General features: G+C 46.8%; 1 protein-coding gene across 1 annotated transcript; it reads left to right on the plus strand.

Moving 5' to 3' along the window:
- The first annotated feature begins 2,425 nt into the window (after positions 1 to 2,425).
- On the plus strand, positions 2,426 to 42,898 carry TBX22 (T-box transcription factor 22). Its single transcript, XM_044273264.1, has 6 exons — positions 2,426 to 2,524; positions 9,155 to 9,329; positions 23,776 to 23,934; positions 24,112 to 24,176; positions 38,247 to 38,332; positions 42,021 to 42,898. The coding sequence occupies exons 1-6, from the start codon at positions 2,427 to 2,429 to the stop codon at positions 42,575 to 42,577; spliced, it is 1,140 nt and encodes a 379-aa protein (XP_044129199.1). The 5' UTR covers position 2,426; the 3' UTR covers positions 42,578 to 42,898.
- Positions 42,899 to 53,063: the final 10,165 nt, after the last annotated feature.

Below are 53,063 nucleotides of genomic sequence, written 5' to 3' on the forward strand. Positions count from 1 at the left end.
TTTAGAGGTAATTAGTGGATTCAGATGATTAGGTTAATGGCTCGTTTAGAGAACCTTTTCAGGATATGCTAATTTTTTGAGATAGGAAATTTTGGGGTTTTCATGAGCTGTGGCCAAAATCATCAATATTACAACAATAAAAGGCTTGAACTACTTCAGTTGTGTGTAATGAATCTAAAATATATGAAAGTCTAATGTTTATCAGTAATTACAGAAAATAATGAACTTTATCACAATATGCTAATTTTTTGAGAAGGACCTGTATATAGAGAGTCCAGCACTGTATATACTGAGCAGATAATTATACAGACGTGGACAAAATTGTTGGTACCCTTTGGTCAATGAAAGAAAAAGTCACAATGGTCACAGAAATAACTTTAATCTGACAAAAGTAATAATAAATTAAAATTCTATAAATGTTAACCAATGAAAGTCAGACATTGTTTTTCAACCATGCTTCAACAGAATTATGTAAAAAAATAAACTCATGAAACAGGCATGGACAAAAATGATGGTACCCCTAGAAAACACAGAACATAATGTGACCAAAGGGACATGTTAATTCAAGGTGTGTCCACTAATTAGCATCACAGGTGTCTACAACCTTGTAATCAGCCATTGGGCCTATATATATGGCTCCAGGTAATCACTGTGTTGTTTGGTGATATGGTGTGTACCACACTCGACATGGACCAGAGGAAGCAAAGGAAAGAGCTGTCTCAAGAGATCAGAAAGAAAATTATAGACAAGCATGTTAAAGGTAAAGGCTATAAGACCATCTCCAAGCAACTAGATGTTCCTGTGAGTACAGTTGCACATATTATTCATAAGTTTAAGATCCATGGGACTGTAGCCAACCTCCCTGGACGTGGCCGCAGGAGGAAAATTGATGACAAATCTAAGAGACGGATAATCCGAATGGTAACAAAAGAGCCTAGAAAGACTTCTAAAGAGATTCAAGGTGAACTTCATGCTCAAGGAACATCAGTGTCAGATCGCACCATCCGTCGTTGTTTGAGCCAAAGTGGACTACATGGGAGACGACCAAGGAGGACACCATTGTTGAAAACGAATCATAAAAAAGCAAGACTGGAATATGCCAAACTACATGTTGACAAGCCACAAAGCTTCTGGGAGAATGTCCTGTGGACAGATGAGACAAAAATCGAAGTTTTTGCCAAGGCACATCAGCTGTATGTTCACAGACGAAAAAATGAAGCATATCAAGAAAAGAACACTGTCCCTACTGTGAAACATGGAGGAGGCTCTGTTATGTTCTGGGGCTGCTTTGCTGCGTCTGGCACAGGGTGTCTTGAATCTGTGCAGGGTACAATGAAATCTCAAGACTATCAAGGAATTCTAGAGAGAAATGTACTAGCCAGTGTCAGAAAGCTTGGTCTCAGTCGCAGGTCATGGGTCTTGCAACAGGACAATGACCCAAAACACACCGCTAAAAACACCCAAGAATGGCTAAGAGGAAAAAATTGGACTATTCTAAAGTGGCCTTCTATGAGCCCTGACCTCAATCCTATTGAGCATCTTTGGAAGGAGCTGAAACATGCAGTCTGGAAAAGGCACCCTTCAAACCGGACACAACTGGAGCAGTTTGCTCATGAGGAGTGGGCCAAAATACCTGCTGAGAGGTGCAGATGTCTCATTGACAGTTACAGGAAGCGTTTGATTGCAGTGATTGCCTCAAAAGGTTGCGCAACAAAATATTAAGTTAGGGGTACCATCATTTTTGTCCATGCCTGTTTCATGAGTTTATTTTTTTACATAATTCTGTTGAAGCATGGTTGAAAAACAATGTCTGACTTTCATTGGTTAACATTTATAGAATTTTAATTTATTATTACTTTTGTCAGATTAAAGTTATTTCTGTGACCATTGTGACTTTTTCTTTCATTGACCAAAGGGTACCAACAATTTTGTCCACGTCTGTATATAGAGAGTCCAGCACTGTATATACTGAGCAGATAATTATATATAGAGTCCAGCACTGTATATACTGAGCAGATAATTATATATAGAGTCCAGCACTGTATATACTGAGCAGATAATTATATATAGAGAGTCCAGCACTGTATATACTGAGCAGATAATTATATATAGAGTCCAGCACTGTATATACTGAGCAGATAATTATATATAGAGTCCAGCGCTGTATATACTGAGCAGATAATTATATAGAGAGAGTCCAGCGCTGTATATACTGAGAAGATAATTATATATAGAGAGTCCAGCACTGTATATACTGAGCAGATAACTATATATAGAGAGTCCAGCACTGTATATACTGAGCAGATGACTATATATAGAGGTTGATTGCGGTATATGCGGTGTAGTGCGGTTTTATTTCTGTTGTCTTTCGTCTCCGGCTGTTTCTGGGGTTTATCTCCATTTTTGTATTGTTTGCTTTCAGGCGGATGTTCCCCTCGGTGCGGGTGAAGGTGAAGGGCTTGGACCCCAGTAAACAGTATTTTGTTGCTCTGGACGTGGTTCCCGTGGACTCCAAGCGCTACAGGTATGCACTCTGTTATATTGTCATCTGGGGTGTCCTGTTCCCATAGACTGTATGGATGCTGTGGTGCAGGACGGCAGCTGATTTCAGGGGATTCCTGCAGCATCTGTACTCCAACCAGGGGCGGTGCTGGGGTCCCAAGCCCCAATGAATATGCCCAATTCTCTAGGTCGACCCCCTGCCCTCCCTCCCTGCATTCTCTAGCACTGAAGACATTTTCCTGTACTCGCTATACAGCAGCACTTACCGCTCACACCCAGGTCCTCCAGGTGACGTCTCCTCCGATGTAGATCTTCTCTCAGCCGCCTCGTCTCTGCGGAGTGTGACACACGGACATCCCCCAACCTGGAGTCCGCACAGTGTTACCCTACTGCTCGCTGTGCCCCCCAATACCCCCAAATACTGTCCTGAAGAAATAATAGTGCCCCTCATAGTAATAGTGCCCCCATATTAATAGTGCTCCTCAAGCAATAGTGTCCCCATAGTAATAATACCCCCATAGTAATAGTACCCCCCATAGTAATAGTGCTCCTCATAGTAATAGTACCCCCCATAGTAATAGTAGCCCCCATAGTAATAGTGCTCCTCATAGTAATAGTGCCCCCATAGTAATAATAACCCCATAGTAATAGTACCCCCATAGTAATAGTACCCCCATAGTAATAGTGCCCCCATAGTAATAGTGCCCCCATAGTAATAATGCTCCTCATAGTAATAGTACCCCCCATAGTAATAGTACCCCCCATAGTAATAGTGCTCCTCATAGTAATAGTGCACCCATAGTAATAATACCCCCATAGTAATAGTACCCCCATAGTAATAGTGCCCCCATAGTAATAGTGCTCCTCATAGTAATCGTGCCCCCATAGTAATAATACCCCCATAGTAATAGTACCCACCATAGTAATAGAACCCCCCATAGTAATAGTGCTCCTCATAGTAATAGTACCCCCCATAGTAATAGTGCTCCTCATAGTAATAGTGCCCCCATAGTAATAATACCCCCATAGTAATAGTACCCCCATAGTATAAATGCCCCCATAGTAATAGTGCTCCTCATAGTAATAGTACCCCCCATAGTGATAGTACCCCCCATAGTAATAGTGCTCCTCATAGTAATAGTGCCCCCATAGTAATAATACACCCATAGTAATAGTACCCCCCATAGTAATAGTGCCCCCATAGTAATAGTGCCCCCATAGTAATAGTGCTCCTCATAGTAATAGTACCCCCCATAGTAATAGTACCCCCCATAGTAATAGTGCTCCTCATAGTAATCGTGCCCCCATAGTAATAATACCCCCATAGTAATAGTACCCACCATAGTAATAGTACCCCCCATAGTAATAGTGCTCCTCATAGTAATAGTACCCCCCATAGTAATAGTGCTCCTCATAGTAATAGTGCCCCCATAGTAATAATACCCCCATAGTAATAGTACCCCCATAGTATAAGTGCCCCCATAGTAATAGTGCTCCTCATAGTAATAGTACCCCCCTTAGTGATAGTACCCCCCATAGTAATAGTGCTCCTCATAGTAATAGTGCCCCCATAGTAATAATACACCCATAGTAATAGTACCCCCCCATAGTAATAGTGCCCCCATAGTAATAGTGCTCCTCATAGTAATAGTGCCCCCATAGTAATAGTACCCCCCATAGTAATAGTACCCCCATAGTAATAGTGCTCCTCATAGTAATAGTACCCCCCATAGTAATAGTACCTCCCATAGTAATAGTGCCCCTTTAGTAATAGTGCCCCCATAGTAATAGTACTCCTAAAAGTCCCACCAATAGTACTTCCCTTCTAGAATGCTCTCATTGGTAATACTGCCCCCTACAGTGCCCCCAACAGTGATAATGCTCCCTAAGAGGGCCCTTATTAGTAGAAGCTCCCTCCAGTATTAATAATGACATTATAGAGCCCCCAGTAGTAATAAGGCCCCCATAGTCCTTTTAGTAGAAATAAGGCGGATCTTAAGTTTCTCCTATAGAGCCCCAAGTATTAATAAGAATGCCTATAATGCCCCCTACAGTGCCCCCAGTATTTATATCGCCCCCTACTGTTTTAATGCTCCACCTGAAGAGCCCCCAGTATTTATATCGCCCCATACTGTTATAATCCTCTCCCTGCAGTGCCCCCAGTATTTATATCACCTGAGCATTATAACAGTGAGCGGCAGCATAAATACTGGGGGAACTTCAGGGCGAGCATTATAACAGTAGTAGGTGATATAAATACTGGGGGCACTGTAGACTTTCTTATTACTACTAGGGGCTCTATAATGCTCATCTTGAAGAGCCCACCAGTAATTATATCGCCCCCTAGTGTTTTAATGCTCTCCCTGAAGTGCCCCCAGTAATTATAATGCCCCCTGCAGTGCGTCCAGTATTTTTATCACCCCTTACTGTTATAATGCTCATAATACCCCAAGTATTTATAGCGCCCCCTAATGTTGTAATGCCCCCTGCAGTTATTTTCCTCCATTTAGTGTCCTCAGAAATTGTAATTCCTCAGCCCCTCCACCATACAGTCCCATGTAAATAACATCACCCTGCCCCAGCCATCTCTAACATGCAGTCCCATGTAAATAACATCACCCCCTCAACAACATACAGTTCCATGTAAATAACATCACCCTGCCCCAGCCACCTCCATCATACAGTCCTATGTAAATAACATCCCTCCCGTCAGCCCTAACATACAGTCCCAGTTAAATAACCACAACTCCCAGCATTGCTCTGCCTCTCCCCTCCCTTCCCTCTCCTCATGTACCGACCTCACCACAGCTTCTTCCCCAGGACTTCAGCGCTTCCAGTGCATTCCTGAAGACTTACAGTTGTATCTGTCTGATAAGCAGCACATCAGGGGCCCGGGACAGCACATCAGGGGCCCGGGACAGCACATCAGGGGCCCGGGACAGCACATCAGGGGCCCGGGACAGCACATCAGGGACCCGGGAGAGCACATCAGGGTCGTGGGACAGCACATCAGGGTCCCGGGACAGCACATCAGGGTCGTGGGACAGCACATCAGGGTCCCGGGACAGCACATCAGGGTCCCGGGACAGCACATCAGGGTCAGCACATCAGGGTCCCGAGACAGCACATCAGGGTCCCGGGACAGCACATCATGGTCCCGGGACAGCACATCAGGGTCCCGGGACAGCACATCAGGGTCCCGAGACAGCACATCAGGGTCCCGGGACAGCACATCAGGGTCCAGGGACAGCACAAAAGGGTCCCGGGACAGCACATCAGGGTCGTGGGACAGCACATCAGGGTCGTGGGACAGCACATCAGGGTCCCGGGACAACACATCAGGGTCGTGGGACAGCACTTCAGGGTCGTGGGACAGCACATTGGGGTCGTGGGACAGCACATCGGGGTCGTGGGACACCACATCGGGGTCGTGGGACACCACATCAGGGTCCCGGGACAGCACATCAGGGTCGTGGGACAGCACATCAGGGTACCGGGACAGCACATCAGGGGCCCGGGACAGCACATCAGGGTCGTGGGACAGCACATCAGGGTCCCGGGACAGCACATCAGGGTCCCGAGACAGCACATCAGGGTCCAGGGACAGCACATCAGGTTTGTGGGACAGCACATCAGGGTCGTGGGGCAGCACATCAGGGTCCCGGGACAGCACATCAGGGTCCCGGGGCAGCACATCAGGGTCCCGGGACAGCACATCAGGGTCCTGGGACAGCACATCAGGGGCCCGGGACAGCACATCAGGGTCGTGGGACAGCACATCAGGGTCCCGGGACAGCACATCAGGGTCGTGGGACAGCACATCAGGGTCGTGGGACAGCACATCAGGGTCCCGGGACAGCACATCAGGGGCCCGGGACAGCACATCAGGGGCCCGGGACAGCACATCAGGGGCCCGGGACAGCACATCAGGGTCCCGGGACAGCACATCAGGGTCCCGGGACAGCACATCAGGGTCATGGGACAGCACATCAGGGTCCCGGGACAGCACATCAGGGTCGTGGGACAGCACATCAGGGTCGTGGGACAGCACATTAGGGTCCCGGGACAGCACCTCAGGGTCGTGGGACAGCACATCAGGGTCCCGGGACAACACATCAGGGTCGTGGGACAGCACATCAGGGTCGTGGGACAGCACATCAGGGGCCCGGGACAGCACATCAGGGTCGTGGTACAGCACATCGGGGTCGTGGGACAGCACATCAGGGTCGTGGTACAGCACATCGGGGTCGTGGGACAGCACATCGGGGTCGTGGGACAGCACATCAGGGTCCCGGGACAGCACATCAGGGTCATGGGACAGCACATCAGGGTCCCGGGACAGCACATCAGGGTCGTGGGACAGCACATCAGGGTCGTGGGATAGCACATCAGAGGCCCGGGACAACACCTCAGGGTCGTGGGACAGCACATCAGGGTCCCGGGACAACACATCAGGGTCGTGGGACAGCACATCAGGGTCGTGGGACAGCACATCAGGGGCCCGGGACAGCACATCAGGGGCCCGGGACAGCACATCAGGGTCGTGGTACAGCACATCGGGGTCGTGGGACAGCACATCGGGGTCGTGGGACAGCACATCAGGGGCCCGGGACAGCACATCAGGGGCCCGGGACAGCACATCAGGGTCGTGGGACAGCACATCAGGGTCGTGGGACAGCACATCAGGGTCCCGGGACAACACATCAGGGTCGTGGGACAGCACATCAGGGTCATGGGACAGCACATCAGGGTCGTGGGACTCATGGTACTGTCCGGATCCACGTACTCGCCCCTGTCCACAGCGGGAGCCCAGGGTGTAAAATGGTGTCCCAAAATGTGTACATAAATACGCTGAAAGTCATGACGCCATACTGTGTGACCTTGTGCCGCCGCCATACTGTGTGACATTGTGACGCCATACTGTGTGACCTTGTGCCGCCGCCATACTGTGTGACCTTGTGCCGCCGCCATACTGTGTGACCTTGTGCCGCCGCCATACTGTGTGACCTTGTGCCGCCGCCATACTGTGTGACCTTGTGGCGCCGCCATACTGTGTGACCTTGTGCCGCCGCCATACTGTGTGACCTTGTGCCGCCGCCATACTGTGTGACCTTGTGCCGCCGCCATACTGTGTGACATTGTGACGCCATACTGTGTGACATTGTGACGCCATACTGTGTGACATTGTGACGCCATACTGTGTGACCTTGTGCTGCCGCCATACTGTGTGACATTGTGACGCCATACTGTGTGACCTTGTGCCGCCATACTGTGTGACATTGTGACGCAATACTGTGTGACCTTGTGCCGCCGCCATACTGTGTGACCTTGTGCCGCCGCCATACTGTGTGACATTGTGACGCCATACTGTGTGACCTTGTGCCGCCATACTGTGTGACATTGTGACGCCATACTGTGTGACCTTATGCCGCCATACTGTGTGACATTGTGACGCCATACTGTGTGACCTTGTGCCGCCGCCATACTGTGTGACATTGTGACGCCATACTGTGTGACCTTGTGCCGCCGCCATACTGTGTGACATTGTGACGCCATACTGTGTGACATTGTGCCGCCGCCAAAATGGTGTCCCAAAATGTGTACATAAATACGCTGAAAGTCATGACGCCATACTGTGTGACATTGTGCCGCCGCCATACTGTGTGACATTGTGACGCCATACTGTGTGACATTGTGCCGCCGCAAAATGGTGTCCCAAAATGTGTACATAAATACGCTTAAAGTCATGACGCCATATTGTGTGACCTTGTGACGCCATACTGTGTGACCTTGTTGCGCCATACTGTGTGACCTTGTGGCGCCGCCATACTGTGTGACCTTGTGGCGCCGCCATACTGTGTGACCGTGTGGCGCCATACTGTGTGACCTTGTTGCGGCATACTGTGTGACATTGTGACGCCATACTGTGTGACCTTGTGGCGCCATACTGTGTGACCTTGTTGCGCCATACTGTGTGACCTTGTGGCGCCGCCATACTGTGTGACCTTGTGGCGCCGCCATACTGTGTGACCGTGTGGCGCCATACTGTGTGACCTTGTGGTGCCGCCATACTGTGTGACCTTGTGGCGCCGCCATACTGTGTGACCTTGTGGTGCCGCCATACTGTGTGACCTTGTGGCGCCATACTGTGTGACCTTGTGGCGCCGCCATACTGTGTGACCTTGTGGTGCCGCCATACTGTGTGACCTTGTGGCGCCGCCATACTGTGTGACCTTGTGGTGCCGCCATACTGTGTGACCTTGTGGCGCCATACTGTGTGACCTTGTGGCGCCGCCATACTGTGTGACCTTGTGGCGCCATACTGTGTGACCTTGTGGCGCCGCCATACTGTGTGACCTTGTGGCGCCATACTGTGTGACCTTGTGGCGCCGCCATACTGTGTGACCTTGTGGCGCCGCCATACTGTGTGACCTTGTGGCGCCGCCATACTGTGTGACCTTGTGGCGCCATACTGTGTGACCTTGTGGTGCCGCCATACTGTGTGACCTTGTGGCGCCGCCATACTGTGTGACCTTGTGGCGCCGCCATACTGTGTGACCTTGTGCCGCCGCCATACTGTGTGACCTTGTGCCGCCGCCATACTGTGTGACCTTGTGGCGCCGCCATGATGAACTCCCGTCTGTCTCCATAGATACGTCTATCACAGCTCCCAGTGGATGGTCGCCGGAAACACGGAGAATTCCTGCCTCCCGCCCCGCCTGTACGTGCACGCCGACTCCCCCTGCTCCGGGGAGACCTGGATGAGACAGGTCATCAGCTTCGACCGAGTCAAACTCACCAATAACGAGATGGACGACAAAGGACATGTAGGTGTGGAGCACGGGTACTTACCTCTCTGCATATGGAACATTATAGATACCGTATGACCCTGTATATACCGTATATCCATACCGGAGCTGTACACACACTGTATGACCCTGTATATACCGTATATCTATACCGGAGCCGTACACATACTGTATGACCCTGTATATACCGTATATCTATATACACCGGAGCCGTACACATACTGTATGACCCTGTATATACCGTATATCTATACCGGAGCCGTACACACACTGTATGACCCTGTATATACCGTATATCTATACCAGAGCCGTACACACACTGTATGACCCTGTATATACCGTATATCTATACCAGAGCCGTACACATACTGTATGACCCTGTATATACCGTATATCTATATACACCAGAGCCGTACACATACTGTATGACCCTGTATATACCGTATATCTATACCGGAGCCGTACACACACTGTATGACCCTGTATATACCGTATATCTATACCGGAGCCGTACACACACTGTATGACCCTGTATATACCGTATATCTATACCGGAGCCGTACACACACTGTATGACCCTGTATATACCGTATATCTATACCGGAGCCGTACACATACTGTATGACCCTGTATATACCGTATATCTATACCGTAGCCGTACACATACTGTATGACCCTGTATATACCGTATATCTATACCGGAGCCGTACACATACTGTATGACCCTGTATATACTGTATATACACCAGAGCCGTACACACACTGTATGACCCTGTATATACCGTATATCTATATACACCGGAGCCGTACACATACTGTATGACCCTGTATATACCGTATATCTATACCGGAGCCGTACACATACTGTATGACCCTGTATATACCGTATATCTATACCGGAGACGTACACATACTGTATGACCCTGTATATACCGTATATTTATACCGGAGACGTACACATACTGTATGACCCTGTATATACCGTATATCTATACCAGAGCCGTACACACACTGTATGACCCTGTATATACCGTATATCTATACCGGAGCCGTACACACACTGTATGACCCTGTATATACCGTATATCTATACCAGAGCCGTACACACACTGTATGACCCTGTATATACCGTATATCTATACCGGAGCCGTACACACACTGTATGACCCTGTATATACCGTATATCTATACCGGAGGCGCACACACACTGTATGACCCTGTATATACTGTATATCTATATACACCGGAGCCGTACACATACTGTATGACCCTGTATATACCGTATATCTATACCGGAGCCGTACACACACTGTATGACCCTGTATATACCGTATATCTATACCGGAGCCGTACACACACTGTATGACCCTGTATATACCGTATATCTATACCGGAGCCGTACACATACTGTATGACCCTGTATATACTGTATATACACCGGAGCCGTACACACACTGTATGACCCTGTATATACCGTATATCTATACCGGAGCCGTACACATACTGTATGACCCTGTATATACCGTATATCTATACCAGAGCCGTACACACACTGTATGACCCTGTATATACCGTATATCTATACCGGAGCCGTACACATACTGTATGACCCTGTATATACCGTATATCTACACCAGAGCCGTACACACACTGTATGACCCTGTATATACCGTATATCTATATACACCGTAGCCGTACACACACTGTATGACCCTGTATATACCATATATCTATATACACCGTAGCCGTACACACACTGTATGACCCTGTATATACCGTATATCTATATACACCAGAGCCGTACACATACTGTATGACCCTGTATATACCGTATATCTATACCGTAGCCGTACACATACTGTATGACCCTGTATATACCGTATATCTATACCGGAGCCGTACACACACTGTATGACCCTGTATGTACCGTATATCTATACCGGAGCCGTACACATACTGTATGACCCTGTATATACCGTATATCTACACCAGAGCCGTACACACACTGTATGACCCTGTATATACCGTATATCTATACCGGAGGCGTACACACACTGTATGACCCTGTATATACCGTATATCTATACCGGAGCCGTACACATACTGTATGACCCTGTATATACCGTATATCTACACCAGAGCCGTACACACACTGTATGACCCTGTATATACCGTATATCTATATACACCGTAGCCGTACACACACTGTATGACCCTGTATATACCATATATCTATATACACCGTAGCCGTACACACACTGTATGACCCTGTATATACCGTATATCTATACCGGAGCCGTACACATACTGTATGACCCTGTATATACTGTATATCTATATACACCGGAGCCGTACACACACTGTATGACCCTGTATATACTGTATATACACCGGAGCCGTACACACACTGTATGACCCTGTATATACCGTATATCTATATACACCAGAGCCGTACACACACTGTATGACCCTGTATATACCGTATATCTATACACACCAGAGCCGTACACATACTGTATGACCCTGTATATACCATATATCTATACCGGAGCCGTACACATACTGTATGACCCTGTATATACTGTATATACACCAGAGCCGTACACACACTGTATGACCCTGTATATACCGTATATCTATACCAGAGCCGTACACATACTGTATGACCCTGTATATACCGTATATCTATACCAGAGCCGTACACATACTGTATGACCCTGTATATACTGTATATACACCGGAGCCGTACACACACTGTATGACCCTGTATATACCGTATATCTATACCGGAGCCGTACACATACTGTATGACCCTGTATATACTGTATATCTATACCAGAGCCGTACACATACTGTATGACCCTGTATATACCGTATATCTACACCAGAGCTGTACACATACTGTATGACCCTGTATATACCGTATATCTATACCGGAGCCGTACACACACTGTATGACCCTGTATATACTGTATATCTATACCATAGCCGTACACATACTGTATGACCCTGTATATACTATATATACACCGGAGCCGTACACATACTGTATGACCCTGTATATACTGTATATACACCAGAGCCGTACACACACTGTATGACCCTGTATATACCGTATATCTATACCATAGCCGTACACATACTGTATGACCCTGTATATACTATATATACACCGGAGCCGTACACATACTGTATGACCCTGTATATACTGTATATACACCAGAGCCGTACACACACTGTATGACCCTGTATATACCGTATATCTATACCGGAGCCGTACACACACTGTATGACCCTGTATATACCGTATATCTATACCGGAGCCGTACACACACTGTATGACCCTGTATATACCGTATATCTATACCGGAGCCGTACACATACTGTATGACCCTGTATATACCGTATATCTATACCGGAGCCGTACACACACTGTATGACCCTGTATATACCGTATATCTATACCGGAGCCGTACACATACTGTATGACCCTGTATATACCGTATATCTACACCAGAGCTGTACACATACTGTATGACCCTGTATATGCCGTAATATCTATACCGGAGCCGTACACATACTGTATGACCCTGTATATACCGTATATCTATACCAGAGCCGTACACACACTGTATGACCCTGTATATACCGTATATCTATACCAGAGCCGTACACACACTGTATGACCCTGTATATACCGTATATCTATATACACCGTAGCCGTACACACACTGTATGACCCTGTATATACCGTATATCTATACCGGAGCCATACACATACTGTATGACCCTGTATATACCGTATATCTATATACACCGTAGCCGTACACACACTGTATGACCCTGTATATACCGTATATCTATACCGGAGCCGTACACATACTGTATGACCCTGTATATACCGTATATCTATATACACCGTAGCCGTACACACACTGTATGACCCTGTATATACCGTATATCTATACCGTAGCCGTACACACACTGTATGACCCTGTATATACCGTATATCTATACCGGAGCCGTACACACACTGTATGACCCTGTATATACCGTATATATCTATACCGGAGCCGTACACACACTGTATGACCCTGTATATACCGTATATCTATATACACCGGAGCCGTACACACACTGTATGACCCTGTATATACCGTATATCTATACCGGAGCCGTACACACACTGTATGACCCTGTATATACCGTATATATCTATATACACCGGAGCCGTACACATACTGTATGACCCTGTATATACCGTATATCTATACCGGAGCCGTACACATACTGTATGACCCTGTATATACCGTATATCTATACCAGAGCCGTACACATACTGTATGACCCTGTATATACCGTATATCTATATACACCGGAGCCGTACACATACTGTATGACCCTGTATATACCGTATATCTATACCAGAGCCGTACACATACTGTATGACCCTGTATATACTGTATATCTACACCGGAGCCGTACACACACTGTATGACCCTGTATATGCCGTATATCTATACCGGAGCCGTACACACACTGTATGACCCTGTATATACCGTATATCTATACCGGAGCCGTACACATACTGTATGACCCTGTATATACCGTATATCTATACCAGAGCCGTACACATACTGTATGACCCTGTATATACCGTATATCTATACCGGAGCCGTACACACACTGTATGACCCTGTATATACCGTATATATCTATACCGGAGCCGTACACATACAGTATGACCCTGTATATACCGTATATCTATATACACCGGAGCCGTACACATACTGTATGACCCTGTATATACCGTATATCTATATACACCGGAGCCGTACACATACTGTATGACCCTGTATATACCGTATATCTATACCGGAGCCGTACACATACTGTATGACCCTGTATATACCGTATATCCATATACACCGGAGCCGTACACACACTGTATGACCCTGTATATACCGTATATCTATACCGGAGCCGTACACATACTGTATGACCCTGTATATACCGTATATCTATATACACCGGAGCCGTACACATACTGTATGACCCTGTATATACCGTATATCTATATACACCGGAGCCGTACACACACTGTATGACCCTGTATATACTGTATATCTATATACACCGTAGCCGTACACACACTGTATGACCCTGTATATACCGTATATCTATACCAGAGCCGTACACACACTGTATGACCCTGTATATACCGTATATCTATACCAGAGCCGTACACATACTGTATGACCCTGTATATACCGTATATCTATACCAGAGCCGTACACACACTGTATGACCCTGTATATACTGTATATCTATATACACCGTAGCCGTACACACACTGTATGACCCTGTATATACCGTATATCTATACCGGAGCCGTACACACACTGTATGACCCTGTATATACTGTATATCTATATACACCGGAGCCATACACACACTGTATGACCCTGTATATACCGTATATCTATATACACCAGAGCCGTACACACACTGTATGACCCTGTATATACCGTATATCTATATACACCAGAGCCGTACACATACTGTATGACCCTGTATATACCGTATATCTATACCGGAGCCGTACACATACTGTATGACCCTGTATATACTGTATATACACCGGAGCCGTACACACACTGTATGACCCTGTATATACCGTATATCTATACCAGAGCCGTACACATACTGTATGACCCTGTATATACCGTATATCTATACCGGAGCCGTACACATACTGTATGACCCTGTATATACCGTATATCTATACCAGAGCCGTACACACACTGTATGACCCTGTATATACCGTATATCTATATACACCAGAGCCGTATACACACTGTATGACCCTGTATATACCGTATATCTATATACACCGGAGCCGTACACATACTGTATGACCCTGTATATACCGTATATCTATACCAGAGCCGTACACATACTGTATGACCCTGTATATACCGTATATCTATACCGGAGCCGTACACACACTGTATGACCCTGTATATGCCGTATATCTATACCGGAGCCGTACACACACTGTATGACCCTGTATATACCGTATATCTATACCGTAGCCGTACACATACTGTATGACCCTGTATATACCGTATATCTATATACACCGTAGCCGTACACACACTGTATGACCCTGTATATACCGTATATCTATATACACCGTAGCCGTACACATACTGTATGACCCTGTATATACCGTATATCTATACCGGAGCCGTACACACACTGTATGACCCTGTATATACCGTATATCTATATACACCAGAGCCGTACACACACTGTATGACCCTGTATATACCGTATATCTATATACACCGGAGCCGTATACATACTGTATGACCCTGTATATACCGTATATCTATACCGTAGCCGTACACATACTGTATGACCCTGTATATACCGTATATCTATACCGGAGCCGTACACACACTGTATGACCCTGTATATACCGTATATATCTATATACACCGGAGCCGTACACACACTGTATGACCCTGTATATACCGTATATCCATACCGGAGCCGTACACATACTGTATGACCCTGTATATACCGTATATATATATATATATATACACCGGAGCCGTACACATACTGTATGACCCTGTATATACCGTATATCTATACCGGAGCCGTACACACACTGTATGACCCTGTATATACCGTATATCTATACCGGAGGCGTACACATACTGTATGACCCTGTATATACCGTATATCTATACCAGAGCTGTACACACACTGTATGACCCTGTATATACTGTATATCTATATACACCGTAGCCGTACACATACTGTATGACCCTGTATATACCGTATATCTATATACACCGTAGCCGTACACATACTGTATGACCCTGTATATACCGTATATCTATACCGTAGCCGTACACATACTGTATGACCCTGTATATACCGTATATCTATATACACCGGAGCCGTACACATACTGTATGACCCTGTATATACCGTATATCTATACCGTAGCCGTACACACACTGTATGACCCTGTATATACCGTATATCTATACCAGAGCCGTACACATACTGTATGACCCTGTATATACTGTATATACACCGGAGCTGTACACATACTGTATGACCCTGTATATACCGTATATCTATACCGTAGCCGTACACATACTGTATGACCCTGTATATACCGTATATCTATACCGGAGGCGTACACATACTGTATGACCCTGTATATACCGTATATCTATACCGGAGCTGTACACACACTGTATGACCCTGTATATACCGTATATCTATACCGGAGCCGTACACACACTGTATGACCCTGTATATACCGTATATCTATACCGGAGCTGTACACATACTGTATGACCCTGTATATACCGTATATCTATACCGGAGCCGTACACACACTGTATGACCCTGTATATACCGTATATCTATACCGTAGCCGTACACACACTGTATGACCCTGTATATACCGTATATCTATACCGGAGCCGTACACACACTGTATGACCCTGTATATACCGTATATCTATACCGGAGCCGTACACACACTGTATGACCCTGTATATACCGTATATCTATACCGTAGCCGTACACACACTGTATGACCCTGTATATACCGTATATCTATACCAGAGCCGTACACACACTGTATGACCCTGTATATACCGTATATCTATACCGGAGCCGTACACACACTGTATGACCCTGTATATACCGTATATCTATACCGGAGCTGTACACATACTGTATGACCCTGTATATACCGTATATCTATACCGGAGCCGTACACACACTGTATGACCCTGTATATACCGTATATCTATACCGGAGCCGTACACATACTGTATGACCCTGTATATACCGTATATCTATATACACCGTAGCCGTACACACACTGTATGACCCTGTATATACCGTATATCTATACCGTAGCCGTACACATACTGTATGACCCTGTATATACCGTATATCTATATACACCGTAGCCGTACACACACTGTATGACCCTGTATATACCGTATATCTATACCGTAGCCGTACACATACTGTATGACCCTGTATATACCGTATATCTATACCGTAGCCGTACACATACTGTATGACCCTGTATATACCGTATATCTACACCAGAGCTGTACACACACTGTATGACCCTGTATATACCCTATATCTATACCGGAGCCGTACACATACTGTATGACCCTGTATATACCGTATATCTATACCGGAGCCGTACACATACTGTATGACCCTGTATATACCGTATATCTATACCGGAGCCGTACACACACTGTATGACCCTGTATATACCGTATATCTATACCGGAGCCGTACACATACTGTATGACCCTGTATATACCGTATATCTATACCGTAGCTGTACACATACTGTATGACCCTGTATATACCGTATATCTATACCGGAGCCGTACACATACTGTATGACCCTGTATATACCGTATATCTATACCGGAGCCGTACACACACTGTATGACCCTGTATATACCGTATATCTATACCGGAGCCGTACACATACTGTATGACCCTGTATATACCGTATATCTATACCGGAGCCGTACACACACTGTATGACCCTGTATATACCGTATATCTATACCAGAGCCGTACACATACTGTATGACCCTGTATATACCGTATATCTATACCGGAGCCGTACACATACTGTATGACCCTGTATATACCGTATATCTACACCAGAGCCGTACACACACTGTATGACCCTGTATATACCGTATATCTATACCGTAGCCGTACACACACTGTATGACCCTGTATATACCGTATATCTATATACACCAGAGCCGTACACACACTGTATGACCCTGTATATACCGTATATCTATACCGTAGCCGTACACATACTGTATGACCCTGTATATACCGTATATCCATATACACCGCACTGTATGGCAGCGCGTCCTGCAGCGTTGATCTTTTCACATCGCTACGGTAATTAAATAACCGCCTTTAGATCCCAGCGACCCCGGAGTCCGCGCCAGAGCCTCCTGTCACAATTATCATTTCCTTCTCCTCTCGAATGAAACCGAACTCTGCACGAAAAAGCAGATCTTTATCTCCCTGAAGATACCGCCCGACATCTGCGCCCCCGATATACTGCAGTGCAGAGCGCCACGTCTCCGGCCTCCACGCATGACATGATGTGTAATCACCATGAAACCCTCAGCAAGGCCGGCCGCCCCCCGACATAACCCCTCACTTCTGAGTAGACTTTAATTTGTTCCTCGCAAATTCCAAGATCTCTGCTTGCTGTCAGTGTAGGGGAATATGCACTACGTCCCATAACAGGCTGAAAACCTGCTCTGACCTAGCTGTGCTCACACAGCTGAGGGTTTGTTACAATGATATTCAGTACAGTCCTGATACTTTGTCATAGTGCATCAGTGATGGTGAAATGTATCCGCCTGGAGTCAACAGGAGATTGTCCGGATACGCTGTGCGAGCTGCGCGGATATGTGCTGGGGTGACGTAAACCTCCAGCAGAAGGCTGAGCTGTATACCGCCATACAGTGACCTATGTCATGGTGATGTAAAGCCGTATACCAATGGTATTCCTGTGTGGCCCGGGCTCTTCATCCCAACACGCGTGTCTAACGGCTGCTCTTCCAGGGGGTAAGTCTCTGGGTGTGGCCCTTCCTCCAGCCGGGCCCCCAGTGTATGTGCAGTGTAACACGTACATTATAGGCACATCCCAGTGACTTGCGTGCGCTGCCGGAGGAGGCATTTATGAGGTTCTCCTGGATAGATCCCCGGATGGGCGAACGTGAGACGTCTTGTTGGGATGAGGGGCCCGGGCCATACAGGGCAGCCTGGGGACAGGTTCTTGGGGGGGTCCCTTGTCCAGCATAGCTCCCCCTGTGTAGATTTGTGATACAGCGGTCCCGCCCGGCCTCAGGTGGACAAACCATCACTGCTACCGACACGGGACGACCTAAAGGTTATATTCTTACCCGGCGAGTTGGGGGTGGGGGGAGTTACCAGCGAGGACCCCGGCATTATACCGGATTATTAGAATGGCGGAACATTATTCCATCGCTATTTCAGTCACTTTTTATTGCCCCCCCCCCTTTGGTTAACATTTGGGTGATAGGTCCCTCTGCAGACCGTGAGGTACCAGTAGTTAATCTGATCGCACATGGATGTCACCCATGTGCCATCTGCATCCATGTGGGGGCTCCCCAAATTGTAGAACATGTCCTCTTCTGCTCCGTTTTTTGGCCAAGAAAAGTTATTTCTACTGATGAAAGTGAGAAAATTGCGGAACGCACAATGGATACGGTTGTGAGGATGAGGCCTCAAAATGTATCTCCACACCTACCACTTGGGGGTCGCCAGGGGCCACTATTTCGGTCTTCAGTGGGTAAGGTGCCCCATGCATAGGCTGTTTCTAGCATTTTTGGAAGCCATAAGATTGAGACGCAGAGTGCGCTGAGCCTAACTCGGGTACTCGGGTAACTGGTATATGATTAAAGCCCTAAAAGTAATGTAATTCTAATCTTGTTTGTTTTATGCCTCATAAAGCATCATTTCCAGGCAACATTTCCTCAGGGGCGGGACTTAGTTGTCACATGACCATACAACTGTGGGAGGAGCTAGACAATAGTATCATAGTGATGCAGCCTGAGGATCAGTAACATTTTAGATGTGACCCAGAAATTACTGCATCAGATACACTAATGAGCAAAAGAGTGATAATGTTCTGAACTCCATATCTCACCATCCACTACAGCTTCAGACGTGAGACTCCCATCATCCTATAGACAATCACCCCGGCTATCTCATACATAACTTGGACCTGCAGCTATTCAGCGTATGATTAGTTCTGCAGATTCTTCTCATGTGACTGCATTGTTCCTGTTTTGCTCCTAAAATTCTAAATTTTTATTTTTATTATTTTGTAAACCCACCTTTGGCTTTCAGACCTGTCTGGACCCTTCTGGGCATGCTCTCCATCAGATTCCAGCATGTCTCGCCCGAAATCTCTTCCCAGGTCTCTTCTACACGTTCCCAATGTTGGAGCATACTGGTCGACTCTCTTGGGTACGAATACAGCTTTTTCTTCATCTCTACCCACAAGTGTTGGATTGGGTTGAGGTCCGGGGACTGTGAGGGACAATCCAGCTCCTCTACTTCATTGTCATTGAGCCATATCTTCTCCAATCTCACCTTATGCTTCGGGTCGTTGTCCTGCTGGAACACTGTGTCGTCCTTTTCATACCCATAGTACTCGAGTGTATGAAGTAACTCGTCTTGTAGGATACTCACTTATAGCTCAGCACTGAGACCACCATCGATCCTGGCAAACTATCCAACGCCTTTAGCTGTGAGACATCCCCATATCTTCAGGCTTCCTCCACCCAACTTGACAGTTCCTTCAAGATCTCGATCCGTTAGCCCCTTTTCCTTGATTCTTCCGACTTGTTGACTTCGATATTTTGCTGGGACGTCCACCTCTTGGCTTTGGAATGGATGGACGGACTTCATGTCATATCTTCCAGCTGTCATGGCCTCACATGATGCAGTTTGGAGATTTTGTTGGTCGAGATACCGCTGTCCATGAGCTGGGTGATGCTGCTTCTCTTTCATGGCGGCTCCTGGATCTGAACCAGTGACCTTTCACTTGAAATTGACCTAATAACGCACTGATCTATCAGGGAATGTGAGGACAGAAGAAGAAGATTGTTCCACCACCAGGAGCAGAACAGGAACAACGCAGTCACATGAGAAGAATCTGCAGAACTAATCATATGCTGAATAGAACAAGTCCAATGTATATGAAGTATAAGAAGGCAGCACTCAGTTCAGTGAAGGAAAGTGGATGGTTTATTAACCCATCCAGCAGCAACGTTTCAGCTCTACTCAATGGAGCCTTGTCAAGCTGTAGTGACATGTGCAAAGTGCAATACATATATAGCAAACCCAAGTCTGTCCTCTCGTGAGAGACGGGATTAGCTTTATGAGCATAGGAGACCACAATGAAGATGGCCACGGCTTCAGAGAAGCCCAGAGCGCATGCACCTGCCCAAAACGTGCACCCCCCCCCCCCCCGGGAGAACCTATAGCCGTGAATACATTATATATAAACCAAATCAGACCCAAAATAATCGGTGCCTGTATATGTACTGCAGAAAGGCCCAGTTGGAGGAAATAAGGTGTACTTATGGGCCACCATAGTCACCTGTATTCCAGGTTCAGGAAGGAATCGCCATCCACATCACCATGACAACCATAGGCGGCCTCAAGGGAATCGGTCTATATTAAAACCAGGGGGTAGAGTGTCCTCTCAGGGATCTCCCCAAAGGGAGGGCACAACACCCAATTAGGAGAGGGAATCCGGTGTCACATTTGTGGGACCCAGAGTCCCAGATCCAAGTCCTGGAGAAAACCACATGTATATAATAACGTATGGCAAATGTTGGGCACAGAACAAAGAATATATAACTACGGGGTCATCGTATCACGAGTCGGAACCTCCCATGTCCCATCGGGGGCCTGTGAGGGACCAAGTCGGGAAATCACGTCCCCAAAATAGTCAACAACAAACAAAATCGCAATTCCTGTGGTCTCCTATAATATAAATAACATGATACATAGACATATGGAAAACTCCTAACAGATGTCCTGTATGGTCCTGTAGGCCGGCATCCAGTGCGACTGTCCATCAAACTCATCTCTTCCATAAGTTCCTATTTGGGGACAACAGAACAACAGATTAGAACACAGCACATGTCTGAACCCACACAAATGGGACTCGGAAAGAATCAGAAGTGTAGGAAGATGCGACAAAAATCTCAATGAGAAAACTTTGAATTCCACATTCAGGCCTCTAGGTTTTAGGGTCTGTAATGTAAGAGTCCAGTAGAGTTCCCTTTTCTTAAGTATGGCTGTCCTGTCTCCACCACGTCTTAATGTTCAGGTAGGTACTTGTTCTAAAATCCTAAACCGTAGATCTCGTTCTGAGTGTTTAGCCTCCATAAAATGTTTTGACACAAGTAAGTCCAACTTTTTCTTCCTAATGGAGTATCTATGTTGGTGTAGCCGGGTTTTTACATCCCAAGGGGTCTCTCCAACATAATAGGTTACAAGGACAAGAAAGTGCGTAGACTAGAAACGTAGAGTCACATGTCAAGAACTGGTGGATTTCTACCATTTTACCAGAGGAGGGATTCATGAGAGACCCCCCCCCCCCCCCCGCGACATCAAAGAGCAGTTCCCACAGTTGTGGCACAAAGCTGCGTACAGATATAAGTCAATGAATGGGTCCCGTTCTTTCCTGTTTCACGGATAACAGCCCTTGCGAGTTGAACCAAAATACGTGCCACAACTTACTTTAGAAGAACCCACATCTGATTTAACCAGTCTATCCTCCAAATGATAGGAACAGAGAGGAGGCGTCTTAAATTCTTGTTTTCTCAAAATAGATATAATTTGCGGACTTTCTCCACTATAAGCTGACACAAGCGGAATTCGTGGGAGAGGAACTCTGACTTTAGTTGGATCTTTTTTTACCGCACTCTTATCTACAGCTTTAATTTTGGATACACATTTCAATATCATTTTTTTGGGGACAACCCCTGGCGCGAAATTTATTGCCCATTTCTGATAATCTAGAGTCCCTCCTGGACTATCCCTTTCACCCGCAGCAGTTGACTGAATGGAAGGGATTTTATCATAGGGCGAGGATGGTGACTCTCCTGCCTTAATAAAGGGTTCTTGTCAGTGGATTTCACATATAGATCAGTGTTTAGAGAGCGATCGTGAATATTAATCTCTGTATCAAGGAACTGGATCCCATCTTCTGAATAGGTCAAAGTAAATTTGACACTAGGGTCAATGGAGTTTAAGTAGGAGTGGAACGCCATGAGGTCCTCTGCGGGACGTCGTCTATGTAACGCCACCACCCCAGAACTCGGCTGAAGTGGTGGCTCACATAGACTAAGGTCTCCTCAAGATGGGATATGTATATATTAGCATAAGTGGGCGCCACATTGGACCCCATGGCGGTCCCCCGCATCTGAATAAAGTAATGATCCTGAAATAAAAAATAATTCCTCGTGAGGATAAATCTCAACATCGAGACAATAAAGTCCAATGTATGTATGAGATGATTGTCTATAGGATGATGGGAGTCTTACGTCTGAAGCTGCAGTGGATGGTGAGATATGGAGCCTGGAAGTCAGAAGTTCTAAACATTGTTACCCTTTTGCCCGTCAGTGTATTACACAGTCTATACATACAATGGGGGAGGACTGACGGGTGACTGGGTTCCCCTTTAATTGCACTGAGGTCCTGTGATCATTCAGGAGCATTAGACGCATTTTCTGGGTCATTCCCATGTTTTGGGCTGTGAGCGGTTTCTGCTGAGATACTGAACAGTGAAATTATTGTCCCATGTCTATAGATCATTCTGCAGTCGATGCATAAGTATAAGCCCCGGGTCCACGTCATCCTCCAAGACTCCTGCTTTGACCAGATCCAGTCACTGCCGGAAGAAGGGGTGAAGACATTTTCATTCAAGGAAACAGAGTTCACCACAGTGACGGCATACCAGAACCAGCAGGTGGGGGCACACTGTACTGTCATACTGGGAGTGGGCAGAGGGTGCAGAATGGGAGTGTACTACAAATCCCAGAATGCCAGAGAACCCTGCACCATAATACACCCAGAAGAAATCAAGGACAAGGACCATCCACAATATTACACTACCAGGATCTGAAGTGTTTTATTTTCTCCATAGATAACCAAGTTGAAGATTGACAGAAATCCATTTGCAAAAGGCTTCAGAGACCCAGGAAGGAACAGGTAATAACTAGAGTAATACCGCCCCCTATATGCAGGTGTAAAACTACTATAATACTGCCTCCTATGTACAAGAATATGACTACTATAATACTGCTCCTATGTACAAGAATATAACTACTATAATACTGCTCCTATGTACAGGAATATAACTACTATAATACTGCTCCTATGTACAAGAATATAACTACTATAATACTGCTCCTATGTACAAGGATATAACTACTATAATACTGCCTCCTATGTACAGGAATATAACTACTATAATACTGCTCCTATATACAAGAATATAACTACTATAATACTGCCTCCTATGTACAAGAATATAACTACTATAATACTGCTCCTATGTACAAGAATATAACTACTATAATACTGCTCCTATGTACAAGAATATAACTACTATAATACTGCTCCTATGTACAAGAATATAACTACTATAATACTGCTCCTATGTACAAGAATATAACTACTATAATACTGCTCCTATGTACAAGGATATAACTACTATAATACTGCCTCCTATGTACAGGAATATAACTACTATAATACTGCTCCTATATACAAGAATATAACTACTATAATACTGCCTCCTATGTATAAGAATATAACTACTATAATACTGCCTCCTATGTATAAGAATATAACTACTATAATACTGCTCCTATGTACAAGAATATAACTACTATAATACTGCTCCTATGTACAAGAATATAACTACTATAATACTGCCCCTATGTACAAGAATATAACTACTATAATACTGCCTCCTATGTACAAGGATATAACTACTATAATACTGCCTCCTATGTACAAGAATATAACTACTATAATACTGCTCCTATGTACAAGAATATAACTACTATAATACTGCTCCTATGTACAAGAATATAACTACTATAATACGGCTCCTATGTACAGGAATATAACTACTATAATACTGCCTCCTATGTACAAGAATATAACTACTATAATACTGCCTCCTATGTACAAGAATATAACTACTATAATACTGCCTCCTATGTACAAGAATATAACTACTATAAAACTGCTCCTATGTACAAGAATATAACTACTATAATACTGCTCCTATCTACAAGAATATAACTACTATAATACTGCCTCCTATGTACAAGAATATAACTGCTATAATACTGCTCCTATGTACAAGAATATAACTACTATAATACTGCTCCTATGTACAAGAATATAACTACTATAATACTGCTCCTATGTACAGGAATATAACTACTATAATACTGCTCCTATGTACAAGAATATAACTACTATAATACTGCTCCTATGTACAAGAATATAACTACTATAATACTGCTCCTATGTACAAGAATATAACTACTATAATACTGCTCCTATGTACAAGAATATAACTACTATAATACGGCTCCTATGTACAAGAATATAACTACTATAATACTGCTCCTTATGTACAAGAATATAACTACTATAATACGGCTCCTATGTACAAGAATATAACTACTATAATACTGCCTCCTATGTACAAGAATAACTACTATAATACTGCTCCTATGTACAAGAATATAACTACTATAATACTGCTCCTATGTACAAGAATATAACTACTATAATACTGCTCCTCTGTACAAGAATATAACTACTATAATACTGCTCCTATGTACAGGAATATAACTACTAAAATACTGCCTCCTATGTACAAGAATATAACTACTATAATACTGCTCCTGAGTACAAGAATATAACTACTATAATACTGCTTCTATGTACAAGAATATAACTACTATAATACTGCTCCTATGTACAAGAATATAACTACTATAATACTGCTCCTATGTACAAGAATATAACTACTATAATACTGCCTCCTATGTACAGGAATATAACTACTATAATACTGCTCCTATGTACAAGAATATAACTACTATAATACTGCTCCGATGTACAAGAATATAACTGCTATAATACTGCTCCTATGTACAAGATTATTACTACTATAATACTGCTCCTATGTACAAGAATATAACTGCTATAATACTGCTCCTATGTACAGGAATATAACTACTATAATACTGCACCTATGTACAAGAATATAACTACTATAATACTGCTTCTATGTACAGGAATATAACTACTATAATACTGCTCCTATGTACAAGAATATAACTACTATAATACTGCTCCTATGTACAAGAATATAACTACTATAATACTGCCTCCTATGTACAAGACTAGAACTACTATAATACTGCTCCTATGTACAAGAATATAACTACTATAATACTGCTCCTATGTACAAGAATATAACTACTATAATACTGCTCCTATGTACAAGAATATAACTACTATAATACTGCTCCTATGTACAAGAATATAACTACTATAATACTGCCTCCTATGTACAAGAATATAACTACTATAATACTGCTCCTATGTACAAGAATATAACTATTATAATACTGCTCCTATGTACAGGAATATAACTACTATAATACTGCTCCTATGTACAAGAATATAACTACTATAATACTGCTCCTATGTACAAGAATATAACTACTATAATACTGCCTCCTATGTACAAGAATATAACTACTATAATACTGCTCCTATGTACAAGATTATTACTACTATAATACTGCTCCTATGTACAAGAATATAACTACTATAATACTGCCTCCTATGTACAAGAATATAACTACTATAATACTGCTCCTATGTACAAGAATATAACTACTATAATACTGCTCCTATGTATAAGAATATAACTACTATAATACTGCTCCTATGTACAAGATTATTACTACTATAATACTGCTCCTATGTACAAGAATATAACTGCTATAATACTGCCTCCTATGTACAAGAATATAACTACTATAATACTGCCTCCTATGTACAAGAATATAACTGCTATAATACTGCCTCCTATGTACAAGAATATAACTACTATAATACTGCCTCCTATGTACAAGAATATAACTGCTATAATACTGCCTCCTATGTACAAGAATATAACTACTATAATACTGCCTCCTATGTACAAGAATATGACTACTATAATACTGCTCCTATGTACAAGAATATAACTACTATAATACTGCTCCTATGTACAAGAATATAACTGCTATAATACTGCCTCCTATGTACAAGAATATAACTACTATAATACTGCCTCCTATGTACAAGAATATAACTGCTATAATACTGCCTCCTATGTACAAGAATATAACTACTATAATACTGCCTCCTATGTACAAGAATATAACTACTATAATACTGCCTCCTATGTACAAGAATATGACTACTATAATACTGCTCCTATGTACAAGAATATAACTACTATAATACTGCTCCTATGTACAAGAATATAACTGCTATAATACTGCCTCCTATGTACAAGAATATAACTACTATAATACTGCCTCCTATGTACAAGAATATGACTACTATAATACTGCTCCTATGTACAAGAATATAACTACTATAATACTGCTCCTATGTACAAGAATATAACTGCTATAATACTGCCTCCTATGTACAAGAATATAACTACTATAATACTGCTCCTATGTACAAGAATATAACTACTATAATACTGCTCCTATGTACAAGAATATAACTACTATAATACTGCTCCTATGTACAAGAATATAACTACTATAATACTGCCTCCTATGTACAAGAATATAACTACTATAATACTGCTCCTATGTACAGGAATATAACTACTATAATACTGCTCCTATGTACAAGAATATAACTACTATAATACTGCTCCTATGTACAAGAATATAACTACTATAATACTGCCTCCTAGCTGTGAGGACGTGTGTCAGTAGCTCTCCTGAGGCTTTGGATGTCTGGAGAAAGCCCAGGGCGGGGCCACTCTGGGTGGGAATGCTCCCCAAGCAAGGCCCAGGCTTCAAGGCCTATTCTGGGAAACAATTCCCAGACCTCTCTGTAGCGGAGTGCAATATTAGAATCCACGATCTCCGCTGGTATAACAGGTAAATCCACAGTCAGCGCTGAACAGTACGGCAATATTCCCAATCCTCCCAATAACCGGACGAAACACAGTCTGGGAGTCAACTACTCGCTTTATTCACAAGCTTGTATATTTATACAGTTCCCCAGCCATTGTACACAAACTCCCCTCCCCTCTGTCTGTAACACAATACACAAAACCAAATGAGCCTTGTCTGAGACGTAATCCACAAAATACAATTACCAAACGTAATGGACTAACTGGACCCCTGGCATACACAGATACAATGTAACCGAACACATAATAACATACATAGTCTGTAAGACAGCCTGAATGCAATCTGCTACCCAGTCTAACAGGGGCAGTAGTAGCAATATACAATACCACATTCCCAAATATTGCATTCAAACGTACGGACAACCTTCTTACATTATAGTCCAGAAGTGGCTAGGTTTGCCACACTCTCACTCCATGGATAATTATCCAAAAGTTTCTTTGGAAGGAAGGAATGTTCCGAGTGTTGCCAGTCCCAGTGGAGCAGGAAGCAAAGAAGAAAAGAAAATGTTTGAAGTAAAGAAGGAGACATCCCTGAGTAAGAGCATGGCTGCAGGTGTGCAATCCACCCCACCCGCAGTCAGACAGAGGAGAACATCGCTGGAGAAGCAGACCATGCAGGAGAATCTGCAGCAGTCTGTCCTGATGCGGTCTGACCGCACACGTTATGGAAGTGGGAACAGCGCAAAAGTCGCCAACACGACAGATGAGACCAGAGGGAGTACTGCAGGAAGGCTTCATGGGGCCACAAGTGCGGTCACTAGGAAGAACCAGGGGCCCAGTCACCAATCTGGAGATAGTGACCTCGCAGCAGTGACCACGGCTGCACCAAGTCCAGTGCAAGGACCAAGCAGAGGGACGCCTGTAAGGAGCCATTCTGTGAGTACACTGCCGACACAGCCCCCCAATACTCAGCGTGCACCAGAACTATGTCTGGCCGAGCGGATCCCAGCTCTGGTCAAGAGACTAGAGACATTAAAAAAGACAAAACTCCAGCTGCAGAAACAGATAGATTGTGTGTATAAGCTAAAGGCAGCAAACCCCAACAATCAGGCTGTTCACGACAAGAAGCTGAGCTCCCTCGCTGTGCAGCTCGCTGACACTGTGCAGGACATGGAGGCTGTACTGGAGCAGATGGGACCAGTCGCTGAATCCTTCAGGAACCAGCAAAGACATGAGGAAAGACCTGCGCCAGAACCATCTCCATCTAAACCCAGGTCTCTAACCTGTCCAGATGACACCCAGCAGGCCTGTGCAAGACCAGTCCTCAGACCAGCCAGTTTGTACAGAGAAGTGGAAGAAAGTGTCCAGCACCAGCAAAGACCTGCAGAGACTCCTCAAAAGGTACCACAAGTTCCAGCAGTTTGTACTGTGAAGCAGAACTATGGACTCCAACCAGAAGGTAACTCTGCAGTAGCAGTGCAGTCACCACAAGCGCTGGGGGGCAGTAGAGAGCAGCAGGACTGTGGACTCTCGCCTGAAGGTAACTATGCAGTAGCAGTGCAGTCACCACAAGCGCTGGGGGGCAGTAGAGAGCAGCAGGACTGTGGACTCTCGCCTGAAGGTAACTCTGCAGTAGCAGTGCAGTCACCACAAGCGCTGGGGGGCAGTAGAGAGCAGCAGGACTGTGGACTCTCGCCTGAAGGTAACTCTGCAGTAGCAGTGCAGTCACCACAAGCCCTGGGGGGCAGTAGAGAGCGGCAGGACTGTGGACTCTCGCCTGAAGGTAACTCTGCGGTAGCAGTGCAGTCACCACAAGCCCTGGGGGGCAGTAGAGAGCAGCAGGACTGTGGACTCTCGCCTGAAGGTAACTCTGCAGTAGCAGTGCAGTCACCACAAGCGCTGGGGGGCAGTAGAGAGCAGCAGGACTGTGGACTCTCGCCTGAAGGTAACTCTGCAGTAGCAGTGCAGTCACCACAAGCCCTGGGGGGCAGTAGAGAGCAGCAGGACTGTGGTCTCTCGCCTGAAGGTAACTCTGCAGTAGCAGTGCAGTCACCACAAGCGCTGGGGGGCAGTAGAGAGCAGCAGGACTGTGGACTCTCGCCTGAAGGTAACTCTGCAGTAGCAGTGCAGTCACCACAAGCCCTGGGGGGCAGTAGAGAGCAGCAGGACTGTGGACTGAAACCAGAAGGTAACTCTGCAGTAGCAGTGCAGTCACCACAAGTCCTGGGGGGCAGTAGAGAGCAGCAGGACTGTGGACTGAAACCAGAAGGTAACTCTGCAGTAGCAGTGCAGTCACCACAAGCCCTGGGGGCAGTAGAGAGCAGCAGGACTGTGGGCTCTCGCCTGAAGGTAACTCTGCAGTAGCAGTGCAGTCACCACAAGCGCTGGGGGGCAGTAGAGAGCAGCAGGACTGTGGACTCTCACCAGAAGGTAACTCTGCAGTAGCAGTGCAGTCACCACAAGTCCTGGGGGGCAGTAGAGAGCAGCAGGACTGTGGACTCTCGCCTGAAGGTAACTCTGCGGTAGCAGTGCAGTCACCACAAGCGCTGGGGGGCAGTAGAGAGCAGCAGGACTGTGGACACTCGCCTGAAGGTAACTCTGCAGTAGCAGTGCAGTCACCACAAGTCCTGGGGGGCAGTAGAGAGCAGCAGGACTGTGGACTCTCGCCTGAAGGTAACTCTGCAGTAGCAGTGCAGTCACCACAAGCCCTGGGGGGCAGTAGAGAGCAGCAGGACTGTGGACTCTCGCCTGAAGGTAACTCTGCAGTAGCAGTGCAGTCACCACAAGGCCTGGGGGGCAGTAGAGAGCAGCAGGACTGTGGACTCTCGCCTGAAGGTAACTCTGCAGTAGCAGTGCAGTCACCACAAGGCCTGGGGGGCAGTAGAGAGCAGCAGGACTGTGGACTCTCGCCTGAAGGTAACTCTGCAGTAGCAGTGCAGTCACAAGTCCTGGGGGGCAGTAGAGAGCAGCAGGACTGTGGACACTCGCCTGAAGGTAACTCTGCAGTAGCAGTGCAGTCACCACAAGTCCTGGGGGGCAGTAGAGAGCAGCAGGACTGTTGACTCTCGCCTGAAGGTAACTCTGCGGTAGCAGTGCAGTCACCACAAGTCCTGGGGGGCAGTAGAGAGCAGCAGGACTGTTGACTCTCGCCTGAAGGTAACTCTGCAGTAGCAGTGCAGTCACAAGTCCTGGGGGGCAGTAGAGAGCAGCAGGACTGTGGACTCTCGCCAGAAGGTAACTCTGCAGTAGCAGTGCAGTCACCACAAGTCCTGGGGGGCAGTAGAGAGCAGCAGGACTGTTGACTCTCGCCTGAAGGTAACTCTGCGGTAGCAGTGCAGTCACAAGTCCTGGGGGGCAGTAGAGAGCGGCAGGACTGTGGACTCTCGCCTGAAGGTAACTCTGCAGTAGCAGTGCAGTCACCACAAGCCCTGGGGGGCAGTAGAGAGCAGCAGGACTGTGGACTCTCGCCTGAAGGTAACTCTGCAGTAGCAGTGCAGTCACCACAAGCCCTGGGGGGCAGTAGAGAGCAGCAGGACTGTTGACTCTCGCCTGAAGGTAACTCTGCAGTAGCAGTGCAGTCACCACAAGGCCTGGGGGGCAGTAGAGAGCAGCAGGACTGTGGACTCTCGCCTGAAGGCAGCAGTGCAGCAGAGAGCTCACAGGTCATGGCTCAGCAGGACTGTCGGGGCTCTGTAGAGCAGGATCATACTGCCAGTGACTGCATTGATATGACTGCATGTGATGTTACTGATGATGTTTCTGCAGAGGGGAGCGCTTCACAGTCTGTGTGGGATTTGGGGTCATCTCTAGACTCGGGTCCACCATTGGGTCAGCCTTCAGAGGCTTGTGACCCGCAGAGTATAAAGGATGATGGTGGGGAGGGGGCTGTACAGTCTGATGCACAGCACTTCCCCCCCCTTTAGTTACACCAGAAGTGTCAGACCCCCATAGTGCAGGTGGTCAGCAGCCACCACAGCGCCCCCAAGTTCAGCAGGAGGGTGGAACTGGTGGTGTCTCCTCTGGTAATGCCTGGAGCCGTGGGTCACCATCCTTCACATCTAATGTGAACTATACAGGTCAGGCTTTTAAGAGGAGGAACGTGGTCAGGTTCAGACATAGAGGGGCCAAGGAGGAGTTGCCTGACAGGAGGTTTGTGGTCCGTGAACTTCTGTGCCACCAAATGGGTTTCCTGCCATCTACCATCCTGGCAGTGATAAACCTTCCTGACAGGCAGGGGTATGACGTCAGCTTTATACTCATGTCTGACCTGGACCGCTTCTGGGCTCATTTCTCCCGGGTGAGAGATGCTGATGGCTGGAATAAGTTCAGCCTCATCCCCATCTCTAGACCAGACACAGCAAGCGTCACCATAATATTCTGGAACGAGTCGGTACCCTACCAGGATATTGTTGTATGGCTAAAAAGACACTGTGACCTAATGTCAGATCTCACCAAGACTAGGGACGAGGATGGCATATGGACTGGGGGGTGGAAGGTCCTGGTAAAGTTACGGCAGGTTAACAACATTACCCAACATCTGCCCAACTCATTCTTTATTGGCCGGGAGAAAGGGGTATGCTTCTATGCGGGTCAGCCTAGAAAATGTTTTAAATGCGGAAAGGCCGGTCATATTGCGAGTGTGTGCACCCTGGTAAAATGTAACTTGTGCGGGGAGATCGGCCATGTCAGCGCCACCTGCCAGAACATCCGGTGCAACCTCTGTGGTAGGATCGGTCACTCCCACAGGGACTGTCCAGACGCCTGGCATAATGTTTGTAAGGACTTCCCTGATGAGGACTTGCTGGAAGGGGCAGATGACCTAGAGGAGGAGATGTTGTTGTCAGGGTCAGCAGTGACACCGCCCGAGCCTCAGCACAATATGAGTGACAATATAGGTGATATAGTGCCTGACCAGTCCCAGCCAGGAGCCACTGAGGGGAACGGGGAGGTCACTGAGCAGGTTGTGGGCACGTCGTCTTCTGCCCCAGCATCAATAAATCCACAGAAAAGACGGAAGAAGGATAAAACCAGCCGTAAGCCTGAGGGGGAATGGACCACAGTCCAAAAACCTTCCAAAAAGAAAGTAGACCCCGGGTCAGGTGTCATGACCATAACAAATAGGTACGGTGTCCTATCAGAGTCAGACGCTGAGGAAGAGATGGAGAGAGAGTTAAAGAGAGTGGTAGATGAGTTTAATGAGGACCAAGAGGGCGACCCCCCCACAAAAAGGAAACCCCCGCGAGCTAAACGTCTGTCCGAATCAGACATGGAGACAGGTGGTCGGCAGGTGGGCTCAGACTCAGATCTATGATGATGGGGGTAATATCTCTGCTACTTGTGCTTTGCTTTGATGGCTGACTTCAACCTTAAAGTGTTCTCCAGTAATGTGAACAGTGTCAGAGTGAGGAGGACCAGGCATGCGGTTTATGAACATCTAAGGTCTCTTGATGCTGATATATTCTTCCTACAAGAGACACGTTTAAATACGTTAGGACTCTTACGGGAAGCCGAGCGTGAATGGCGGTCTGGTCCATCCTTTTGGTCACTGGCTGTAGAACCAAGTGCCGGGGTCTCTATCCTCTTTAACACCAATGATGTAACTATACATAGGTTGACAGAGGTATTGATGGGAAGGTGCCTAATTCTGGAAGTTACTATTCGGGGTAGGAGGCTCCGTCTCATCAATATCTATGGTTCGCAGACAGTGACTGAAAGGATTAACCTTTATAATGAAGTGAAGCCATATCTCTTCACATCTATCCCTATCATCATGGCTGGAGATTTTAATGCCGCCAGGGCATCTAGTGACAGGACCTCTAATAGGCCTCTTACCAGAGACTCCAAGGTTCTAAACAGAATCATTCAGCAGGCCGGGTTGTCAGATGTGTTTGTGCAGGGTGGTCGGAAACCAAAATTTACTTATTTTTGTGGTGAAAGAAGAAGTCGGATAGATTTAGCTCTGGTGAGTCCTACAGAGACCATTGGTGAGAAAGATGAGAAGATCGTCCCTTATTCAGACCATCTGGCCTTATATTTCTGTTTGGGTGTCACAAAGTGTTCTGGGACAGGTAGAGGGTTATGGAGACTTAATTCCAGTCTATTAGAAGACCCTTCGGTTCAGAGTCATGTTCACTCTCTTATACAGAGTCAGCTAGAGAGAGTGGACTTTTATGGCAATATGGCCGACTGGTGGGAGGATGTCAAGGATGAGATCAGATCCCTCCTAAAGAGACTGTCAGTTATAAAGGGGAAGTGTAAGTATGGCCAGTATCTCAAGCTGCGGAAAGAATTGGAGTCACTCTATTCGGCGGGAGGGGGTGACCAACAAAGGATTGACCGGCTGAAATCTGAGATGAGGCAGTATCAGTACAGCAGGTATACCTCCCTGGTTCTTGAACGGGATTATGGGACCTTAGGGTCTCCTGATCCCTTTGAGAATTGCCGGGAGCGAGTGGCAAATAAATCTGTCACCGGTCTCACTGACTCCCAGGGTGTTTTGCATGAATCTCGGGAGGGTATCCTGGGGTGGTGAGATCTTACTATGCTGACTTGTTTCAGAGGAAGGTTTTGGATAGTGACAAGATGACCCAATTCTTGGAGGCAACTCCGCTCCCTGATACTAATGATTTGGACTTTTCTCCTTTGACAGCAGATTTGACGGTGGCGGAGGTTAAAGAGGCCATTGATAAGTTACATCTGAAGAAGGCACCAGGTCCAGATGGGATAACAGCAGAATTCTATAAGACATTCAGAGACCTCTTGGCCCCAATCCTCATGGATGTATATACAAATTGTTTAGAAAGTCACCTGATGCCTCCATCCATGAGTGTGTCCTCGCTGATTCTGCTGTCCAAAGGTAAAGAGCCGAGTGACATCAAGAACTGGAGGCCGATTGCCCTCTTGAATGTCGACAGAAAGATTCTGGCAAAAATTCTTTTTTCTAGATTAGTTTGTCTGTCCTCAGCACTGTTGTCAGGCTGTCAGTTTGGCACAGTAAAAGGGCGGAACATCTCTGGGGCAGTCCTCTCGATAAGGGAGATGTTTGAGAGATGTAAAGCTCTGAGGTGTGGGAGATATGTCGTGAGTCTTGACCAGGCTAAAGCCTTTGACAGAGTAGATCATGAGTATCTATGGGCCACTTTGTCAAAGTACGGTATTCCGGGGCAATTCATCGATTGGCTGAAGACTTTGTATTGCGAGGCTGAGAGCTTTCCTCTGGTCAATGGTTGGCAGGGTGATACCTTCAGGGTTGAGGCAGGGGTGAGACAGGGTTGCCCACTGAGTCCACTGCTGTATGTATTTGCCCTAGACCCATTCCTGAGGTCACTGCAGGAGTGTGGTTTTCAGGGGGTGCCGGTCCCCCATTGCCTGCCCCTGAGTGTTGTTGCCTATGCGGATGATGTGACTGTAGTGATATCTGAGCCTCGTGAGGTGGAGATGTTGTCTGCAGCCATCAGAAGTTACTCGGAGGCCTCAGGGTCTCTGGTCAACCTTGAGAAGAGTCAAGCTCTCTGAATATCAGACAGTGATCCAGACTTTGATCTGCCACAATTTGTGAGAGCCTCCACCTATATTAAAATCCTAGGGGTCAAATTTGGGAGGGATGATAACGGCAAACTAAATTGGGAAGAGAAGTTGGAAGCCGGAAATGCAAAGGTTCAGCGATGGAAGAACTGGAGGCTGACCTATAGAGAAAGGGTTAAAATGTTGAAGACTTACCTGGTCCCTGTCTTCTTGTATGTCTCTGTCGTTTTTCCTTTGCCGGAATCTTTCTCCGCTAGGCTCTTTAGCCTGTTCTTCCAACTGTTGTGGGGGAACAGGTCGAACCTGATAAAAAGAGGTATCACCTACCTACAGAGGAGAGAGGGTGGGTTGGATATGCTGAATCCAAGGGTGTTCTTTGACTCCATGTTTCTAAAAGTTAATTTTGGTTGCCTGGACTCAGAGAACAGCTCCCTGTGGGTGAACAGTGTCAGGGACTGGATATTGCCTTTTGCAGAATCTTGGGTGCGAGGCGGCAGTCTCAAGAGGGGTCGATGGACGAGTGACTACCTCCCCCAGTACCTGGACTATGGGCTGAAGTGTGTGAGAAGGTGGAAGCTAGAGAAGTCCTACATTGAGGGTAAGCCAAGGAAAGATCTATATGTGAGGATCTGTAGGGCTTTCTTTTGTTCTCCACTAGTCTTGAGGGATTGTGTGACTAGCACTTTACAAGAAAGTCTGAAGCTCCTCAATGGGAAACGTCTCCCCGCCAAATTCTTTGACATAGCTTGGTTGTCATTACATGGAAAGCTATTTGTTAGGGGTAACCTAAAATTTTTAAGTGTTTCAGATAGGAACTGTCCTCTCGGTTGTCAGCAGGAGGAGACGATGGAGCACTTCATATCTGACTGCAGGGGTGGGAGGAGAATATGGGAAGAGGTGTCACAAAAGCTAAACATCCCATTACTCCAGTCCCTGACTTATCCTGACATCATCTATGCTGTTCCATCCAGAAATAGTAATGTAGACAGGGGGACAATGTACCTGATCATTTCTGTCATAAAATACTACCATTGGCACATGAGAACCCGCGTGTCTATACACAATGAGCCATTCCACCACACCACAGCCGTAAACCAAATAATGTCTGAGCTCCAGTGGGTTAAGTCATTAGAGAAAAGGAGCAACCCAAATAATAGGAAATTATGGAGGAATGTGTCTTTGGTTTAAAACAGAAAATATGTTATTTTGTGTTTGTTTTGTTTTTCGTTTCCCCCCCCCCCCTCTTCTTTTTCCTCTTCAGCAAATGTGGACTTTATCAGTTTAATATAATTCTATAGGCATTCTAGCCGAGTAGTCATTGTGTGTACAATGCCTGTTATTTTTTGGGTTTTGTATTGTAAGAATGTATTTTTATTGTATTTTTTTGTTTGTTTTCACAATAAAAATTGCCTCCTATGTACAAGAATATAACTACTATAATACTGCTCCTATGTACAAGAATATAACTACTATAATACTGCTCCTATGTACAAGAATATAACTACTATAATACTGCTCCTATGTACAGGGATATAACTACTATAATACTGCTCCTATGTACAAGGATATAACTACTATACTACTGCCTCCTATGTACAAGAATATAACTACTATAATACTGCTCCTATGTACAAGAATATAACTACTATAATACTGCTCCTATGTACAGGAATATAACTACTATAATACTGCCTCCTATGTACAAGAATATAACTACTATAATACTGCCTCCTATGTACAAGAATATAACTACTATAATACTGCCTCCTATGTACAAGAATATAACTACTATAATACTGCTTCCTATGTACAGGAATATAACTACTATAATACTGCCTCCTATGTACAAGAATATAACTACTATAATACTGCTCCTATGTACAAGAATATAACTACTATAATACTGCTCCTATGTACAAGAATATAACTACTATAATACTGCTCCTATGTACAAGAATATAACTACTATAATACTGCTCCTATGTACAAGAATATAACTACTATAATACTGCCCCTATGTACAAGAATATAACTACTATAATACTGCCTCCTATGTACAAGAATATAACTACTATAATACTGCTCCTATGTACAAGAATATAACTACTATAATACTGCTCCTATGTACAAGAATATAACTGCTATAATACTGCTCCTATGTACAAGAATATAACTACTATAATACTGCTCCTATGTACAAGAATATAACTACTATAATACTGCTCCTATGTACAAGAATATAACTACTATAATACTGCCTCCTATGTACAAGAATATAACTACTATAATACTGCCTCCTATGTACAAGAATATAACTACTATAATACTGCCTCCTATGTACAGGAATATAACTACTATAATACTGCTCCTATGTACAAGAATATAACTACTATAATACTGCCTCCTATGTACAGGAATATAACTACTATAATACTGCTCCTATGTACAAGAATATAACTACTATAATACTGCCTCCTATGTACAAGAATATAACTGCTATAATACTGCCCCCTATGTGTTAGTGCAGGATCATGTGACTGGGTCTCGTTGATCATGTGACTTCTGTCTTGCAGGGTTGTGATGGACGGTCTCCTGGAGCACTACCCGTGGAGATCTTCTCTCTCCTTAGACTTTAAGGCTTTTGGGGCAGATACTCCTGGTAAGCGGTTTTGCGGTGACTCTGATGACTTGCTGTGGTTGGAGGAGACATTTTGGGGTGTCAGGGATTTGGGGTGTCAGGGATTCGGCATTAGATCCGCTGCTCAGGGACCTGTCAGGCGTCTGTGCAGGGAATGAGCGGATTCACTATTTCTCTACAGCCCTTGTCACCCAGCTTTCCTGGACTCCTGCACAGCGTCACATGGGGAGGGGTCTCGGACAGCTGGTGTTTCAAGTCTTCAACATTTTTACTATCTCTGCTTGCTTTTAGTGAATAAGAACACTGTAGTTTCCATTCAGAGGCAGTAACCCTGTGAATAGCTGAGGGGTTCACAGTATTAGTGTAGACAATGCTCTGGACTCCAAACTGATACATTGTAACAAACCAGCAGAGTTATCAATGCTGAAGTGTTCAGTTCCAGTGCATTGTCTAGAACATTGTAACAAACCCTCAGTGCAGAGCACACTTATACTCCTTCGAGGTTGCAAACCTGCACAAAGTAAAATAGTAAATGACCCCTGCGTGTATGAGTAGCGGTGTAGAGCGGCGTGTATGAGTAGCGGTGTAGAGTGGCGTGTATGAGTAGCGGTGTAGAGCGGCGTGTATGAGTAGCGGTGTAGAGCGGCGTGTATGAGTCGCGGTGTAGAGCGGCGTGTATGAGTAGCGGTGTAGAGCGGCGTGTATGAGTAGCGGTGTAGAGCGGCGTGTATGAGTAGCGGTGTAGAGCGGCGTGTATGAGTAGCGGTGTAGAGCGGCGTGTATGAGTAGCGGTGTAGAGCGGCGTGTATGAGTAGCGGTGTAGAGCGGCGTGTATGAGTAGCGGTGTAGAGCGGCGTGTATGAGTAGCGGTGTAGAGCGGCGTGTATGAGTAGCGGTGTAGAGCGGCGTGTATGAGTAGCGGTGTAGAGCGGCGTGTATGAGTAGCGGTGTAGAGCGGCGTGTATGAGTAGCGGTGTAGAGCGTCGTGTATGAGTAGCGGTGTAGAGCGGCGTGTATGAGTAGCGGTGTAGAGCGGCGTGTATGAGTAGCGGTGTAGAGCGGCGTGTATGAGTAGCGGTGTAGAGCGGCGTGTATGAGTAGCGGTGTAGAGCGGCGTGTATGTGGGAGAATGCTTTCATTAACAAATCATTTTGACAGGAAATGTCAGTGTTGTTTGGGCACGATATTGTGGCAGTATATGGGTACTATATGTAAGTATAGTATATGTCAGTGTTGTGTAGGAACTCTATGGTAGTAGTATTGTTTGCACAGTATATGGTAGCATTATATAGCAGTGTTATCTGGGTACTATATGGTAGTATTGTTTGTTGACTATACAGTCTTATTACACAGTATTATTTCAGCACTATATCATAGTACGGCTGCATCATAGAACTTCATGGTCACTGTATGGTAGTATTATATTGGAAATACACGGTAATATTAGGCAAAGTATTCTTTGCGCATTATATGGCAGTAATATTTGGGTACTATATAGTAATATTTTGGTCACTGTACAGTGGTGTTATCTCAGCATTATATTGTACTATTATTTTAGCCCTATATTGTGCTGTGCTAGTATTGTGAGACCGCTGTACAATAGCATTGCACTCACTGTAGCATTATTTCAGCACTTTATGGTACCATTTCTGTTAGTATTACATGGTAGTATTTTGTGCAGTATTATGTGGACACGGTATTGTAATGTATGGGTATTACATGGCCGCATTATTCGGGCAGTTCCTGGTAGTATAAGACAGTGGAGTCCTATTATCCTGAGCAGCAGCCGCTAATCTCCAGATTCACCACCGGGTGCAGCACGGACAGCAGCCTGAGGGGCCCGGGGTGACTCCATAAGGTCCTGGTAGGTTGTCACAGGGATTTGGAGCCACGCTGACTGCTGTGCATGCCACAGATGCTGGAGGGGGCGTGGGGGGATCCATAGAGCGAACACGACCATCGAGGTGGTCCCACAGCTGCTGGATATACCCACTGAGGGATATGTGTGCAGCGTATCACACCTTATATACCCACCGCGGGATATGTGTGCAGACAGCCTATCACACCCCTTATATACCCACTGAGGGATATGTGTGCAGACAGCCTATCACACCCCTTATATACCCACTGAGGGATATGTGTGCAGCGTATCACACCTTATATACCCACCGCGGGATATGTGTGCAGACAGCCTATCACACCCCTTATATACCCACTGAGGGATATGTGTGCAGACATCCTATCACACCCCTTATATACCCACTGAGGGATATGTGTGCAGACAGCCTATCACACCTTATATACCCACCGAGGGATATGTGTGCAGACAGCCTATCACACCTTATATACCCACCGAGGGATATGTGTGCAGACAGCCTATCACACCTTATATACCACCGAGGGATATGTGTGCAGACAGCCTATCACACCCCTTATATACCCACCGAGGGATATGTGTGCAGACAGCCTATCACACACCTTATATACCCACCGAGGGATATGTGCGCAGACAGCCTATCACACCTTATATACCCACCGAGGGATATGTGTGCAGACAGCCTATCACACCTTATATACCCACCGAGGGATATGTGTGCAGACAGCCTATCACACCCCTTATATACCCACTGAGGGATATGTGTGAAGACAGCCTATCACATCTTATATATCCACTGAGGGATATGTGTGCAGACAGCCTATCACACCTTATATACCCACCGAGGGATATGTGTGCAGACAGCCTATCACACCCCTTATATACCCACTGAGGGATATGTGTGAAGACAGCCTATCACATCTTATATATCCACTGAGGGATATGTGTGCAGACAGCCTATCACACCTTATATACCTACCGAGGGATATGTGTGCAGACAGCCTATCACACCTTATATACCCACCGAGGGATATGTGTGCAGACAGCCTATCACACCTGATATACCACCGAGGGATATGTGTGCAGACAGCCTATCACACCCCTTATATAACCACTGAGGGATATGTGTGCAGACAACCTATCACACCCCTTATATACCCACTGAGGGATATGTGTGAAGACAGCCTATCACATCTTATATATCCACTGAGGGATATGTGTGCAGACAGCCTATCACACCTTATATACCCACCGAGGGATATGTGTGCAGACAGCCTATCACACCTTATATACCCACCGAGGGACATGTGTGCAGACAGCTTATCACATCCCTTATATACCCACTGAGGGATATGTGTGCAGACAGCCTATCACACACCTTATATACCCACCGAGGGATATGTGTGCAGACAGCCTATCACACCCCTTATATACCCACCGAGGAATATGTGTGCAGACAGCCTATCACACCTTATATACCCACTGAGGGATATGTGTGCAGACAGCCTATCACACCCCTTATATACCCACCGAGCCCGCTCAGCACAGGGGACTACCTTCTTAAGGTGCGGGCTGCCGACATCAGAAGCAGTAAGTGATGAGAATAGTAGGCCTGGACTGTGTGCGTCAGCACTGTGAAGGGTCGGTAGTACGGTAGTATTGTTATGATTTGGGCAGACGTATGAATACGGGGATTGGGGGGCACTTATTTCCTGGGATTGTATTTCCTCTACACCCTAAAGCCCTGCTACGCAGAGTCTGACTAATGATGATAATTTTTGCTGATGATGGTTTGGATGATCCTGATGGTGGTGATTGTTCTCTTGATTACAGGAAGAAGCTCTGGCTCTTCTCCGCTCACATCCAGGGGGGGCGTTCCATCCCCTCTGCTGTCTCCATCTTGCTCCCCTCCTACGTTTCAGCTGCCCGCCAGGAGTCTTCATTGCTCAGAGACCTATCTGCACCCCGTGAGCGCCCCCTTCTACTACAAGGTCTGCCCTGGTGGCTTCCTCCGACCGCGGTCTCTGCTGGACAAACGCGGGGCTCCGGGGGGGCACATACTTTCTCCTGTCATGGTGGATGTCCCCTTCTTGTCTTCATTTGGCTTCTGCAGACACAACAAACTGGAAACGTTCAGAGATTCGGTAGTGGTGGGAGCGGCCGCCAGCAGCCCCGTGCTGTGCGGGATTCCCACATCTGGGAACATTCTGCCCTCCGCAGCTCTCGCCCGAGACGCCCTCAGCTGCTCCTTCCACTCGCCCTACGGCTTCTACGGATACAACCTCGCTGTGCCGTCACATCTCATCACCGCAGCCGCGAGTCTAAAGATGACTGACACTTGTCCCGAAGCCTCTCGCTGGACCCCGCCATCTGCCAATCATTGCCTGTAATGGAATACAGCAGATGATGGGAATGTAGTTAATTATTTAATGTGGGATAATGAGTGCCACCTGGGTGACGAGCCGGAGGAGAATCCGGAAACCTGAGATAATCTCTGCAGACGTGCCGTCATCCCAGGGACATCATAAGGCGCTCGATTTATCTTCTCGTTATCATTGCTGAATATTCACTTATACCCAATAAATCCTGATACCAGACGCGCTCACGAGCTATGGCGGTTTCACGTCTGTCGCACTCGGATGGATTCCGGCTTCAGCAGTGGCGCTCTACTATGCATCAGCCACTTGGCGGTATTACTGCTCCGGAGTATAGAGCCCTCATAGACTCTGACCCTGATGTAGGAGTATTGTGCAGCGCACCATATGGCGGTAAAGGGTTCAGCACGTCATGTGACACAGTGAGAAGAATCTTAAAAACGTAAACAATAAAACATACAAATAAAAGAAAAAAATGTCCTGTTGGGAGACATATGAGGCAAACAGAAATTTTAAAAAAATAATAGAAAATGTATAAAAAATAAAATACAAATAAAAGAAAAAAAGGAAAAAGTGACAAATAAAAGAGTATTCGCCGTCTCCCGACGGTCTTCTTATGGCCTCCTGGGGGACATACTATGTGGCAGAAATGATAAAAAAATTATAAAATGCGTAAAAGAAAAAACACGCACAACAAACCCGTCCCCATTATCGCCCCGTTCACGTGAAACAAAACACATTGTATAACAAAACGGCCGACACAAAATAGGGAACTAATTATAATAATTTATTTCGGTGTCAATTTGCATATTTATTGAATAAGGAGCTATAGTAGGAAAAAAATGTTTTGTACAGTTTCCCCCAAATAAAACTAAAAACTATATTATATCACGTAAAAAAAAAAAATTTGCAAAAATTATTTTTGTAGTCCACGTGCGCTAAATCACAAAAAAGTGTCTGGTCATTAAAGTGTTAATCAATGAGCGCTCTCCCCGCTAGTAAGGTGAAGTGCTTACGGGTTATTACATGGCGCCTGTCACTGGGGGCAGGAGGCGGAAATTTCCAGGGAGCTCCGTCCTCCGCAGTGAAGGATAGCGCTAATTTATGGATAGGGGCAGAATGGAAGGAAATGTCGCCACTTTTCCGGTAAACAATATTTTTTAACAAGCTCCTGCGGCATTGCCCCTTAACTAGAAGATTCATACTTACCTGCTCCCCGCCGCTCGGGTCCTCTGTGCCGCCCCCGCTGCCTCCATCTTCCGGTCCCTGTTCTGTTTACACCTGGCAGTGCATGGCTATGGTCACATACACCGCTGCAGCCAATGACTGGCCGGAGATGAACACATGCTGTGCCCACAGCCAGCCAGGTGTGAACAGCGCAGGGACCGGGAGATGGAGGCAGCGGGGGCAGAGCGGATGACTGGAAGATGGAGGCAGCGGGGGCAGAGCGGATGACTGGAAGATGGAGGCAAGGGGGACAATGCGGGAACCAGGAGATGGAGGTAGCGGGGGCAGTTAAGGGACCAGAAGATGGAGGCAGGGGGGACAGTGCAGGGACAGAAGATGGAGGCAGCGGGGGGCAGGGCGGAGGACCAGAAGATGGAGGCAGCGGGGACAGTGCAGGGACAGGAAGATTGAGGCAGCGGTGGGGGGGGGGGGGGGGGGCAGAGCGGAGGACCGGAAGATGGAGGTACTGGAGGGCAGGGCGGAGGACCGGAAGATGGAGGTAGCAGAGGGCAGGGTGGAGGACTGGAAGATGGAGGCAGGGGGGACAATGCGGAAACCAGGAGATGGAGGCAGTGGGGGAAGGGCGGAGGACTGGAAGATGGAGGCAAGGAGGACAATGCGGGAACCTGGAGATGGAGGTAGCGGGGGCAGTTCAGGGACCAGAAGATGGAGGCAGGGGGGACAGTGCAGGGACAGGAAGATAGAGGCAGTGGGGGGCAGAGTAGAGGACCGGAAGATGGAGGCAGGGGGGACAGTGCAGGGACAGGAAGATGGAGGCAGGGGGGACAATGCGGAAACCAGGAGATGGAGGCAGTGGGGGAAGGGCGGAGGACTGGAAGATGGAGGCAAGGAGGACAATGCGGGAACCTGGAGATGGAGGTAGCGGGGGCAGTTCAGGGACCAGAAGATGGAGGCAGGGGGGACAGTGCAGGGACAGGAAGATAGAGGCAGTGGGGGGCAGAGTAGAGGACCGGAAGATGGAGGCAGGGGGGACAGTGCAGGGACAGGAAGATGGAGGCAGGGGGGACAGTGCAGGGACAGGAAGATGGAGGCAGCAGGGGGCAGAGTAGAGGACCGGAAGATGGAGGCAGGGAGTGGCAGGGCGGAGGACCGGAAAATGGAGGTAGCGGAGGGCAGGGTGGAGGACCAGAAGATGGAGGTAGCGGAGGGCAGGGTGGAGGACCGGAAGATGGAGGTAGCAGAGGGCAGGGTGGAGGACCGGAAGATGGAGGTAGCAGAGGGCAGGGTGGAGGACCGGAAGATGGAGGTAGCGGAGGGCATGGCGGAGGACCGGAAGATGGAGGTAGCGGAGGGCAGGGAGGAGGACCGGAAGATGGAGGTAGCGGATGGCAGGACGGAGGACCAGAAGATGGAGGTAGCGGGTGGCAGGGCGGAGGACTAGAAGATGGAGGTAGCGGAGGGCAGGACGGAGGACCAGAAGATGGAGGTAGCGGAGGGCAGGACGGAGGACCGGAAGATGGAGGCAGGAGGGGGGGTGGGGCGGAGGACTGGAAGATGGAGGCAGTGCAGGGAGCATGGAGCAGGTAAGTATAACTCTTCAGGGCTATGCTGCAGGATCTTATTACAAAATCATTTTTCTGGGAAATCTCTTTAAAGGGAACTTGTCACCAGTTTTATGGTGTCCTAACTAAGGTCAACATAAATAAGTGACTGATTCTCTTAGCAAAATGCTGGGTCACTTTCTTTAATAGACCCAGTCAATCTGCCAACATCTTGTATTGAAAAGCTCCAGCTGATAATGATGAGTCATGAATATTCATGAGCTCCTCACTCTCCCCGCCCACCTGCTGCTGAATGACAGTTATTTTCCATAGGAATCAGCAGCAGGTGGGCAGGGGAGTGGCTATAGCTCTGAATTAAATATACGCTGGACTCAATGACATCACGCTGGACTCCAATCAGCTCATTAGCATGCGGCATCTTTGTGTGTATATTAGGAGGTAACCATCTGTCACACCAGTAAGTGAATATATCTAAGGCGCTTTTTAGTAGTTAATGATTGTATATAATTATAATCAAATATCCACATGACAGGTTCCCTTTAAGCCCCGGTTACGCTGCGCGATATTCCGGACAATTACAATTAATATTTGGTTGCGCACCCTTTGGAAAAAATAACTGAAATCAGTCTCTTCCTATAACCACCGTAAGCTCCTGACTCCCCTCACCCGGAGTTTGGGAGCGCTCCTCCTTAGCAGACGGCTCCAGGTCTCTTATTGGAAGGGCGACTTTTCCCAACAGCAATTTTCAGATCTCTCCACAGTGTTCAATGGGATTCAGATCTGGACTCGTTGCTGGCCTCTTCAGAACTCTCCAGCGCTTTCTTGCCATCCATTTCTGGCTGCTCTTTGACGTATGTTTGGGGTCATTGTCCTGCTGGAAGACCCAAGATCTCGGATGCAAACCCAGCTTTCTGACACTGGGCTCTACAGTGCGACCCATCCTCAGATGTCATGATGCCTTGCACACATTCAAGACACCCAGTGCCGGAGGCAGCAGGACAACCCCAAAGCATAAATGAACCCCCGCCATATTTCACTGTAGGTAGTACTGTCCTCTATTCTTTGTTGGCCTCATTCCGTTTTCGGCAAACAGTAGAATGATGTGCTTTGCCAAAAAGCTCTGTCTTGGTCTCATCCGTCCACAAGACTTTTTCCCAGAAGGATTTTGGCTTTACTCAAGTTCATTTTTGCTAAATGTCGTCTTGCTTTTTCATGTCTCTGTGTCAACAGTGGGTCCTCCTGGGTTCTCCTGGGTCCTCCTGGGTCCTCCTGGGTCTCCTGGGTCTCCTGGGTCCTCCTGGTTCTCCTGGATCCCTTGGGTCCTCCTGGATCTCCTGGGTCCTCCTGGGTCTCCTGGGTCCTCCTGCCATAGCTTTTTATTTCATTTAAATGTGGGCGGATAGTTGGCGCTGACGCTCCCTGAGCCTGCAGCTTGAATATCTCTGGAACTTGTTTGGGGCTGCTTATCCACCATCCGGACTATCCTGCGTTGACACCTTTCATCCATGTTTCTCTTCCGTCCACGCCCAGGGAGATTAGCTACAGCGCCACGGGTTGTAACTTCTTGATGATGTTGCGCACTGTGGACCAAGGCAGATCTAGATCTCTGGAGAAGGACTTGGAACCTTGAGATTGCTGATATTTTTCCACAATTTGGGTTCTCCAGTCCTCGGACAGTTCTCTTCTCCTCTTTATGTGGTCCATGCCCAGTGTGGCGCACACAGACACACAATGCAAAGACTAAGGCCTCTTTCACACGGGCGTCATGTTTTTGGCCCGGATAAGATGCGTTTTGCACGCGCGTGAGAAAGATCGGCATGTTTGGTACCCAGACCCGAACCCGGACTTCTTCACAGAAGTTCGGGTTTGGGTTAAGGTGTTGTGTAGATTGTTTTATTTTCCCTTATAACATGGTTATAAGGGGAAATAATAGCATTCTAAATACAGCCTGCACAGTACAATAGCGCTGGAGGGGTTAAAAAAATTATAATAATATAACTCACCTTAATCCACCTGTTCGCGCAGCCGGCATCTCTTCTGTCTTCTTCTTTGAGGAATAGGACCTTTGATGACATCACTGCGCTCATCACATGGTGATGGATAATGTGACGGACCATGTGATGAGCGCAGTGATGTCACCACAGGTCCTTTTCCCGTGCACAACACGGGATTTTTTTTAACCCCTCCAGCGCTATTGTACTATGCATTCTGTATGAAGAATGCTATTATTTTCCCTTATGACCATGTTATAAGGGAAAATAATAACAATCGGGTCCCCGATCGTCTCCTAGCAACCGTGCGTGAAAATCGCACCGCATCTGCACTTGCTTGCGATTTTCACACAGCCCCATTCACTTCTATGGAGCCTGCGTTGCATGGAAAACGCACAAAGAGGAGCATGCTGCGATTTTCACGCAACGCACAAGTGATGCGTGAAAATCACTGCTTGTGTGAACAGCCCCATAGAAATGAATGGGTCGGGATTCAGTGCGGGTGCAATGCGTTCACCTCACACATCGCACCCGCGCGGAAATCTCGCCCGTGTGAATCTCGCCTTCTGTCCTTTTTATCTGCTTTCATGGGTGATTTTTATATTGCCCACCTGTCACTTGCCCCGGGTGACTCTAACCCTGGGTTCACACCTGAGCGTTTTACAGCGCGTTCAAACGCGCTGTAAAACGCTCAAGACATGAAATCCAATGCTTCCCTATGGGAATGGTTCACACCTGGGCGTTTTACAGCGCGTACGAACGCGCTGTAAAACGCCCGACGCTCAAACAAGTACTTGAGCTTCTTTGGGGCGTTTTGACGCGCGTTTGTGGCCATAGGACACTGCAGTCAATGACACAAATGCGCGTCAAACGCGCGTTTACTATTACAAAAAACGTGCATAAAAACGCGCGACAAAAACGCGCGTAAAACGCGCGTTTGCGCAACGCTCAGGTGTGAACCCAGGGTTAAGGAGCCCCATATGCTGGAAACAATCTTATTTATACACAATTTTGAAAGGCGCCAATCATTCTGTCCGGACCATTGTTGGCGTTTGGTGACATTTTGTCCAATTTGCTTTTTTTCCTCCTTTTTTTGGTTTTGTTCCAATAAACACAAAGGGAATAAACATGTGTTACTGCAATACTTTCCTGTGAGAAATACTTCAACATTTACCGCCATGACTGTATATCCTGTGTCTGTAGGAGTATGCGGACATAAGGGTCCCAAGAAAGGTGAGACCCCCCAAAAATCACCTGGATGTAAACTGCTCCCAGAAGTATGTATCTACCCCAAACATGCCCACTACGGGGCGCGTCTGCCCCAAACACGTCCACTACGGGGCGCGTCTGCCCCAAACACGTCCACTACAGGGCGCGTCTGCCCCAAACACGTCCACTACAGGGCGCGTCTGCCCCAAGCACGTCCACTACGGGGCGCGTCTGCCCCAAACACGCCCACTACAGGGCGCGTCTGCCCCAAGCACGTCCACTACAGGGCGCGTCTGCCCCAAACACTGCCAATACGGGGCGCGTCTGCCCCAAGCACGTCCACTACGGGGCGCGTCTGCCCCAAACACGCCCACTACGGGGCGCGTCTGCCCCAAACACGTCCACTACGGGGCACGTCTGCCCAAACACGTCCACTACAGGGCGCGTCTGCCCCAAACACTGCCAATACGGGGCGCGTCTGCCCCAAGCACGTCCACTACGGGGCGCGTCTGCCCCAAACACGCCCACTACGGGGCGCGTCTGCCCCAAACACGTCCACTACGGGGCGCGTCTGCCTCAAACACGTCCACTACGGGGCGCGTCTGCCCCAAACACGTCCACTACGGGGCGCGTCTGCCCCAAACACTCCCACTACGGGGCGCGTCTGCCCCAAACACTCCCACTACGGGGCGCGTCTGCCCCAAACACGTCCACTACGGGGCGCGTCTGCCCAAACACGTCCACTACGGGGCGCGTCTGCCCCAAACACTCCCACTACGGGGCGCGTCTGCCCAAACACTCCCACTACGGGGCGCGTCTGCCCCAAACACTCCCACTACAGGGCGCGTCTGCCCCAAACACGTCCACTACGGGGCGCGTCTGCCCAAACACGTCCACTACGGGGCGCGTCTGCCCCAAAAACGTCCACTACGGGGCGCGTCTGCCCCAAACACTCCCACTACGGGGCGCGTCTGCCCCAAACACTCCCACTACGGGGCGCGTCTGCCCCAAACACGTCCACTACGGGGCGCGTCTGCCCCAAACACGTCCACTACCGGGCGCGTCTGCCCCAAACACGTCCACTACGGGGCGCGTCTGCCCCAAACACGTCCACTACGGGGCGCGTCTGCCCCAAACACGTCCACTACGGGGCGCGTCTGCCCCAAACACTCCCACTACGGGGCGCGTCTGCCCCAAACATTCCCACTGCACCCGATTCTGCTCCATATATATTCCTGTGTCGGCTCCCGGGGTCTCCATGAGTCTATATCACACAGCTCTGCAGGGGGCGCTGTCTCCTCCTTTAGGACCTCAGACCTCCGTGCATATAGTGGACGGCGGGCACCATACACGGATCCATCGCGTTCAGGACGCCTCCGATAGAGAACACAGCGCGCAGCTTTAATTGTGTGCAGAGAAGTGCGTCGGGGGGGGCCATGCCCATGTCACCAGGTAATATGGTGAGGGATTGTTCCGGAATCTCCCCATCTCACTGGAAGAGCACTCCCATCGTCCACTGTGATGATGGATTCCAGTGACGATCTTTTGTGTGGCTTCGCCGCGGTTTCCGATAATTTTTTATTGCATTTTTACAGGTGAAACATAATTATCGCTAAGTGAAACCGTGGCAAAAACCGCCACATGTAAACCCAGGGTCATTAACCCTTCACCTCCCGGACACTCACAACGCTGGTCACTGCAGCCATGTGCGGGACGGTCGGATCCCCCCCCAAACATGACCCCCGGGCAAACAGCTTCCTCACTGCTTCCCGGACAGCTGCCAACAATCAGCAGCTAATCAGCGGCGCCCACCTGCCAGACGAGACCGGATACCAAGTATCACCCACCGATACATGATATGAGATACACAGCTCAGCAGACTGTATCACACAGGACAGGATTAGATACACAGCTCAGCAGACAGTATCAACACAGGAGAGGATTAGAATACACCAGCTCAGCAGACAGTATCACACAGGAGATGATTAGATACACAGCTCGCAGACAGTAATCACACAGGACAGATTAGATACACAGCTCAGCAGACTGTACACACAGGAGAGGATTAGATACACCGGCTCAGCAACAGTATAACACAGGATAGGATTAGATACACCGCTCGCAGCAGTATCAACAGGATAGGATTAGATACAACAGCTCAGCAGACCAGTATCAACATATAGGATTAGATAACACAGCTCAGCAGACAGTATCACACAGGATAGGATTAGATACAACAGCTTCAGCAGCAGTATCAACAGGAAAGGATTAGATACACAGCGCAGCAGGCCAGTATCACAACGGATAGATTAGATACACAGCTCAGCGACATTATCACACAGGGTAGGAATTAGATATACAGCTCATAGACAGTTCACCAGGATTAGGAGTAGATACCAGCTCAGCAGACAGTATCATACAGGGAGAGGATTAGATACACAGCTCAGCAACAGTATCAACACAGGATAGGATAATACATACTCAGCCAGACAGTAAAATCACACAGCTCAGCAGACAGTATCACACAGGATAGGATTAGATACACAGCTCAGCAGAGCAGTATCACACAGGATAGGATTAGATACACAGCTCAGCAGACAGTATCACACAGGATAGGATTAGATACACAGCTCAGCAGGACAGTATCACACAGGATAGGAATTAGATACACAGCTCAGCAGCAGTATCACACAGGATAGGATTAGATACACAGCTCAGCAGCAGTATCACACAGGATAGGATTAGATACACAGCTCAGCAGACAGTATCACACAGGATAGGATTAGATACACAGCTCAGCAGACAGTATCACACAGGATAGGATTAGATACACAGCTCAGCAGACAGTATCACACAGGGATAGGATTAGATACACAGCGCAGCAGGACAGTATCACACAGGATAGGATAGATACACAGCTCAGCAGACAGTATCACACAGGATAGGATTAGATACACAGCTCAGCAGACAGTATCACACAGGATAGGATTAGATACACAGCTCAGCAGACAGTATCACACAGGATAGGATTAGATACACAGCTCAGCAGACAGTATCACACAGGATAGGATTAGATACACAGCTCAGCAGACAGTATCACACAGGATAGGATTAGATACACAGCTCAGCAGACAGTATCACACAGGATAGGATTAGATACACAGCTCAGCAGGCAGTATCACACAGGATAGGATTAGATACACAGCTCAGCAGATCAGTATCACACAGGATAGGATTAGATACACAGCTCAGCAGACAGTATCACACAGGGATAGGATTAGATACACAGCTCAGCAGACTGTATCACACAGGATAGGATTAGATACACAGCTCAGCAGACAGTATCACACAGGATAGGATTAGATACACAGCTCAGCAGACAGTATCACACAGGATAGGATTAGATACACAGCTCAGCAGACAGTATCACACAGGATAGGATTAGATACACAGCTCAGCAGACAGTATCACACAGGATAGGATTAGATACAACAGCTCAGCAGACAGTATCACACAGGATAGGATTAGATACACAGCTCAGCAGACAGTATCACACAGGATAGGATTAGATACACAGCTCAGGACATGTATCACACAAGGATTAAAGTATAGATCACACAGGATAGGATTAGATACACAGCTCAGCAGACAGTATCACACAGGATAGGATTAGATACACAGCTCAGCAGACAGTATCACACAGGATAGGATTAGATACACAGCTCAGCAGACAGTATCACACAGGATAGGATTAGATACACAGCTCAGCAGACAGTATCACACAGGATAGGATTAGATACACAGCTCAGCAGACAGTATCACACAGGATAGGATTAGATACACAGCTCAGCAGACAGTATCACACAGGAGGATTAGATACACAGCTCAGCAGACAGTATCACACAGGATAGGATTAGATACACAGCTCAGCAGACAGTATCACACAGGATAGGATTAGATACACAGCTCAGCAGACAGTATCACACAGGAGGATTAGATACACAGCTCAGCAGACAGTATCACACAGGATAGGATTAGATACACAGCTCAGCAGACAGTATCACACAGGAGAGGATTAGATACACAGCTCAGCAGACAGTATCACACAGGATAGGATTAGATACACAGCTCAGCAGAGTATCACACAGGATAGGATTAGATACACAGCTCAGCAGACAGTATCACACAGGATAGGATTAGATACACAGCTCAGCAGACAGTATCACACAGGATAGGATTAGATACACAGCTCAGCAGACAGTATCACACAGGATAGGATTAGATACACAGCTCAGCAGACAGTATCACACAGGATAGGATTAGATACACAGCTCAGCAGACAGTATCACACAGGATAGGATTAGATACACAGCTCAGCAGACAGTATCACACAGGATAGGATTAGATACACAGCTCAGCAGACAGTATCACACAGGATAGGATTAGATACACAGCTCAGCAGACAGTATCACACAGGATAGGATTAGATACACAGCTCAGCAGACAGTATCACACAGGATAGGATTAGATACACAGCTCAGCAGCAGTATC

Source organism: Bufo gargarizans, unplaced genomic scaffold (genome assembly GCF_014858855.1).
Source record: "Bufo gargarizans isolate SCDJY-AF-19 unplaced genomic scaffold, ASM1485885v1 fragScaff_scaffold_547_pilon, whole genome shotgun sequence".
NCBI lineage: Eukaryota > Metazoa > Chordata > Amphibia > Anura > Bufonidae > Bufo > Bufo gargarizans.

Bases quoted from the DNA above. Each gene is read 5' to 3' on its own strand.
- TBX22 (XM_044273264.1), top strand. From the start codon at position 2,427: ATGTTCCCCTCGGTGCGGGTGAAGGTGAAGGGCTTGGACCCCAGTAAA. The intron at 9,330-23,775 runs GTAGGTGTGGAG...CCATGTCTATAG, and splicing joins AGATGGACGACAAAGGACAT to ATCATTCTGCAGTCGATGCA. The intron at 38,333-42,020 runs GTAAGCGGTTTT...TCTTGATTACAG, and splicing joins TTTTGGGGCAGATACTCCTG to GAAGAAGCTCTGGCTCTTCT.